Genomic DNA, 61140 nt, shown 5'->3' on the forward strand with positions numbered 1-61140 from the left:
CAGAGGAGGGAGATGGTTGCGATGCGGAGCAGGGAAACACCGTTGACGCGAGCTCTCTTCCACGAGCTTGGTGACGAAGATCTACCCGTCGTTCTATGCGGATGGCGAGAGCAATCAAAGAGTCCACACTGGAAGGAACCTCCCGGGAGAGAATCTCATCTTTGACCACTGCGTGGAGTCCCTCCAGAAAACGAGCGAGCAGCGCCGGCTCGTTCCAGTCACTAGAGGCAGCAAGAGTGCGAAACTCTATAGAGTAATCCGTTATGGATCGATCACCTTGGCATAGGGAAGCCAGGGCCCTAGAAGCCTCCCTACCAAAAACTGAACGGTCAAAAACCCGAATCATCTCCTCTTTAAAGTTCTGGTAATTGTTTGAACAATCAGCCCTTGCCTCCCAGCTAGCTGTGCCCCACTCTCGAGCCCGGCCAGTAAGGAGTGAAATGACGTAAGCAACCCGAGCTCTCTCTCTAGAGTATGTGTTGGGTTGGAGAGAGAACACAATATCACACTGGGTGAGAAAGGAGCGGCACTCCTTGGGCTGCCCGGAGTAGCAAGGTGGGTTATTAACCCTAGGTTCCGGAGGCTCGGCAGACCAGGAAGTAACAGGTGGCACGAGACGAAGACTCTGGAACTGTCCAGAGAGGTCGGAAACCTGAGCGGCCAGGTTCTCCATGGCATGACGAGCAGCAGACAATTCCTGCTCGTGTCTGCCGAGCATGGCTCCTTGGATCTCGACGGCAGTGTTACGAGCGTCTGTAGTCGCTGGGTCCATTCTTTGGTCGGATCCTTCTGTTATGCAGGTGAATGAGGACCCAAAAGCGACTTGGCGAAAACAGAGTCTTTAATCCAGTTTAAGGAAATAGCAATACTCCTAGACAAATCGGAGCGGTAAATAAAGCATAAGAAACAATTTCACTCGTAATCACGAGAACTGACTGGAGACTCGATAATGAACTGCAGGTTGCCTCGGGAAGGCACTTGACCGTAGCAGACTCAGACACCTGCTCACCACGCAGCATCTGAGGGAAACACGACACGACAGGGCGATACAAAGACACAGCACGGTGAACAGTATACAAGGATCCGACAGGGCAGAAACGGAAAACAGGGGGAGAAATAGGGACTCTAATCAGGGGAAAAGATAGGGAACAGGTGTGGGAAGACTAAATGATTGATTAGGGGAATAGGAACAGCTGGGAGCAGGAACGGAACGATAGAGAGAAGAGAGAGAGAGAGGGAGAGAGAAAAAGGGGAACGAACCTAAAAAGACCAGCAGGGGGAAAACGAACAGAAGGAAAAGCAAAATGACAAGACAATATAAGACAAAACATGACAGTTTCAGTCATAATGAAATCAGACCTTCTTGTTTAGTGTCTGATAATCTGCCATTAACATAGGAGTGGTTAAAACATGCTATGACTGGTCCTCTAAGGAAATCAAAAAAGGTTTTGGTATACTTCCTACCGCCATCAAGCCCTGGAGTTTTCCCAGACTTAAAGGCTTTAATCGCATCAATAAGTTCCTCCTCTGTATTTTGGCATTTCACATGAGTCTTTCTGTACACCATTTTTTATTATTAATAGAACATTTTTGGATAGAGGAGATGGGGGAGTCTGAAAAAAAACATATGCTTGAAGTTCTTTGCTTCCTCTTCTAAAATATAATTTGTAACAGATTTCAGTAAATTATTTTTTTATGTGGAAGATTAAAAAATATTTTGGGACACTTTTTCCCAATTTTCCATCCAGTTTGCTTAATTATTATAATATATCACACTCTTTTTGTTTTTCTCTAACTCTAACTCTGAGCCTCTATCGTACAGTTTTAATTGCTATCTATCTGTTCTGTTAGACTGTCTATTTCCTTTGTTAGTATGGACTCCTTTGCACTTGTTTTAGAGATGAGTGCTGATGTGCATGACCTCTAAAAGGCACATTTAAAAGTGTACCATACAATACATTTCCAATATCCTCGTCCACGTGGAAGTTCAGTAAGAGTAATGTAAATGTCAATTATCTGATGGTCCGACCGCATTCTATCCCCTATCAACACTTTGTAAACTTTTGGTGCCAATGAGAATAACATAAGAAAGAAGTCAAGGCAACTAGCAACTTGGCAACTAACTCCACTACTCCACCCACTAAAGCCCCGCCCTCCCCTCCCTAGTTGGGTTGTCATCCCAGTAAGCAGCAAACATCCCCCATCCCCCTTGGATCCCTAGGCCCCCTGAGAGGCCAGTACCCATCTTTTGAAAGGAGCACATAGTGCCAGCAACCCACAGAACAGAAGCAGATCAACCGCTAAATGTATTTCTAATGCTCTCACCTCAATTTGTTTTATATATTGCTATTAAAAATATATGCATATTCAAATATCCTACTGCGCCGACAGAGATGGCCGCCTCGCTTCGCGTTCCTAGGAAACTATGCAGTTTTTTGTTTTTTTACGTGTTATTTCTTACATTAGTACCCCAGGTCATCTTAGGTTTCATTACATACAGTCGAGAAGAACTACTGAATATAAGATCAGCGTCAACTCACCATCAGTACGACCAAGAATATGTTTTTCGCGACGTGGATCCTGTGTTCTGCCTTGCAAACAGGACAACGGAATGGATCCCATGCAGCGACCCAAAAAAACGACTCCGAAAAAGAGGGAAACGAGGCGGTCTTCTGGTCAGACTCCGGAGACGGGCACACCGTGCACCACTCCCTAGCATTCTTCTTGCCAATGTCCAGTCTCTTGACAACAAGGTTGATGAAATCCGAGCAAGGGTAGCATTCCAGAAGGACATCAGAGACTGTAACGTTCTTTGCTTCACGGAAACATGGTTCACTGGAGAGACGCTATCCGAGGCGGTGCAGCCAACGGGTTTCTCCACGCATCGCGCCGACAGAAACAAACATCTTTCTGGTAAGAAGAGGGGCGGGAGCGTATGCCTTATGGCTAACGAGACATGGTGTGATGAAAGAAACATACAGGAACTCAAATCCTTCTGTTCACCTGATTTAGAGTTCCTCACAATCAAATGTAGGCCGCATTATCTACCAAGAGAATTCTCTTCGATTATAATCACAGCCGTATATATCCCCCCCTCAAGCAGACACATCGATGGCTCTGAACGAACTTTATTTAACTCTTTGCAAACTGGAAACCATTTATCCGGAGGCTGCATTCATTGTAGCTGGGGATTTTAACAAAGTTAATCTGAAAACAAGACTCCCTAAAATTTTAGCAGCATATCGATTGCGCAACCAGGGGTGGAAAAACTTTGGATCATTGTTACTCTAACTTCCGCGATGCATATAAGGCCCTGCCCTGCCCCCCTTTCGGAAAAGCTGACCACGACTCCATTTTGTTGATCCCTGCCTACAGACAGAAACTAAAACAAGAGGCTCCCATGCTGAGGTCTGTCCAACGCTGGTCCGACCAAGCTGACTCCACACTCCAAGACTGCTGCCATCACGTGGACTGGGATATGTTTCGTATTGCGTCAGATAACAATATTGAAGAATACGCTGATTCGGTGTGCGAGTTCATTAGAACGTGCGTTGAAGATGTGGTTCCCATAGCAACGATTAAAACATTCCCTAACCAGAAACCTGATGGCAGCATTTGCGTGAAACTGAAAGCGCGAAACATTGCTTTTAATCAGGGCAAGGTGTCTGGTAACATGACCGAATAAAAACAGTGCAGCTATTCCCTCCGCAAGGCTATCAAACAAGCTAAGCGTCAGTACAGAGACAAAGTAGAATCTCAATTCAACGGCTCAGACACAAGAGGCATGTGGAAGGGTCTACAGTCATTCACGGACTACAAGAAGAAATCCAGCCCAGTTACGGACCAGGATGTCGGACCTGCTCCCAGGCAGACTAAATAACTTTTTTGCCCGCTTTGAAGACAATACAGTGCCACTGACACGGCCTGCAATGAAAACATGCGGTCTCTCCTTCACTGCAGCCGAGGTGAGTAAGACATTTAAACGTGTTAACCCTCGCAAGGCTGCAGGCGCAGACGGCATCCACAGCCGTGCCCTCAGAGCATGCGCAGACCAGCTGGACGGTGTGTTTACGGACATATTCAATCAATCCCTATACCAGTCTGCTGTTCCCACATGCTTCAAGAGGGCCACCATTGTTCCTGTTCCCAAGAAAGCTAAGGTAACTGAGCAAAACGACTACCGCCCCGTAGCACTCACTTCCGTCATCATGAAGTGCTTTGAGAGACTAGTCAAGGACCATATCACCTCCACCCTACCTGACACCCTAGACCCACTCCAATTTGCTTACCGCCCAAATAGGTCCACAGACGATGCAATCTCAACCACACTGGACACTGCCCTAACACATCTGGACAAGAGGAATACCTATGTGAGAATGCTGTTCATCGACTACAGCTCGGCATTCAACACCATAGTACCCCCAAGCTCGTCATCAAGCTCGAGACCCTGGGTCTCGACCCCGCCCTGTGCAACTGGGTACTGGACTTCCTGACGGGCCGCCCCCAGGTGGTGAGGGTAGGCAACAACATCTCCTCCACGCTGATCCTCAACACTGGGGCCCCACAAGGGTGCGTTCTGATCCCTCTCCTGTACTCCCTGTTCACCCACGACTGCGTGGCCACGCACGCCTCCAACTCAATCATCAAGTTTGCGGACGACACAACAGTGGTAGGCTTGATTACCAACAACGACGAGACGGCCTACAGGGAGGAGGTGAGGGCCCTCGGAGTGTGGTGTCAGGAAAATAACCTCACACTCAACGTCAACAAAACTAAGGAGATGATTGTGGACTTCTGGAAACAGCAGAGGGAACACCCCCCTATCCACATCGATGGAACAGTAGTGGAGAGGGTAGCAAGTTTTAAGTTCCTCGGCATACACATCACAGACAAACTGAATTGGTCCACTCACACAGACAGCATCGTGAAGAAGGCGCAACAGCGCATCTTCAACCTCAGGAGGCTGAAGAAATTCGGCTTGTCACCAAAAGCACTCACAAACTTCTACAGATGCACAATCGAGAGCATCCTGGCGGGCTGTATCACCGCCTGGTACGGCAACTGCTCAACCGTAAGGCTCTCCAGAGGGTAGTGAGGTCTGCACAATGCATCACCGGGGGCAAACTACCTGCCCTCCAGGACACCTACACCACCCGATATTACAGGAAGGCCATAAAGATCATCAAGGACATCAACCACCCGAGCCACTGCCTGTTCACCCCGCTATTATCCAGAAGGCGAGGTTAGTACAGGTGCATCAAAGCTGGGACCGAGAGACTGAAAAACAGCTTCTATCTCAAGGCCATCAGACTGTTAAACAGCCACCACTAACATTGAGTGGCTGCTGCCAACACACTGACACTGACACTGACTCAACTCCAACCACTTTAATAATGGGAATTGATGAGAAATGATGTAAATATATCACTAGCCACTTTAAACAATGCTACCTTATATAATGTTACTTACCCTACATTATTCATCTCATATGCATACGTATATACTGTACTCTATATCATTGACTGCATCCTTATGTAATACATGTATCACTAGCCACTTTAACTATGCCACTTTGTTTACATACTCATCTCATATGTATATATATACTGTACTCGATACCATCTACTGTATCTTGCCTATGCTGCTCTGTACCATCACTCATTCATATATCCTTATGTACATATTCTTTATCCCCTTACACTGTGTATAACACAGTAGTTTTGGAATTGTTAGTTTACTTGTTTACTTGTTTACTTGTTGGTTATTACTGCATTTTCAAGGAACAAATTTGTCGTTCTGCCTTTGAACAGGCAGTTAACCCACTGTTCCTAGGCCATCATTGAAAGTAAGAATTTGTTCTTAACTAACTTGCCTAGTTAAATAAAGGTTAAAAAAATGTTTTTAAATGGACACAGTCTGCTTCACAGCCAAACTGGACCACAAAGTGTTAGGATCAATCCCAAATAGCACCCTACTCCCTAGCCCCCATAGGGCTCTGTTCAGAAGTAGTGCACTATATAGGGAATAGGGTGACATTTGGGGTTTAAGCATAGATATGCAACAGTTGTTCAAGCTCTGGGGTGTGTCTACAGATTGTTTGATTTTGTTGAGGAAACGTTGTATCATCAACTCCACCAGTCAGTCATTTCCAAGTACTCCGACCTCTAAGGACATGAACAAATATTGACTTAACAACTTATTTACAATTCATCATCAGCTTTTGGTGAACACACTACACAGTCACACAGTAGAAGATGAGGTGTCAACACAGTAGTGATACTTCAGATAGAACAGAGTAGTGATACTTCAGATAGAACAGAGTAGTGATACTTCAGATAGAACAGAGTAGTGATACTTCAACATAGCTGATGTGGCTGACTTGCTTAAAACAAATGTGGTTTCTACTGACAATTGAGATATACAAACTATTGCATAAGGTCGACGACAAGCGGACAAGAGGCAATCCGTAATTTACATTAAGACATTAATGAGTGAGCTAGGATGGACATAGTCAATATAACTTTTTTTCTGCACTTTTAAAAAGTACAGCGTCAGAATTCAGAACACGTTCTTACAGTATCTGTAGAGTAGTGAAGTCAGAACCGTAGGATAAATAAAGGGAGCATATGAGTTGACAATGAAAGCTCTTACAATATTCCATGATTAAATTGATCTAAAACGGCCTATAGGCTACATGTGCAACACCAAGTCAGAACAGTAGGATAAGTTATGGGTGGAAAGGGACCAAATAATTAGGGTGAGGCACATGGGCTACTAACAGCTTACAGGATGTCAATCAATGGCAGCACCCAAGCAGGCTTGAATTATTTGAGCTCTCACTGTAGATTTAGCTACATAGTGTCCCCATGAGTGACAGAACACCTAGCCAATCACGACGTAACTAGAGATCTTTACCAACCACTATGCTCCATATTTTCCTCTGGCTGCCCCACCACCACAGTAAGCACTGAGCTGAAACATCTGCATTTTGGAGCTGTTTTAAGAAAGTAATCTTTTACTCAAGAAAGCAAAAAAGAGACTACGTTGGTATGCGGCTTTTTCAGTATGTGACACTTTTTACCAGCTGAACAAGCATTTCCATGCTGGAAACACACACACACACACACACACACACACACACACACACACACACACACACACACACACACACACACACACACACACACACACACACACACACACACACACACACACACACACACACACACAGAAACACACACACACAGACACACACAGACACACACAGACAGTGGAGTGAGTGGTTACACCCATATATGGACATCCTGTCCTTCCATTCTCATGCTATCGAATGAGTGTTCATGTAACCTGATAGGGCATCTGTTTATGCTAAAAGCTGTCATGATGATTGATGTGTAGTAACCTCGTTGAACTGTGGAATGTGTTGTAGTGAATTTAGGGCCTGGCTGTTGTATATGAAACAGATGTGTTGATCACTGACACACCCTTGATGACCTTAACAACGGACGCAAGACCCCGGTTAAAACATAGAGACGCTCTTTGGACGCTCTTTGTACAGAGCCAACAACGGCAGTGCATGATACATATGAATCCTAAGATCAAAGGAACCCCCAGAAGAATCAACCCCTGAAAAAAAAAAACTACGTGGCTGTTACGTTAACCACGCCCTGATACCAAAGGAATGGCTCAACAATTAAAGGGGTGACCATAAAGCCTCTGGCTCTTCATTTTCAGCATATACCATGGATATTCATATACCATATCAGGACACTGATAGGTCATGGATACCAGACCCTAAGAACTCTATGCCTCACAGCCCTCCTTTCTACTCCCTCCTGGAAAGCCCGCTGACACCCCCTACATATGTGAGTGTACCCCTTTAAGATATCTTGTCTCTGGGAAACATGGAAATCCCCATTAAGGTGGCCAATTGCAAGTTGTTGTTCTCTTTGACTCTCCTCTGAAGAGTGGCAACATGGGGTCCTCAAAACAACTCTCAAATTACCTGAAAACAAAGATTGTTCAACATTATGGTTTAGAGGAAGGCTACAAAAAGCTATCGCAGAGATTTAAGCTGTCAGTGTCCACTGTGAGGAACATAGTGAGGAAATGGAAGACCACAGGCACAGTTCTAGTTAAGGCCAGAAGTGGCAGGCCAAGTAAAATATCGGCGAGGCAAAGGCGAAGGATGGTGAGAACAGTCAAAAACAGCTCACACAGACCACCTCCAAAAGACCTACAACATCATCTTGCTGCAGATGGTGTCACTGTGCATCGTTCAACAATTCAGCACACTTTGCACAAGGAGAAGCTGTATGGGAGAGTGATGCGGAAGAAGCCTTTTCTTCACATACGCCACAAACAGAGTCGCTTGAGGTATACAGACGCATTTGGACAAGCCAGCTTAATTTTGGAATAAGGTGCTGTGGACTGATGAAACAAAGATTGAGTTATTTGGTCATAACAAGGGACGTTATGCATGGCGGTAAAAGAACACAGCGTTCCAAGAAAAAAACTTGCTACCCACAGTTAAATTTGGTGGGGGTTCCATCATGCTGTAGGGCTGTGTGGCCAGTGTCGGTACTGGGAATCTTGTTCAAGTTGAGGGTCACATGGATTCCACTCAATATCAGCAGATTCTTGTGAATAATGGATATTTCAACAAGACAACGACCCAAAACACTGCTCAAAATCTACCCGGGCATTTATTTAGGAACAAGTACAATGTTCTGGAATGGCCATCCCAGTCCCCAGACCTGAATATCATTGAGAATCTGTGGGATGATATGAAGCGGGCTGTCCATGCTCGGCAACCATCAAACCTAACTGAACTGGAGATGTTTTGTAAGGAGGAATCGTCCAAAATACCTTCATCCAGAATCCAGACACTCATTAGAGGCTATGGGAAGCGTCTAGAGGCTGTTATTTTAGCAAAAGGAGGCTCTACTAAATATTGCCCATGATCACTCTGGATGAACTGCAGAGATCAACAGCTGAGGTGGGAGACTCTGTCCATAGGACAACAATCAGTCGTATATTGCACAAATCTTGCCTTTATGGAAAAGTGGCAAGAAGAAAGCCATTTCTTAAAGATATCCATAAAACGTGTCATTTAAAGTTTGCCACAAGCCACCTGGGAGACACACCAAACATGTGGAAGAAGGTGCTCTGGTCAGATGAAACCAAAATGTAACTTTGGCAACAATGCAAAACGTTATGTTTGGCGTAAAAGCAACACAGCTCATCACCCTGGACAGACCATCACCACTGTCAAACATGGTGGTGGCAGCATCATGGTTTGGGCCTGATTTTCTTCATCAGGGACAGGGAAGATGGTTAAAATTGATGGGAAGATGGATGGAGCCAAATACAGGACCATTCTGGAAGAAAACCTGATGGAGTTTGCAAAAAGCCTGAGACTGGGACAGAGATTTGTCTTCCAACAAGATAATTATCCAAAACATAAAGCAAAATCTACAATGGAATGGTTGAAAAATAAACATATCCAGGTGTTAGAATGGCCAAGTCAAAGTCCAGACCTGAATCCAATCGAAAATCTGTGGAAAGAACTGAAAACTGCTGTTCACAAATGCTCTCCATCCAACCTCACTGAGCTCGAGCTGTTTTGCAAGGAGGAATGGGAAAAAATGTCAGTCTCTCGATTTGCAAAACTGATAGAGAAATACCCCAAGCGACTTACAGCTGTAATTGCAGCAAAAGGTGGCGCTACAAAGTATTAACTTAAGGGGGCTGAATAATTTTGCACGCCCAATTTTTCAGTTTTTGATTTGTTAAAAAAGTTTGAAATATCCAATAAATGTCGTTCCACTTCATGATTGTGTCCCACTTGTTGTTGATTCTTCACAAAAAAATACAGTTTTATATCTTTATGTTTGAAGCCTGAAATGTGGCAAAAGGTTGCAAAGTTCAAGGGGGCCGAATACTTTCGCAAGGCACTGTACATCACTGTAAAAGGACTAGTAGAAAGAATCCTACAGACACAGTGGAATCATTGAACAAAATCTGAAATGTATTGATGAAATCACTCATAGGTTTCTTTGAATCTAATCAAAAATAATTAGCTACAAAAAAGAAAAAACTAGAGAAAAACATCAACTGCGGTGTTCCTCACCTGGCTTACTGTAAAACATCACTGCAGTGTTCCTCACCTGGCTTACTGTAAAACATCACTGCAGTGTTCCTCACCTGGCTTACTGTAAAACATCACTGCAGTGTTCCTCACCTGGCTTACTGTAAAACATCACTGCAGTGTTCCTTACCTGGCTTACTGTAAAACATCACTGCAGTGTTCTTGGCTTACTGTAAAACATCACTGCAGTGTTCCTCACCTGGCTTACTGTAAAACATCACTGCAGTGTTCACCTGGCTTACTGTAAAACATCAAACACTGTAAAACATCAACTGCCTCACCTGGCTGTTTCCTCACCTGGCTTACTGTAAAACATCAACTGCATCAACTGGTGTTCCTCACCTGGCTTACTGTAAAACATCAACTGCAGTGTTCCTCACCTGGCTTACTGTAAAACATCAAGTGTTCTCACCTGGCTTACTGTAAAACATCACTGCAGTGTTCCTCACCTGGCTTACTGTAAAACATCAGCTGCGGTGTTCCTCACCTGGCTTACTGTAAAACATCAACTGCGGTGTTCCTCACCTGGCTTACTGTAAAACATCACTGCGGTGTTCCTGTTCCTCACCTGGCTTACTGTAAAACATCAGCTGCAGTGTTCCTCACCTGGCTTACTGTAAAACATCACTGCAGTGTTCCTCAGCTTACTGGCTTACTGTAAAACATCACTGCAGTGTTCCTCACCTGGCTTACTGTAAAACATCAGCTGCAGTGTTCCTCACCTGGCTTACTGTAAAACATCAGCTGCAGTGTTCCTCACCTGGCTTACTGTAAAACATCACTGCAGTGTTCCTCACCTGGCTTACTGTAAAACATCAGCTGCAGTGTTCCTCACCTGGCTTACTGTAAAACATCACTGCAGTGTTCCTCACCTGGCTTACTGTAAAACATCACTGCAGTGTTCCTCACCTGGCTTACTGTAAAACATCACTGCAGTGTTCACCTGGCTTACTGTAAAACATCACTGCAGTGTTCCTCACCTGGCTTACTGTAAAACATCACTGGCTTACTGTAAAACATCACTGCAGTGTTCCTCACCTGGCTTACTGTAAAACATCACTGCAGTGTTCCTCACCTGGCTTACTGTAAAACATCAACTGCAGTGTTCCTCACCTGGCTTACTGTAAAACATCAACTAAAACATCAACTGTGTTCCTCACCTGGCTTACTGTAAAACATCAACTGCAGTGTTCCTCACCTGGCTTACTGTAAAACATCAACTGCGGTGTTCCTCACCTGGCTTACTGTAAAACATCAACTGCGGTGTTCCTCACCTGGCTTACTGTAAAACATCAACTGCGGTGTTCCTCACCTGGCTTACTGTAAAACATCACTGCAGTGTTCCTCACCTGGCTTACTGTAAAACATCAGCTGCAGTGTTCCTCACCTGGCTTACTGTAAAACATCACTGCAGTGTTCCTCACCTGGCTTACTGTAAAACATCACTGCAGTGTTCCTCACCTGGCTTACTGTAAAACATCACTGCAGTGTTCCTCACCTGGCTTACTGTAAAAAGAAAGACAAAGGATTGATTACTGTACTTCTAAATTTCCATCAACCCTGTCTGGTGGATTTGGCCACAGGTTCTCATCCACATCACAATGGATGTTTTCATTGGCCAAACATCTTGGGAAGAATCTTCGGGTGAATCCAGGCCTGACACTGGTCTGCCGTGATGTCATTGCATGCGTTATCCATGGCCTGGAGAATGGTGACTTGTTTGTGAGGGCACCTATCATATACCTTCCACCTCAATGTGGAGAAAAAATCTTCATTTGGGATTTAGGAAAGGAGAGTATGGGGGTAAGTACAGGTTGGTAAATCGTGGATGGGCCTGAAACCATGCTTGCACCATTTGAGCATGGTGGAACCTGACATTATTCCACACAATGACATAGGTCATGCCCTCAGCTCTACAGACCTGATTTAGCCCATCAAGGAAGCTTACATTCGAACAACTCAATATATAGAGTATATGGAGTAGAGAGCTTTAGTTGTTGTTCGACCTACCAATAGAATGGGCAAGATGCGTAATCTAAGCAACTTTGACCGTGGTATGATTGTTAATGCCACACATGGTGATTCCAGCATCTCAGAAACAGCTGCCCTGCTGGGATTTGTACGCACTACAGTCTCTAGAGTTTACAGAGAATGGTACGATAAACAAAACACATTCAGTGAGCGGAAGTTCTGTGGGTAAAAACACCTTGTTAATGAGAGAGGTCAGAAGACAATGTCCAAAATTATTCAAGCTAACAGAAAGGCCACAAATGCTGGTCCTACCCAGTACTAGATAGGTGAACCTAATAAAGTGGCCGGTGAGTGTACAGTAATGTCAAATCTGAAAACATGGTCTGGAAAAGTGGTACATCCATAGATAATGTAGTCCAATTGGTTCATGGTCAACGGTAATTGGTGTCAATGGATCTCGTTATCCTGAAACTTTCATGATCTTAACATGGAATATTGTTTGCCAAAAAATATGCATTAAGAGTAATGCAACAGTTACTTATCATTTTGAGCAGTTGTATCAATTGATAGTTAGATCATTGTAATGAAATGAATAGACAGTCATCTCAGATGTAATGTGTGAATTTAATTTTGAAATGGTAATACTTTGATGTTAAGTTGTGTCATTTTGAACAGGTGATTTTTAGTTCAATGAACAAATGATCTTAGCTTTATGTGTATTTCTCCAAGAAATTTGAAAAAGGTTTTGAGTTTTATAAATGTGCATTTTGATCATTGGTTGTGAGTTTTGTGTCTAGAGTTTGTAAAAATTACATCAAGGTCCCGAAATTCATACCAAAGTGATTGTAAAAAACTGTAATTAATGAATGAATGAATGAATTTGTATTTTTAAGGGGATAGATCATCTTTAATATTGCAGTTAGATTGTAGCTTCCATCAATGTAATTGTCTGCATCATTTCCAATCCTCCATATATTTTGGGGGGTATATACAGTGCCAGTCAAAAGTTTGGACACACCTACTCATTCAAGGGTTTTTCTTTATTTTTACTATTTTCTACATTGTAAAATAATAGTGAAGACATCAAAACTACGAAATAACACATAGAATCACGTATTAACCAAAAGAAAGTGTTAAACAAATCAAAATGTATTTCAGATTTGAGATTCTTCTAATTAACAACTCTTTGCCTTGATGACAGCTTTGGTATTCTTGAGCACAGGTTACCTTGGTGTTCTTGGGCACAGGTTACCTTGGCGTTCTTGGGCACAGGTTACCTTGGCATTCTTGGGCACAGGTTACCTAGGCGTTCTTGGGCACAGGTTACCTTGGCGTTCTTGGGCACAGGTTACCTTGGTGTTCTTGGGCACAGGTTACCTAGGCGTTCTTGGGCACAGGTTACCTTGGCGTTCTTGGGCACAGGTTACCTTGGTGTTCTTGGGCACAGGTTACCTTGGCGTTCTTGGGCACAGGTTACCTTGGCGTTCTTGGGCACAGGTTACCTTGGCGTTCTTGGGCAAAGGTTACCTTGGTGTTCTTGAGCACAGGTTACCTTGGCGTTCTTGAGCACAGGGACTATGGTGGTCTGCTTGAAACATATAGGTATTACAGACTGGGTCAGGGAGAGGTTGAAAATGTCAGTGAAGGCATTTGCCAGCTGGTCAGCACATGCTCAGAGTAAGCGTCCTGGTAATCTGTGTGAATTTGAACTTGTTTAATGGTATTACTCACATCAGCTACGGAGAGCGTGATCACGCTCTCCGTAGCTTGCTCGCTACCCTCGCTGGCCCTAAACAGCTTGTTGAGTGCGGTCTAAGTGCAAGCATCGGTAAGTGGTGGTAAATAAACAGCTATGAAAAATATAGATGAAAACGTTCTTAGTTAATAGTATGGTCTACAGCTTATCATGAGGTATTCTAACTCTGGCGAGCAGAACCTCCAGACTTCCTTAATAACATTAGAAATCGTGCACCAGTGGTTGTTGACAAAGAGATACACATCTCCCCTCTTGATACTTACCCGGCGCTACTGTTCTGTCCTGCCAACGCATAGAAAAACCAGCTAGAATATTATCCATATCCTTGTTAGCCAAGTCTCCGAGAAACATAGGATATTACAGTTATTCAGGACCCGTTGACAGGATAGTCTTGAACAGAGCAGGTCCAGTTTGTTCTCCAGTGATAGCACATTTGCCAATAGAACAGAGTGTATAGGCAGATTATTTACTCGTCTCCATAGTTCCATCAGGGCACCTCCACATCAGTCTCTATATCAGCGTCTCCATAGTTCCATCAGGGCACCTCCACATCAGTCTCTATATCAGCGTCTCCATAGTTCCATCAGGGCACCTCCACATCAGTCTCTATATCAGCGTCTCCATAGTTCCATCAGGGCACCTCCACATCAGTCTCTATATCAGCGTCTCCATAGTTCCATCAGGCCACCTCCACATCAGTCTCTATATCAGCGTCTCCATAGTTTCATCAGGGCACCTCCACATCAGTCTCTATATCAGCGTCTCCATAGTTCCATCACGGCACCTCCACATCAGTCTCTATATCAGCGTCTCCATAGTTCCATCAGGGCACCTCCACATCAGTCTCTATATCAGCGTCTCCATAGTTCCATCAGGGCACCTCCACATCAGTCTCTATATCAGCGTCTCCATAGTTTCATCAGGGCACCTCCACATCAGTCTCTATATCAGCGTCTCCATAGTTCCATCAGGGCACCTCCACATCAGTCTCTATATCAGCGTCTCCATAGTTCCATCAGGGCACCTCCACATCAGTCTCTATATCAGCGTCTCCATAGTTCCATCAGGGCACCTCCACATCAGTCTCTATATCAGCGTCTCCATAGTTCCATCAGGCCACCTCCACATCAGTCTCTATATCAGCGTCTCCATAGTTTCATCAGGGCACCTCCACATCAGTCTCTATATCAGCGTCTCCATAGTTTCATCACGGCACCTCCACATCAGTCTCTATATCAGCGTCTCCATAGTTCCATCAGGGCACCTCCACATCAGTCTCTATATCAGCGTCTCCATAGTTCCATCAGGGCACCTCCACATCAGTCTCTATATCAGCGTCTCCATAGTTCCATCAGGGCACCTCCACATCAGTCTCTATATCAGCGTCTCCATAGTTCCATCAGGGCACCTCCACATCAGTCTCTATATCAGCGTCTCCATAGTTTCATCAGGGCACCTCCACATCAGTCTCTATATCAGCGTCTCCATAGTTTCATCAGGGCACCTCCACATCAGCTCTATATCAGCGTCTCCATAGTTCCATCAGGGCACCTCCACATCAGCCTCTATATCAGCGTCTCCATAGTTCCATCAGGGCACCTCCACATCAGTCTCTATATCAGCGTCTCCATAGTTCCATCAGGGCACCTCCACATCAGTCTCTATATCAGAGTCTCCATAGTTCCATCAGGGCACCTCCACATCAGTCTCTATATCAGCGTCTCCATAGTTTCATCACGGCACCTCCACATCAGTCTCTATATCAGCGTCTCCATAGTTCCATCAGGGCACCTCCACATCAGTCTCTATATCAGCGTCTCCATAGTTCCATCAGGGCACCTCCACATCAGTCTCTATATCAGCGTCTCCATAGTTTCATCACGGCACCTCCACATCAGCCTCTATATCAGCGTCTCCATAGTTCCATCAGGGCACCTCCACATCAGTCTCTATATCAGCGTCTCCATAGTTTCATCAGGGCACCTCCACATCAGCCTCTATATCAGCGTCTCCATAGTTTCATCACGGCACCTCCACATCAGTCTCTATATCAGCGTCTCCATAGTTCCATCAGGGCACCTCCACATCAGTCTCTATATCAGCGTCTCCATAGTTTCATCAGGGCACCTCCACATCAGTCTCTATATCAGCGTCTCCATAGTTTCATCAGGGCACCTCCACATCAGCCTCTATATCAGCGTCTCCATAGTTCCATCAGGGCACCTCCACATCAGCCTCTATATCAGCGTCTCCATAGTTCCATCAGGGCACCTCCACATCAGTCTCTATATCAGCGTCTCCATAGTTCCATCAGGGCACCTCCACATCAGTCTCTATATCAGAGTCTCCATAGTTCCATCAGGGCACCTCCACATCAGTCTCTATATCAGCGTCTCCATAGTTTCATCACGGCACCTCCACATCAGTCTCTATATCAGCGTCTCCATAGTTCCATCAGGGCACCTCCACATCAGTCTCTATATCAGCGTCTCCATAGTTCCATCAGGGCACCTCCACATCAGTCTCTATATCAGCGTCTCCATAGTTTCATCACGGCACCTCCACATCAGCCTCTATATCAGCGTCTCCATAGTTCCATCAGGGCACCTCCACATCAGTCTCTATATCAGCGTCTCCATAGTTTCATCAGGGCACCTCCACATCAGCCTCTATATCAGCGTCTCCATAGTTTCATCACGGCACCTCCACATCAGTCTCTATATCAGCGTCTCCATAGTTTCATCACGGCACCTCCACATCAGTCTCTATATCAGCGTCTCCATAGTTCCATCAGTCTCTATATCAGCGTCTCCATAGTTCCATCACGGCACCTCCACATCAGTCTCTATATCAGCGTCTCCATAGTTCCATCAGGGCACCTCCACATCAGTCTCTATATCAGCGTCTCCATAGTTTCATCACGGCACCTCCACATCAGTCTCTATATCAGTTCCATAGTTCCATCAGGGCACCTCCACATCAGTCTCTATATCAGCGTCTCCATAGTTCCATCAGGGCACCTCCACATCAGTCTCTATATCAGCGTCTCCATAGTTTCATCACGGCACCTCCACATCAGTCTCTATATCAGCGTCTCCATAGTTCCATCAGGGCACCTCCACATCAGTCTCTATATCAGCGTCTCCATAGTTCCATCAGGGCACCTCCACATCAGTCTCTATATCAGCGTCTCCATAGTTCCATCAGGGCACCTCCACATCAGTCTCTATATCAGCGTCTCCATAGTTCCATCACGGCACCTCCACATCAGTCTCTATATCAGCGTCTCCATAGTTCCATCAGGGCACCTCCACATCAGTCTCTATATCAGCGTCTCCATAGTTCCATCAGGGCACCTCCACATCAGTCTCTATATCAGCGTCTCCATAGTTTCATCACGGCACCTCCACATCAGTCTCTATATCAGCGTCTCCATAGTTTCATCACGGCACCTCCACATCAGTCTCTATATCAGCGTCTCCATAGTTCCATCAGGGCACCTCCACATCAGTCTCTATATCAGCGTCTCCATAGTTCCATCAGGGCACCTCCACATCAGTCTCTATATCAGCGTCTCCATAGTTCCATCAGGGCACCTCCACATCAGTCTCTATATCAGCGTCTCCATAGTTTCATCATATGAAGAAAAAAAAAGTTAAGATCTGTGCCAAAAAACCCAGTAAAAAGCAGACTAGGTCAGGATCATCTCAAATGCATTCCAGCACCATTCTCACGGCACAACTTAAATCCTGGTCTTGCCCATGTTCCGAAGACTTTCAGAAACTTTCCAGCCTGGGTGCCAGTCTGTTTCTGCTACCATGTCAACACCTTCTCACTCATTGTCATGCCCAAACATTTCATTAGAAGTTATATGGGCCATATAGCATCAGACTGGCACCCAGACACATTGTACTGTGGGTTCGATAGGTTACTGTATGTTTTTATTCTGTCTTATTCTGGCTGATCTTTTGTCACTTTTCTTCTCAGAATCTTAACTACCAGTTTATTTTAAGGGTATCTAACCTCATACATGACACATTCAAAGGCAGTACATAAGCATTCCCTGAATTCTCATGTCAACAATCGCCAGATGGTAATTGTTGACACACATCTTATGAATGTATGTAAGGGTTATAAATGTGTTATGAAGTCCTTATGTAAGTACCCTTCAAATGAAAATGTATACCACATATTCTGATCAAACTTGGCACTGTAGCTGATTTGCAGTTTTTAGTTGTAGCTTGACTTGTGATTGAAGGTCTGTATTGTAGGTACAAGGGAAAGGGAAAGGGGAGATACCTAGTCAGTTGTACAACTGAATGCATTTAACTGAAATGTGTCTTCCGCATTTAACCCAAACCCCTCTGAGGGTTGTGATTGAACAATGGTCTGTACTGTAGGTGTAGTGTTGTGACAAAGTTGTCATGAGTGACACGGAGGGTAAGGTCAACGGCAGGTACGGAGGCTGTACAGACATTTCAGGCAATGTATTCGTGGGAATAGAATCAATCAAGAGGAAAGATGAATCTAGGTATAATCCACACAACATAAGGATGTTGTACTTTTGCCAGGAATTGCTCAACCTTGACTCCTGTTTGTGTTATACCAGGATGCACTTGTCTCAATGTTTACCCTCCATCTCTATGATACTCACTTGTCAAACAACAAGACAAACAATGTTTGAATCGGTACCGTTTATACGCAATCTCCCTATGCATATATTATGAGAAGCCTAACTGGAATTCAGAAGAACTGGTCTCTAAGGGAGATCTGGACACAGATCCTGGCAGCAAAACAGGAACCTAAACTTCTGTCCCTGTTGCACTACACCAAAAGACAACAGAGTGAAAGACAAAGGACAAATACAGATATCATTATACTGTTCAAGTTGAGTTCATGAGTCTAACCACTCCCCTCAGCTAAACTGTATACCTGGCCATGTCCTTACCCATCTCCACCTCGCTCCCTCCACCTTCACTCACCCCCTTCCCTCCACCTTCACCCATCCCCACTCCCTCCCTCCATCTTCACCCATCCCCACCTCCCTCCACCTCCACCTCTACATTCACCCATCCCCACCTCGCTCCCTCCACCTTCACTCACCCCCCTCCCTCCACCTTCACCCATCCCCACTCCCTCCCTCCATCTTCACCCATCCCCACCTCCCTCCACCTCCACCTCCACCTTCACCCATCCCCACCTCGCTCCCTCCACCTTCACTCACCCCCCTCCCTCCACCTTCACCCATCCCCACTCCCTCCCTCCATCTTCACCCATCCCCACCTCCCTCCACCTCCACCTCCACCTTCACCCATCCCCACCTCCCTCCACCTCCACCTCCACCTTCACCCATCCTCACCTCCCTCCACCTCCACCTTCACCCATCCCCACCTCCCTCCACCTCCACCTCCACCTTCACCCATCCCCACTTCCCTCCACCTCCACCTTCACCCATCCCCACCTCCCTCCACCTCCACCTCCACCTTTACCCATCCCCACCTCCCTCCACCTCCACATCCCTTTTTCAGGACCCTGTCATTTCCGGTCACAACCTGCAGACTTGTTTACGTGCTGCTGTGTGTTTTGTTGCCAACCTTACGGTTTTTACTTTTTAATTATTGTTTATATTTTTAGTTTTTACCTCATTCAACTTTTTCACTCCGGACGCTTTATCTGGACATGGTTCGTCAGGACCTCCAACAGCCGAAGCTAAGTAGTAACATTAACATGATGCCTTCTAATTACAGTCGCTGTACTCATAATATACAGGAGAACGATCGCCTTACGGCGAGGATAGCTGTGCTGCCAGCCCAGCTTCAGACGCAACCGTTAGGCAAGGGTAATATCAGTGTAGGAAAGGATGAAACAGCGTTTGTGCCACCAGTAAGTACAGATAGTAATGTTAGTATAAATCCCCTCGCATGGTCTCCACAGCCGGACAACTGCTGTAGGAATGTTCAACCGGTGTTCTCATTCACTCGACAGAAACTTTCAACCGGTTTTCCCCATTAAGCAGCTGAGTCGGAGTCAGAGGCCGTGCCTTCTCTTGTCTCTACCCCTCCCGTTACGGGGTCTGAGACACAGAAGAATCCCACCATTAGCTCTGTCAAATTGAAAACCCTAGTCATTGGCGACTCCATTACCCGCAGTATTAGACTTAAAAATGAATCATCCAGCATACACTATTTACCAGGGGGCATGGCTACCGATTTTAACAGTTTAGGAAACTTTAGAGTGTTTTCTATCCAACACTACTAATTATATGCATATCCTAGCTTACTGGCCTGAGTAGCAGGCAGTTTAATTTGGGCACACTTTTCACACAGGTGAAAATACTTCCCCCTGCCCAAGAGAGGTTTTAAGGTGGTAAATTACCTTTTAATGGCGTCAGACCGAGGCTCTGCATCTGTCATCATGCTCCTAGACCATAGTGCTGCTTTTGATACCAACGATCACCACATTCTTTTGGCGAGATTGAAAACCCAAATTGGTCTAAATGGACAAGTTCTGGCCTGGTTTAGAGCTTATCTGTCGGAAAGATATCAGTTTGTCCCTGTGAAGGTTTGTCTCTGTCTCTGTGACATTCGGTGTTCCTCAAGGTTCCATTTTAGGACCACTATTGTTATCACTGTATATTTTACCTCTTGGGGATGTCATTCGAAAACATAATGTTAACTTTCACTGATATGCGGATGACACACAGCTGTACATTTCAATGAAACATGGTGAAGCCCCAAAATTGCCCTCGCTAGAAGCCTGTGTTTCAGACAAAAGGAAGTGGATGACTGCAAACATTCTACTTTTAAACTCGGACAAAACAGAAATGCTTGTTCTAGGTCCCAAGAAACAAAGAGATCTTCTGTTGAATCTGACACTTAATCTTGATGGCTGTACAGTCGTCTCAAATAAAACTGTGAAGGACCTCGGCGTTACTCGGGACCCTAATCTCTCTTTTGACGACCATATCAAGACTGTTTCAAGGACAGCTTTTTTTCCATCTACGTAATATTGCAAAAATCAGAATATTTCTGTCCAAAAATTATGCAGAAAAATGTATCCATGTTTTTGTTACTTGTAGGTTAGACTACTGCTATGCTCTACTTTCCGGATACCCGGATAAAGCACTAAATAAACTTCAGTTAGTGCTAAATATGACTGCTAGAATCCTGACTAAAACCCCCCAAAATTATCATATTACTCCAGTGCTAGGCTTCCTGTTAAGGCAAGGGCTGATTTCAAGGTTGTACTGCTAACCTACAAAGCATTAAATGGGCTTGATTCTGCCTATCTTTCCGATTTGATCCTGGCGTACATACCTACACGTACGCTACGGTCACAAGACGCAGGCCTCCTAATTGTCCCTAGAATTTCTAAGCAAACAGCTGGAGGCAGGGCTTTCTCCTATAGAGCTCAATTTTTATGGAATGGTCTGCCTACCCATGTGAGAGTTCCAGACTCGGTCTCAACCTTTCATTCTTTACTGAAGACTCATCTCTTTAGTAGGTCATATGATTGAGTGTAGCCTGTCACAGGGGCGTGAAGGTGAACGGAAAGGCACTGGAGCAACGAACCGCTCTTGCTGTCTCTGCCTGGCCGGTTCCCCTCTCTCCACTGGGATTCTCTGCCTCTAACCCTATTACAGGGGCTGAGTCACTGGCTTACTGGTGCTCTTCCATTCGGCGGATATCTTCGTGGGCAATAATCAACCTTGTCTCAGGATGATAAGTTGGTGGTTGAAGATAGCCCTCTAGTGGTTTGGGGGCTGTACTTTGGCAAAGTGGGTGGGATTATATCCTGCCTGTTTGGCCCTGTCCGGGGGTGTCATCGGATGGGGCCACAGTGTCTCCTGACCCCTCCTGTCTCAGCCTCCAGTATTTATGCTGCAGGAGTTTATGTGTCGGGGGCTAGGGTCAGTACTCAAACACAGTCTCAACCCTGTCAATCTGTGTGCATCCATCTCAATGATAAGACCCAAACACCTTCTCACCCCTATTCAAAGCATGTTGAATAAAAATGTCTTTATCCTGGACCACGTACTCCAACCATTGAATGGACCCACTTGAATTGGCGTCGGTAGTTGTCAGGCGACGGGATAGCTATAGATGCTGTAGGTAGAAAGTGTGTACAATAGGTTTTCATGCATGCCGATGCAATAGTTGTACAACTCCAGGGGTCAATGCCTGCATCTTTGATTACCTCTTCTCTGAATCTGAGGCATCCTTCACGCAGTATAACCACATCATTGTCATAGTATGATTCCATCTCTTTATGGAAATCAAAGGTGATATGTCTTACTGTCTCGTACCATGTCATGAATCTCTCACGCTGTTTGGGAGACATTTGATCACACCCGTACATTTCGGGGCTGGGATAAGATCCAATATAATGTAGATTCTCCTCAGATGTGAAGAAGTGGGGAAACCAGCCTTTCACAGAGTTTTCAAAATGCAAGGCCTCTGGCATTTGAGCCAATCTCATGGGTAAGAAGCTTAAACTGTCAATGTATCTCTGGTTGAATGCGGGGTCTACAAAACACAATATTTTACTACCTTGAGCTATGACACTGGGTGCAACTCCTTGCTGTATCAAGTGGTTCAGAAGAAGAAGGTAGGAGTCATAGGCTCTAGAATTGTGCGCTATAAACGTGAAGTTTCTGTACTGGGGTTTTCTAAAAATGTTTTAGAAAAGGCTGTGCACAATTGGGTCCCTCTGCAGACCACTTTTCACCCTTGAAAGTCATGGTAAATACAAAAATAAGCAAATTAACCCCTGATTGCTGATTTGTCTCAAAATCATAGAACACGTATTTCTCTGAATGTTCATCTTCAGCCAAGGGCTGAATATAACACTCGTGTGGCACATCCTGAACCACTTCAGCGTCTCTGCTTTTCAAAGGCCCTTTACAAATTGGGCAATGTATTATTCCACACACATTAGGTTTAGGGCTGTCTATTTGTACCTTTTTGGGATAGGGGGCATCATTTTCACTTTTGGAATAATAGCATGCCCATAGTGAACTGCCTCCTACTCTGTCCCAGATGCTAATATATGCATATTATTATTAGTATTGGATAGAAAACACCCTGAAGTTTCTAAAACTGTTTGAATGATGTCCGTGAGTATAACAGAACTCATATGGCAGGCAAATACCTGAGAACAATCCAACCAGGAAGTGGGACATCTGAGGTTTGTAGTTTTTCAAAGCTTGGCCTACCAAATACACATTGAGATATGGATAAAGTTGCACTTCCTACGGCTTCCACTAGATGTCAACCATCTTTCGAAACTTGAATGAGGATTCTGCTATAAAGGAAGGGCTCATGAGACCTCTTTGAGTCAGTGGTCTGGCAGAGATCCTTGGTCTCTCGGAGTTACCTCTCGTTCCAGTGCATTTCTGAGGACAAAGGAATTCTCCGGTTGGAACATTATTGATGTTTTATGTTAACTCCTTGGTGACAGGGGGCAGTATTTTCAAGTCTGGATGAAATGCATGCCCAAATTCAACTGCCTGCTACTCATCCCCAGAAGATAAAATATGCATAGTATTAGTATATGTGGGTAGTAAACACTCTGAAGTTTCTAAAACTGTTTGAATCACGTCTGTGAGTATTACATAACTTATTTAGCAGGCGAAACCCCGAGGACAAACCATTCAGATTCTTTTTTTTTTAGGTCACTCTCTTTTGAATACGATTTCATTGGGAATCCAGATTTCTAAGGGACCTTCTTGCAGTTCTTATCACTTCCACTGGATGTCAACAGTCTTTAGAAACTGATTGAGGTTATTCCTTTGTGTAATGACGAAGTACGGCCATCTTGAACGAGGGTCACTTGAAGCTTACTGTTAGAGGCGAGTGACCAGAAAGCTACAGTTTGTTTTCCTCCTGTATAGAACACAGATCATCCCGTCTTCAATTTTATCAATTATTTAAGTTGAAAAATACCTAAAGTTGCATTACAAAAGTAGTTTGAAATGTTTTGGCAAAGTTTAGAGGTAACTTGAGATATTTTGTAGTCACGTTGCGCAAGTTGGAATCAGTGTTTATCTGGATCAAACGCTCCAAATAAATGGACATTTTAGATATATATCGACGGAATTAATCGAACAAAACACATTCATTCATTGAGATAGAATTGGCTAAACAAAAGGTGTGGTTCTTGTGACATTTTGACATCAATGAATAAGAATAGGTAATCAGTGTTGCAGATTTCAGTGACTAATCTGTGATCGCTACATATATTTCTGGACTTGTAAATTGATAATACCCATTGATTCTTGAAGAATATCACTTATAAATTCCTAATGAGCTGAGTTCAACTGTCGTAGCCCATCACAACCCAGAATATAAGATTGTTTTATTCCATTGTTGGTAAACAACATAATTGTTAACAAAAACTGTATAGCCTCAAAACATAATAAAAACTATCATTTTGATATCATGGACGGTCAGTTCTTAAATCCATGGCCTGTCTATGAACTTGAGAGTGTTTACATTTCTCCAGCCCCATTCTTCAGCTTTTTGCCAAAACACTGGCAGGGTGGCCATTTTGTTATTGTTTGAATTGCAGATTGCCCCTTTTATTAGTAACCGTTATGTAATGAATACATTCTTTATTAAATACTATGTGTACTATTTCCCTTTCTGCAAAACCCAAATGCATGTTGCGTTTGTTTCTGTGTGCTTTTTGGCGTGTGTGTGTTCTTATTTAGAGTTTGTACTCACATAGAAGATGTTCCACAGGATCCCCCGCAGGCTGAGATTTCCACCGGCACAGAGGACCTGCAGTTATTCACCTCAAGGTAGGTGGTGGTGTTCTTCACATCACAGTGACTGATTAAAGTGCCTGTGGAGGTAGACAGAGTTAAGGAGAACATTTTAAAGTGATGAGTTTCCCCCTTCCTATGTAAAGATGGACTAAAGATGAGCAACTTGAAACAGTACATCACATCTGTATTCACTTTCATCTACAGTAACTCAACGTTGATTTATTGTATCATAAGAGGTCAGGTTCATTTTTTTATTTAACCTTTATTTAACCAGGCAAGTCAGCTAAGAACAAATTCTTATTTTCAATGAAGGACTAGGAACAGTGCCTGTTCAGGGGCAGAACGACAGATTTGTACCTTGTCGGCTCAGGGGTTTGAACTTGCAATCTTCCGGTTACTAGTCTAGCGCTCTAACCACTAGGCTACCCTGCCGCTCCATAAGAGGTTGTGTTTGACGAGTAGATCTGATGTATAAACGAAAATACAAAACTAATCATGAACATTTAGAAATTAATCATATTGTTTTAACTTACAGGTTGTGCAACATCCATTTGCATCAGTTTTCTCAGTTCCCTGTGAAAAAGAACAGTGTACAGCTCAAATGGATATGACTAGTTACAGTCTAATGAGCTAGAGAACACAGTATAGCTGTTATATTGGAAAACTATGATCATCTATGAATATGTTACTCGGGTGTAAATTCAATATAACCTAAAAGGTACTATCAAATGAAGCAAGCAGTATATTTAGGAATAGTTACTTTACTTCAAACAAACACATTCAACCAGTTTCCTCATCTACTTACAGGGACACAGTCCTCTGGACGGAACACTGGGCATTCCAATTTGGATTCCACAACGATGAGCTGGTTGTTTGTCTTCGTGCATTCATACTTCACACAGCGGTCACTAGGGGGCGACCAAAACTCCCCAAGCTGTCAAGTAGCAAAAAATAAATATGTACATCATTATTCAAAAATGTAAACAAGCATTATACAATCATTTTAAGCATTTACATCTTTAACATTTCTGATCATTTATGAACATTTTTAATCATTTATATGTTCTCATTAGGGAATCAATATTTAGGTTTATTTCATGCAAAATGTACAAATTATTTATTGTAATACTGCTGTATTCTGCCTGCAAAGAAGTGTCACTTCTCACCGTGTATTCAGTATTGTTGTGGACACAAACAGGTTTGGACACTGAAAGAACACACAATAAAAGGGTCAGACAATGGTTGAGACATAACAGTTGTTGAACGGTTAAGTTAGACACAATTCCTGCACCATGTTACCATCATGACACCTGCACCATGTTACCATCATGACACCTGCTCCATGTTACCATCATGACACCTGCACCATGTTACCATCATGACACCTGCACCATGTTACCATTATGACACCTCCACCATGTTACCATCATGTCACCTGCACCATGTTACCATCATGACACCTGCACCATGTTACCATTATGACACCTCCACCATGTTACCATCATGACACCTGCTCCATGTTACCATCATGACACCTGCACCATGTTACCATCATGACACCTGCACCATGTTACCATCATGACACCTGCTCCATGTTACCATCATGACACCTGCACCATGTTACCATCATGACACCTGCACCATGTTACCATCATGACACCTGCACCATGTTACCATCATGACACCTGCACCATGTTACCATCATGACACCTGCTCCATGTTACCATCATGACACCTGCACCATGTTACCATCATGACACCTGCACCATGTTACCATCATGACACCTGCTCCATGTTACCATCATGACACCTGCACCATGTTACCATCATGACACCTGCTCCATGTTACCATCATGACACCTGCACCATGTTACCATCATGACACCTGCTCCATGTTACCATCATGACACCTGCACCATGTTACCATCATGACACCTGCTCCATGTTACCATCATGACACCTGCACCATGTTACCATCATGACACCTGCTCCATGTTACCATCATGACACCTGCACCATGTTACCATCATGACACCTGCTCCATGTTACCATCATGACACCTGCACCATGTTACCATCATGACACCTGCTCCATGTTACCATCATGACACCTGCTCCATGTTCATGATAATATTTACATTCATCCTGGGCTTAATAATTAGCTCCAGGTTAAAGTTAAAGTCTAAGTACATGATATGTTTGAGTGAGCGCTGTGCCTTTCCACATTCTTGGAATAGAAATATGAAGTCACTGTTTTATCACTTTACAAAGTTTTTAAATTATGGTGCATGATGGTCCAATAACATGGTCCAATAACATGGTCCAATAACAGGGTCCAATGACATGGTCCAATGACATGGTCCAATAACATGGTCCAATGACAGGGTCCAATGACAGGGTCCAATGACATGGTCCAATGACATGGTCCAATAACATGGTCCAACGACAGGGTCCAATGACAGGGTCCAATGACATGGTCACTATAAAGGCTTCATCAACACTACAGAAATTACAAATCATCTATAACATTTACATTTACATTTAAGTCATTTAGCAGACGCTCTTATCCAGAGCGACTTACAAATTGGTGCATTCACCTTATGACATCCAGTGGGACAGTCACTTAACAATAGTGCATCTAAAACTTAGGGGGGTGAGAGGGATTACTTATCCTATCCTAGGTATTCCTTAAAGAGGTGGGGTTTCAGGTGTCTCCGGAAGGTGGTGATTGACTCCGCTGTCCTGGCGTCGTGAGGGAGTTTGTTCCACCATTGGGGGCCAGGGCAGCGAACAGTTTTGACTGGGCTGAGCGGGAGCTGTACTTCCTCAGTGGTAGGGAGGCGAGCAGGCCAGAGGTGGATGAACGCAGTGCCCTTGTTTGGGTGTAGGGCCTGATCAGAGCCTGGAGGTACTGAGGTGCCGTTCCCCTCACAGCTCCGTAGGCAAGCACCATGGTCTTGTAGCGGATGCGAGCTTCAACTGGAAGCCAGTGGAGAGAACGGAGGAGCGGGGTGACGTGAGAGAACTTGGGAAGGTTGAACACCAGACGGGCTGCGGCGTTCTGGATGAGTTGAAGGGGTTTAATGGCACAGGCAGGGAGCCCAGCCAACAGCGAGTTGCAGTAATCCAGACGGGAGATGACAAGTGCCTGGATTAGGACCTGCGCCGCTTCCTGTGTGAGGCAGGGTCGTACTCTGCGGATGTTGTAGAGCATGAACCTACAGGAACGGGCCACCGCCTTGATGTTGGTTGAGAACGACAGGGTGTTGTCCAGGATCACGCCAAGGTTCTTGGCGCTCTGGGAGGAGGACACAATGGAGTTGTCAACCGTGATGGCGAGATCATGGAACGGGCAGTCCTTCCCCGGGAGGAAGAGCAGCTCCGTCTTGCCGAGGTTCAGCTTGAGGTGGTGATCCGTCATCCACACTGATATGTCTGCCAGACATGCAGAGATGCGATTCGCCACCTGGTCATCAGAAGGGGGAAAGGAGAAGATTAATTGTGTGTCGTCTGCATAGCAATGATAAGAGAGACCATGTGAGGTTATGACAGAGCCAAGTGACTTGGTGTATAGCGAGAATAGGAGAGGGCCAAGAACAGAGCCCTGGGGGACACCAGTGGTGAGAGCGCGTGGTGAGGAGACAGATTCTCGCCATGCCACCTGGTAGGAGCGACCTGTCAGGTAGGACGCAATCCAAGCGTGGGCCGCGCCGGCGATGCCCAACTCGGAGAGGGTGGAGAGGAGGATCTGATGGTTCACAGTATCGAAGGCAGCCGACAGATCTAGAAGGATGAGAGCAGAGGAGAGAGAGTTAGCTTTAGCAGTGCGGAGCGCCTCCGTGATACAGAGGAGAGCAGTCTCAGTTGAATGACTAGTCTTGAAACCTGACTGATTTGGATCAAGAAGGTCATTCAGAGAGAGATAGCGGGAGAGCTGGCCAAGGACGGCACGTTCAAGAGTTTTGGAGAGAAAAGAAAGAAGGATACTGGTCTGTAATTGTTGACATCGGAGGGATCGAGTGTAGGTTTTTTCAGAAGGGGTGCAACTCTCGCTCTCTTGAAGACGGAAGGGACGTAGCCAGCGGTCAGGGATGAGTTGATGAGCGAGGTGAGGTAAGGGAGAAGGTCTCCGGAAATGGTCTGGAGAAGAGAGGAGGGGATAGGGTCAAGCGGGCAGGTTGTTGGGCGGCCGGCCGTCACAAGACGCGAGATTTCATCTGGAGAGAGAGGGGAGAAAGAGGTCAGAGCACAGGGTAGGGCAGTGTGAGCAGAACCAGCGGTGTCGTTTGACTTAGCAAACGAGGATCGGATGTCGTCGACCTTCTTTTCAAAATGGTTGACGAAGTCATCTGCAGAGAGGAGGAGGGGGGGGCGGAGGATTCAGGAGGGAGGAGAAGGTGGCAAAGAGCTTCCTAGGGTTAGAGGCAGATGCTTGGAATTTAGCGTGGTAGAAAGTGGCTTTAGCAGCAGAGACAGAGGAGGAAAATGTAGAGAGGAGGGAGTGAAAGGATGCCAGGTCCGCAGGGAGGCGAGTTTTCCTCCATTTCCGCTCGGCTGCCCGGAGCCCTGTTCTGTGAGCTCGCAATGAGTCATCGAGCCACGGAGCGGGAGGGGAGGACCGAGCCGGCCTGGAGGATAGGGGACATAGAGAGTCAAGGGATGCAGAGAGGGAGGAGAGGAGGGTTGAGGAGGCAGAATCAGGAGATAGGTGGGAGAAGGTTTGAGCGGAGGGAAGAGATGATAGGATGGAAGAGGAGAGAGTAGCGGGGGAGAGAGAGCGAAGGTTGGGACGGCGCGATACCATCCGAGTAGGGGCATAACTGTATGACATAACCCACTGTATGACATAACCCACTGTGTCAAATTAGACAAACCTTTAAAAAAGGTGGCATAAGCACTGCTTAATAAAAGCCTTATGAATAATGAACCTATATTTATTGTAATTTTTATGAGTTTATAGTAGTTAAGTATTGAGTTAGATTATATATTGTAGCTATCGCAATAGTTATTTCAAATAATTTGCACATCCTTACAACACTGTATTGAAATGTCTTTATTTTTTTGGAACTTCTATGAGTGTAATGTTTACTGTTAAATTTTATTGTTAATTTCACTTTTGTTTATTATCTACTTCACTTGCTTTGGCAATGTTAACATATGTTTCCCTTGCCAATAAAGACCTAAAATGTAATTTAATTAGTGTGACAAAGGCATTTCCTAACACACCTGCTAAATGTCTTTATTGTTAATTTTAAGGTTGGAATCAACATGCAGAACCTCCTGCAGAAAGAGAGGTAAGAACCCATTGGTCCACCAGCTCAGGGACCCAAGCTACACTAATCACAGTCCCGTGATTATGTCACAGAGTTACAGCACATTTATGAACCCTTTATTAAGCACGTTATAGATGTTTTGTAACACATTTATACACTAATCACAGTCCGGTGTTCAATGTAATTACATTGCTGGACTTTTTTGAAACGTTATGTATTTAAATTGATTTGAAAATGTACAATTAAAAGGAAATGTATGGTTTAAACAGGTCTTTAATGTGTATTTGTTTTAGCTGTTAGTGATAATTCCCAGATTCTTAATACGTTGATGTTCCCATCATTAAGCTTTTATGTGTGTGTTGTGAATGGCCAAAGAGGACTGCCTCTACAGTGAATACAGCATTATATGATATAGAGTCTATATGGATGTGTTGTGAATGGCCAAAGAGGACTGACTATACAGTGAATAAAGCATTATATGATATAGAGTCTATATGGATGTGTTGTGAATGGCCAAAGAGGTCTGACTCTACAGTGAATACAGCATTATATGATATAGAGTCTATATGGATGTATTGTGAATGGCCAAAGAGGACTGACTATACAGTGAATAAAGCATTATATGATATAGAGTCTATATGGATGTATTGTGAATGGCCAAAGAGGTCTGACTCTACAGTGAATACAGCATTATATGATATAGAGTCATTGTGGATGTATTTAAGAAAGACAGAAGGTGGCGCTCTTCAAACTAAGTGTTGCAAGACAGTGTCAATTAATAGCTTAGTAACGTTCTGATGACTTATGAAGGTTCTCTCAGGTTACTGGTATTTAACATATTTACATATAAATATATACATATATATTTATATATTTATTTACATATATTAACATATAAACATATTTAACATATTTACTGTAGGGTGACAGGAATTTAACATAGTCAAAAAAGTCAGAATTATTGGGCATTTCCACAATTTATATTCCTCAAATGTTATTTTAAACCTAACTAACTAACGAAGGCAAAGATGGATGCGTTGGTCCACCAGACGTTCTTGGAACGAGATTAGTTGTAATGTGACTAACGTGACTTCACTTTAGAGAGTAAGCCGTCCTTCAGCACAACATGTCACCCTTTATAAAACAAAAGTTTATATTATATTCCACACAGTGTTTTATGTCACATTTGACATCGGTGATTATGTCACAGAGTTATGAACATTTATGAACCCTTTATAAAGCATGTTATAGATGCTTTGTAACACATTTATGTAGTGCTTATGAAGGCTTTATGAAGTAGCTAGAATGAAAAGCTGTTTGGTGCTAACATTCCACTCCTTGTCATATGCCAAACATTTAGCACAAGCAGACTTGTACCCGGGTTACCTGGTAACACGTTAAGGTGCCTCTCTATCCTGTCTCTACTCACCACATGTATTTTTCTGACAGCAGTCCACTGTCTCGTTGACCAACACCTCACCGTACTTCTTACAGGTAACAATATCTTGGGGCGGACATTTCACTGGTTCACACTGGACACTCAGTGTGTCAGCATTACACGTGCACTTTTGGCAGTTACTGTACCAAGTCTCACCAAACTGTGTTGGGACAAAACAAACACTGTTAGCAGAGACTTCAAATGTATTAAGACGAGGACTGGCCACCCGTCAGAGCTTGGTTCCTCTCTTGGTTTATTCCTAGGTTTCTGCCTTCTAGGGAGTTTTTCCTAGCCACTGACTTTCTGCCTCTGCATTGCTTGCTCTTTGAGTTTTAGGCTGGGTATGTGTAATTGCTTTGTTGCTGCTGATGATGAAAAAAGGGCTTTATCAAATACATTTGATTGATTATTATAACAATAGGGCTCCAGCCTCTTCAGGGCTGGACAACTTACAAGCCCCAATGAAACTAGTAAACTGATTCAAATAATGGGGGTTCTATACAGAACCTTTTTGTGGGCCATAATGTGAAGTGAGCTGTTGAACCATTTCTTCTGACAGATTCATTGTGGTATACATCCACATTATTACCTGTTTGGGTTTTCCATCAGGTCCTGTGCATCCTTGAAGGGAAAATAAGATCTTAGGTCATACATGCTGGTACTTTGAGACACAATTAAACAATGTATTCCTTAAACTGACACATCCTTACCACAGTCACGAACACAGGTGTCAGAGAATGTGTTGAACAAGATGGTACCCTCAGGGCAGAAACAGCCCTCCATGAATGAGTCACATACAATGTTACGGGTCATTTGTGCTCCCTGACATGAATGCACATATTTGTCATTGTATCTATGATAAGAAAAAACAATTAATTACAGACTAGAAACTTTGGAATATAATGGAAACAAGTGGTGTATTTACAAGTGTAAAATAATGAGATGGGAATGAGGTGAGATGGGAATGAGAATTATATGAGAATGAGATGGGAATGAGATGAGAAGAGATGAGATGGGATTGAGATGCGATGAGATGGGAATGAGAATGAGATGGGGATGAGAATTAGATGGGAATGAGATGAGATGAGATGGGAATTAGATGAGAATGAGATGAGATGGGAATGAGAATTAGATGGGAATGAGATGAGATGAGAATGATATGAGATGGGAATGAAATGAGATGAGCATGAGATTGAAATGAGATGAGATGGGAATGAGATGAGAATGAAATGAGATGGGAATGAGATGAGATGAGAATAAGATGAAAATGAGATGGGAATGAGAATGAAATGGGAATGAGATGGGAATGAAATTAGATGGGAATGAGATGAGATGAGAATAAGATGAAAATGAAAATGAGATTGAAATGAGATGAGAATTAGATGGGAATGAGATGTGAATGAGATGAGATCGGAATGAGAATAAGAATGAGATGAGATGGGAATGAGATGGGAATGAGAATGAGATGGGGATGAGTTGGGAATGAGATGAGATGGGAATGAGATAGAGATGAGATGGGAATGAGATGAGATGAGATGGGAATAAGATGGTAATGAGAATGAGATGAGATGAGAATGAGATGGGAATGAGATGGTAATGAGAATGAGATGAGATGAGAATGAGATGGGAATGAGATGGTAATGAGAATGAGATGAGATGAGAATGAGATGGGAATGAGAATGAGATGGGATGGTAAATGAGATGAGATGGGAATGACATGAGAAGAGAATGAGATGAGATGGGTGTTACGGATACAGTTATCCTGTGTGTGTTTCTTTTCTCTCCTTCTCCCCTCACAGGTGAAAACCATCACTCCCCAATCAGTCAACAATCAATCATCAATCAGAAGACACACCTCCTCCTATTTCCTGACCTATCACAGTTCCTTCCCCATGGTTTAAAAACCCCATCATTTGTTTGTTCTAAAGCTCAGCTCAGAATGCTCAATCTCTAGCTCAATCTCTAGCTCAATCTCTCTGTAAATGCCATGTCTGTAGGTCTCTGTGTTTCAACTTTGTGTCTTAACCTCTCTTTTGTTTAAAGCACCTCCATAGCACTTTGTCATCACCTGTGAGTATTGTTTTTGGTTATGGTGTTTGTTTGTTGCTGGTGGGAAAAAGGGGAAACCAAGACAAGTCGCCCATGGGCATACACTACCCGTAGGTGAACTTTGTTAAATACACTAGGTAGAACTGGGCGGACCACCCACTGTATTTTTGGTTAGTTAGTTAGCTGTTAAAGTAGGCTAGTCTAGCTTAGGGGTGTGTTTTTGTATATTTATTGTTTCTTTCCTTGGGTCCAGCTCAGCCCCTTTTCCTGCTCCCCCCATTACCGTGTGTTTATAAATAAACCTAGAGTTTGACGGTAGATTTCTGTTGTCGTGGTTATTTCGTGCACACTTTTACTTTGTCACAATAATAATTTGCATGAGTTATGTTACGTGTCTCATTACCACCCCCCCTAGACTGTCGGGCCAAAAGGGATTCGTAACAATGGGAATGAGATGAGATGGGAATGAGATGAGATGGGAATGAGATGAGATGGGAATGAGATGAGATGGGAATGAGATGAGAAGAGAATGAGATGAGATGAGAATGAGATGAGATGGGAATGAGATGAGAATGAGAATGAGATGAGATGGGAATGAGATGAGAATGAGATGAGAATGAGAATGAGATGAGATGGGAATGAGATGGATACCTTGAATTGCATGTTGGCTGGATAGTAGAGCCACATGCCTTATACACTTTGGTCTTAGGGCATGTCAGATCTATATCATGGTCAAAATACATGCAGGTTGTCAAAATACAAATAATTAATGTAAATCGTAAAGTTATTAGAATTATTTAAAACCGTGTTAACATCTATCCTGCATCCGAAATTGGAAACTATTCCCTATTTAGATCACTACTTATGGCCGGAGCCTGGTCAAAAGCAGTGCACTATGTAGGGAATAGGATCCCATTGGGGACACAGGTCTTATTGGATATGAAAGTCCTTCCCTACCACATGTTCCATTAGTTGATTTCCTCCAGTCGATACAGACTCCAGCTGCTGCACACCTCACAGCGTAGGTTTCCAGGCTGGAGCAGCCGATTGAGATATTTGGCATGTTGCAGACATCAAACTTACAGGCCTCGAAGAAGGGTTGTTGTGGGATAACATCATGGCATTGCTTAAAGACCCTTCCAAAATAAAGAACCCATTTAAGTTATTATATCGGCCTAACCCAAATGGGGCATTTAACATGTCACAACAGATCACTTACAAATATTGATTACTGTATGCCTAACACGCTTCATTATTTGTGAAGCATCTATGAAGTTCCTATGAATATGACATATTTTATACGGCATAAACAGTCTGTAAGTTAAGTTTGGTTCTAAGTTTTGGAACAACAACCCTTGACTTTACTGGAGAGTTTACAGACTTGTATGTAAACAGTGTCATAGCAACCTCAATCAGATTCCCTTGTCTTTGTAATATAGCTGTCTCTTTGTGTTATTACAAGGTTACACGTCTTACGGGCTAAGTATGATGTCACAGATTGATGTCTTTCTTGACGGGCAGGTTAGAGGCGTGGGGGTAGGTAGGATAACGGGTTGCCGTTCACAGTAGGGTTTTTTAACATCAGGAATCTTCCATTCATGAGCCATCCCAGGACATGATGGGTCAATCTTTCCATTCGGTAATCTGCAATCATTTTTCCTGATATTGTCACAGGTACCTTTATAAAGGCACAATAAATATGGGAATGAGAGAAAACACAAGTTATTTTATGTCAGAAACAGCTGCTCATAACATTAAGCCTACCTACAGTATCTTTTAATTGGTTTTTCTATCATTGTAACTGTATAGTGAACTTTAATGCCATGGAAATGCAAAAACACGCAACAAAATAACATTAAATCATTGCAACAAATGTTCAGTTTACTCACAGAGTACTACAAGCTGTTCATCTGATTCATACTTAAAGTGTTTTTGGTCTACACAATGGATGCATCCCAAATGGGACCCTATTCTCCCTGGTTAAAAGGAGTGTACTACAATGGGACCCTATTCCCCCTGGCTAAAAGGAGTGTACTACAATGGGACCCTATTCCCCCTGGTTAAAATGAGTGCACTACAATGGGACCCTGTTCCCCCTGGTTAAAAGTTGGTTAAAAGGAGTGCACTACAATGGGATCCTATTCTCCCTGGTTAAAAGGAGTGTACTACAATGGGACCCTATTCCCCCTGGCTAAAAGGAGTGCACTACAATGGGAACCTATTCCCCCTGGTTAAAAGGAGTGTACTACAATGGGACCCTATTCCCCCTGGTTAAAAAGAGTGCACTACAATGGGACCCTATTCCCCCTGGTTAAAAGGAGTGCACTACAATGGGACCCTATTCCCCCTGGTTAAAAGGAGTGTACTACAATGGGACCCTATTCCCCCTGGTTAAAAGGAGTGTACTACAATGGGACCCTATTCCCCCTGGTTAAAAGGAGTGCACTACAATGGGACCCTATTCCCCCTGGTTAAAAGGAGTGTACTACAATGGGACCCTATTCCCCCTGGTTAAAAGGAGTGCACTACAATGGGACCCTATTCCCCCTGGTTAAAAGGAGTGCACTACAATGGGACCCTATTCCCCCTGGTTAAAAGGATTGCACTACAATGGGACCCTATTCCCCCTGGTTAAAAGTTACAATGGGACCCTATTCCCCCTGGTTAAAAGGAGTGAACTACAATGGGACCCTATTCCCCCTGGTTAAAAAGAGTGCACTAAAATGGGACCCTATTCCCCCTGGTTAAAAGGAGTGAACTACAATGTGACCCTATTCCCCCTGGTTAAAAGGAGTGCACTACAATTGGACCCTATTCCCCCTGGTTAAAAGGATTGCACTACAATGGGACCCTATTCCCCCTGGTTAAAAGGATTGCACTACAATGGGACCCTATTCCCCCTGGTTAAAAGGAGTGCACTACAATGGGACCCTATTCCCCCTGGTTAAAAGGATTGCACTACATTGAGAACAGTGTGCCATTTGGGAAGCAGTAAAGCCTAAATACTTACCACACTGCCCCTCTGTGTTGTTGTGGAATAGGGAGTCTGGCAGGGTTACACTGAACATAAGGGACTTAAACATCACTGTTGCTTTAATGGCAGGGATCTTCAACAGTAACTCTACCCCAGTGCTGGTGATCATGAGGTCTTCATTAGAAAAGGTTGGGAAGATCTGATTTCCATTGATGTAAACCTTGTGAATGATTAGGAAAACATTACATTACGAATGAGAATAGAGAACAGAATAACAGTACAATAATGTAGATAAGATATGAACGGTTTCCTGAACTAAATTAAGTCACAAGGAGAGTTGGTTGTCTGTTAATAATTTGTCAATATAATGAAATTCTTTGAAATGTCATGGGAATGTTTCAGATACCTTGATGATGGTTTTGAGTTAATGTGATGGCATCATCAAAGTGGTTAACCAATATGTAATGTTGCTAAATAACTATTTGTAACTACTGTAGTGTAGTACTGCAAATTACATTTGTCGTAGTGGGCAATATCAGATATCCCTATTAATCAATACCCCCACGTTACAAAAAGTAAATAAGTAAATAATAGATTTCAAAATATGAAGCTAGATTATTTTAAGTCTTAAAGTGGTATGAGAATGTCTATCTCAAATAATGTCTGTATCAAATAATATCTATATCAAAGGATGTCTATATGAAATAATGTTTGTATCAAAGAATGTCTGTATCAAATAATGTCTGTATCAAAGAATGTCTGTATCAAAACATTTCTATCTCAAAGTGCACTTTTTAAAGTGTATAAATGTGAACAATAGCACAATTATAATTACCATATTTGTTGTCACGTTTAATCTCTTCGGAGTAAGAACGATTTTATAGGACTTGTAATTGACAATCAGAGACTGAGGGCAGGTCGCATGTCCAGACGGATCGCAGTTATAGTTGTCGATGATGACACTGAAGTTCTGTCGAGGAACTATTTCTTTAATCAAAACGTAGGTGCAGTTTTCCTGAAACTGTAATATTGGCCATCAAATGTGACGTAATGAGGGTCTCCCCATCCATAGCATATACCTGAGAGATAGAACAGAAGAAGGTAACAAATAGATAGATCTCTCATCAATATAAGAGTTTAAAGTCCTACTCCAGTCTCCTTTTCACCTCATTTAACACCTGATTTGCTGAACACAGCAGCTGGTCGAGGTATCCTCATGAAATGGCACAAGCTGATAACATCACAATGTCACTATCAGATCAGACCAAGGGTGCAACTTTCACTGGGGATGGGGGGTGGAATTTCAGTTTGTATCAGTTTTTTTGTAATTTCAGTTTTGTATCATTGTATTGTGATACAAAACAAGGCAACGCTGCGCTTTAGGACCATGCGGACCCCTCTGAGTGGTCCAGTAGGCTGTTTGGAGTGTTTATGCGACTGGATATAAATAATAATGATAATGATTATGCCCCCCCCCACCCCCCCACTTCTAAAACCAAAGTTGCGCCACTGGATCAGACCAACTCCTTGAAGTTTTCATTTGTGTAAAAAAACATATTGTATTTCTTTACCCTTTAGTATGCATACTTTACTGTATTTATATTTGGGATATCTCTTTCAACAGAAAAAGTTCAAAAATCACTGAAAAGACGTCTTTAAAACAATTAAACTGGGGGCAATACGTATTTGTAGAAGGTGAGAAGATAATTTAAAACATTACGTTTGAACTTACATTCACATTCGTAGTGATAGCAGCAACCTGATTCGTCATAGACTTTCACTGGTGGGTATCCATTTTCACACACAGGCTTTTCTACAGACTTACAGTCCACAGGCGTGGTGGTAATTACACCCTGTGGCAAGTCTGAGTAGTGCAGTTGTCTGTCTTCCAAGTCTCACCATCCTAAAGTTGAAAATGTATGTTTTAGTCCTGAAAGTAAACACACTACGTACTACACAACACTATACACTACACAACACTATGAACTACACAACACTATGAGCTACACAAACACTACGAACTACACAACACTATGAACTACAGAACACTATAAACTACACAACACTGCGAACTACACAACTATATAAACTACACAGCACTATGAACTAATGAACACAATAATTATGTTTATTTTATTTCATTACCTTTCTTGGTGGAATGACATATTCACAGCCCTTGTAAGGTGTAGTCGGGGACAAAGTAGATGTTGTAGAATGTGTAGCTTCTGTTGTTGTTGAGACAGTGCTGACTGTAGCTGAGACAGTGCTGACTGTAGCCGGGGTCGTAGAGGGACATGGTCTGGCTTGTTTCTCAACAACACAACTTGAGTTACAGTAAGAGGTGAAACACCAGCCTGCCCCATCAGTCTCATTATATATCAAGGAACCTAAACATAAACATAATATTAGTAATGAATAGATATTAAATGAAGTGTATGAATGCAATATGTAGTCAGAATTAATCATTTTAATGAAGGAAGCTTTCACTTACCAGCAGGGAAATTTAGATTTTTATATGTGCAAAAACATAATGTGGTAGGATTTGTGGTTGGGCTAGTGGTAGGGGTGTTGGGCTAGTGATATGGGTTGTTTTGGGGGTAATGGTAGGGGTTGTTTTGGGGGTAGTGGTAGGGGTTGTTGTTGTTGGGGTGGTGGTAGGGGTTGTTGTTGGGGTAGTGATAGGGGTTGTGGTAGGTTTTGATGTCATAGTTTTTTCTGTCTGTATGGTCAAAGTTGTATTTTGCACTTGAGGTGCGGGTGACTGCGATGTATGTGGTGGATTTGTGACTACAATGAAGCCTGTTGTTGTGGTAGATGCTGTTGTCAAATGTTTTGTTGTTGGGGAGGTGGTAGGTTTAGTTGTGGGAGTAGTTGTAGTAGACGTTGGGGTAGTGGCAGGTTTTGATGTTGGGGTAGTTGTAGTAGATGTTGGCTTACTGGTAGGTTTAGTTGTTGAAGTAATTGAAGTAGATGTTGGGGTAGTGGTAGTGGTGGTAGTAGCTGTTGGGGTAGTGGTAGGTTTTGATGTTGGGGTAGATGTAGTAGTTGTTGTTGGGGTAGTGGTAGTGGTGGTAGTAGCTGTTGGGGTAGTGGTAGGTTGTGTTGTTGGGGTGGGTGTAGGTTTAGTTGTTGAAGTAGTTGTAGTTGATGTTGGGTTAGTAGTAGGTTTTGTTGTTGGGGTAGTTGTATTAGTTGTTGGGGTAGTGGTAGGTTTAGTTAATGAAGTAGTTGTAGTAGTTGTTGTTGAAGTAGTTGTAGGGGTGGTGGTAGGTTTTGTCGTTGGGGTAGTGGTAGGAGATGTTGGAGTAGTGGTAGGTTTAATTGTTGAAGTAGTTGTAGGTGGTGTTGGGGTAGTGGTAGTAGATGTTGTTGGGGTAGTGGTAGGATATTTTGTTGGGGTAGTGTTAGGTTTAGTTGTAGGGGTAGTTGTAGTAGGTGTTGTTGGGGTAGTGGTAGGTTTAGATGTTGAAGTAGAGGTAGTTGCTATTGGGGTAGTTGTAGGTTTTGATTTTGGGGTAGTTGTAGTAGTTGTTGTTGGGGTAGTGAAAGGTTTAGTTGTGGAAGTAGCTGTAGTAGTTGTTGTTGAAGTAGTTGCAGTAGTTATTGGGGTAGTAGAAGGTTTTGATGTTGGGGTAGTGGTAGGAGTTGTTGTTGGGGTTATGGTAGGTTTAGTTGTTGGGGTAGTTGCAGTAGTTGTTGTTGGGGTAGTGGTAGGTTTAGTTGTTGAAGAAATTGTAGTAGGTGTTGTTGAAGTCGTTGCAGTAGTTGTTGGGGTAGTAGAAGGTTTTGATGTTGGGGTTGTGGTAGGTTTAGTTGTTGGGGTAATTGCAGTAGTTGTTGTTGGGGTAGTGGTAGGTTTAGTTGTTGAAGAAATGGTATTGTTTGGTTGGGTAGTGGCAGGTTTAGTTGTTGAAGTAGTTGCAGTTGTTGTTGGGTTAGTAGTAGGTTTTGTTGTTAGGGTAGTTGTAGTAGTTGTTGGGGTAGTGGTAGGTTTTGATGTTGGGGTAGTGGTAGGAATTGTTGTTGAAGTAGCTGAAGTAGTTGTTGGGGTATTGGTAGGTTTTGTTGTAGTAGATGTTGTTAAGGTAGTTGTAGGTTTTGATGTTGGGGTAGTGGTAGGAGCTGTTGGGGTAGTGGTAGGTTTAGTTGTTGAAGTAGCTGTAGTTGTTGTTTGGATAGTGGTAGGTTTTGATGTTGGGGTAGTGGTAGGAGCAGTTGGGGTAGTGGTAGGTTTAGTTGTTGAAGTAGCTGTAGTTGTTGCTTGGATAGTGGTAGGTTTTGATGTTGGGGTAGTGGTAGGAGTTGTTGTTTGGGTATTGGTAGGAGTTGTTGTTTGGGTATTGGTAGGAGTTGTTGTTAGGGAAGTGGTAGGTTTAGCTGTTGAAGTAATTGTAGTAGACGTTGGGGTAGTGGTAGGTTTTAATGTTGGGGTAGTGGTAGGAGTTGTTGTTGTTGAGGTGGTGGTGGTAGGAGTTGTTTTTGGGGTAGTGGTAGGAGTTGTTGTTGGGTAAGTGGTAGGTTTAGTTGTTGAAGTAGTTGTAGTAGATGTTGGGGTAGTGGTAGGTTTTGATGTTGGGGTAGATGTAGTAGTTGTTGTTGGGGTAGTGGTAGGTTTAGTTGTTGAAGTAGTTGTAGTAGGTGTTGGCATAGTGGTTGGTTTTGTTTTTGAAGTAGTTGTAATAGTTGTTGGGGTAGTGGTAGGAGTTGATGTTGGGGTACTGGTAGGAGATGTTGTTGAAGTAGCTGTAGTAGTTGTAGGTTTTGTTGTTGGGGTTGTGGTAAGTTTTGTTGTTGAAGTAGTTGAAGTTGTTGTTTGGATAGTGGTAGGTTTTGATGTTGGGGTAGTGGTAGGAGTTGTTGTTTGGGAAGTGGTAGTTTTAGCTGTTGAAGTAGTTGTAGTAGACATTGGGGTAGTGGTAGGTTTTGTTGTTGAAATAGTTGTAGTAGTTGTTGGGGTAGTGGTATGTTTTAATGTTGGGGTAGTGGTAGGAGTTGTTGTTGAGGTGGTGGTAGGAGTTGTTTTTGGGGTAGTGGTAGGAGTTGTTGTTGGGGAAGTGGTAGGTTTAGTTGTTGAAGTAGTTGTAGTAGATGTTGGCGTAGTGGTAGGTTTTGATGTTGGGGTAGATGTAGTAGTTGTTGTTGGGGTAGTGGTAGGTTTAGTTGTTGAAGTAACTGTAGTAGTTGTAGCTTTTGTTGTTGGGGTTGTGGTAAGTTTTGTTGTTGAAGTAGTTGTGGGAGTTGTTGGTGTAGTGGTAGGTTTTGATGTTGGGGTAGTTGTAGCAGTTGTTGGGGTATTGGTAGGAGTTGTTGTTGGGAAGTGGTAGGTTTAGTTGTTGAAGTAGTTGTAGTAGATGTTGGGGTAGTGGTAGGTTTTGATGTTGGGGTAGTGGTAGGTTTAGTTGTTGAAGTAGTTGTAGTAGATGTTGGGGTAGTGGTAGGTTTAGTTGTTGAAGTAGTTGTAGTAGATGTTGGGGTAGTGGTAGGTTTTGTTGTTGAAGTAGTTGTAGTAGATGTTGGGGTAGTGGTAGGTTTTGATGTTGGGGTAGTGGTAGGTTTAGTTGTTGAAGTAGTTGTAGTAGATGTTGGGGTAGTGGTAGGTTTAGTTGTTGAAGTAGTTGTAGTAGATGTTGGGGTAGTGGTAGGTTTTGATGTTGGGGTAGTGGTAGGTTTAGTTGTTGAAGTAGTTGTAGTAGATGTTGGGGTAGTGGTAGGTTTAGTTGTTGAAGTAGTTGTAGTAGATGTTGGGGTAGTGGTAGGTTTTGATGTTGGGGTAGTGGTAGGTTTAGTTGTTGAAGTAGTTGTAGTAGATGTTGGCGTAGTGGTAGGTTTTGTTGTTGAAGTAGTTGTAATAGTTGTTGGGGTGGTGGTAGGTTTTGTTGTTGGGTTACTGGTAAGATATGTTGTTGAAGTAGCTGTAGTAGTTGTAGGTTTTGTTGTTAGGGTAGTGGTAGGTTTAGATGTTGGGGTAGTGGTAGCAGTTGTTGGGGTAGTGGTAGGAGTTGTTGTTGGGGAGGTGGTAGGTTTAGTTGTGGGAGTAGTTGTAGTAGACGTTGGGGTAGTGGCAGGTTTTGATGTTGGGGTAGTTGTAGTAGATGTTGGGTTACTGGTAGGTTTAGTTGTTGAAGTAGTTGAAGTAGATGTTGGAGTAGTGGTAGTAGCTGTTGTTGGGGTAATGGTAGGTTTAGTTGTTGAAGAAGCTGTAGTGTTTGGTTGGGTAGTGGCAGGTTTAGTTGTTGAAGTAGTTGCAGTTGTTGTTGGGTTAGTAGTAGGCTTTGTTGTTAGGGTAGTTGTAGTAGTTGTTGGGGTAGTGGTAGGTTTTGATGTTGGGGTAGTGGTAGGAGTTGTTGTTGAGGTGGTGGTAGGAGTTGTTTTTGGGGTAGTGGTAGGAGTTGTTGTTGGGTAAGTGGTAGGTTTAGTTGTCGAAGTACTTGAAGTAGATGTTGGTGTAGTGGTAGGTTTTGATGTTGGGGTAGATGTAGTAGTTGTTGTTGGGGTAGTGGTAGGTTTAGTTGTTGAAGTAACTGTAGTAGTTGTAGCTTTTGTTGTTGGGGTTGTGGTAAGTTTTGTTGTTGAAGTAGTTGTGGGAGTTGTTGGTGTAGTGGTAGGTTTTGATGTTGGGGTAGTTGTAGCAGTTGTTGGGGTATTGGTATGTTTTAATGTTGGGGTAGTGGTAGGAGTTGTTTTTGGGGTAGTGGTAGGAGTTGTTGTTGGGGAAGTGGTAGGTTTAGTTGTTGAAGTAGTTGTAGTAGATGTTGGCGTAGTGGTAGGTTTTGATGTTGGGGTAGATGTAGTAGTTGTTGTTGGGGTAGTGGTAGGTTTAGTTGTTGAAGTAACTGTAGTAGTTGTAGCTTTTGTTGTTGGGGTTGTGGTAAGTTTTGTTGTTGAAGTAGTTGTGGGAGTTGTTGGTGTAGTGGTAGGTTTTGATGTTGGGGTAGTTGTAGCAGTTGTTGGGGTATTGGTAGGAGTTGTTGTTGGGGAAGTGGTAGGTTTAGTTGTTGAAGTAGTTGGGGTAGTGGTAGGTTTTGATGTTGGGGTAGTGGTAGGTTTAGTTGTTGAAGTAGTTGTAGTAGATGTTGGGGTAGTGGTAGGTTTTGTTGTTGAAGTAGTTGTAGTAGATGTTGGGGTAGTGGTAGGTTTAGTTGTTGAAGTAGTTGTAGTAGATGTTGGGGTAGTGGTAGGTTTAGTTGTTGAAGTAGTTGTAGTAGATGTTGGGGTAGTGGTAGGTTTTGATGTTGGGGTAGTGGTAGGTTTAGTTGTTGAAGTAGTTGTAGTAGATGTTGGGGTAGTGGTAGGTTTTGTTGTTGAAGTAGTTGTAGTAGATGTTGGGGTAGTGGTAGGTTTTGATGTTGGGGTAGTGGTAGGTTTAGTTGTTGAAGTAGTTGTAGTAGATGTTGGGGTAGTGGTAGGTTTTGATGTTGGGGTAGTGGTAGGTTTAGTTGTTGAAGTAGTTGTAGTAGATGTTGGGGTAGTGGTAGGTTTAGTTGTTGAAGTAGTTGTAGTAGATGTTGGGGTAGTGGTAGGTTTTGATGTTGGGGTAGTGGTAGGTTTAGTTGTTGAAGTAGTTGTAGTAGATGTTGGGGTAGTGGTAGGTTTAGTTGTTGAAGTAGTTGTAGTAGATGTTGGGGTAGTGGTAGGTTTAGTTGTTGAAGTAGTTGTAGTAGATGTTGGGGTAGTGGTAGGTTTAGTTGTTGAAGTAGTTGTAGTAGATGTTGGGGTAGTGGTAGGTTTTGTTGTTGAAGTAGTTGTAATAGTTGTTGGGGTGGTGGTAGGTTTTGTTGTTGGGTTACTGGTAAGATATGTTGTTGAAGTAGCTGTAGTAGTTGTAGGTTTTGTTGTTAGGGTAGTGGTAGGTTTAGATGTTGGGGTAGTGGTAGCAGTTGTTGGGATAGTGCTAGGTTTAGTTGTTGAAGTAGTTGTAGTAGATGTTGGGGTAGTGGTAGGTTTAGTTGTTGAAGTAGTTGTAGTAGATGTTGGCGTAGTGGCAGGTTTTGATGTTGGGGTAGTGGTAGGAGATGTTGTTGAAGTAGCTGAAGTAGTTGCAGGGGTAGTGGTTGGTTTTGTTGTTGTGGTAGTGGTAGGTGTAGTAGTTGCAGTAGTTGTTGGGGTAGTGGTAGGTTTAGTTGTTGAGGTAGTTGTGGTAGTTGTTGGGGTAGTGGAAGGTTTTGTTGTTGGGGTAGTTGTGGTAGTTGTTGGGGTAGTTGTTGGTTTTGATGTTGGGGTAGTGGTAGCAGTTGTTGTTGTAATGGTTGTTGTGGGCCTAACTGAGGTGGTAGTTGTCCCATTGCTACAAACATCAACAACATCGACACAACATCTGACTCTGATCTCGTAGTTGTAGCATATTGGTGGGATGCCTTGATCCTTGTTGTGGCATATCAGTCCAACTGAGGGATTGCATTCAACATGTTGACCTAGTTTGTCCAAAGGAACAAGGAATAAGTCCTTGGCTCTGCATTCTACCTCCTTAGGTTGGCTACAAGTATCATTTCTATATTTCTTTATATTTTCTATGGTTTCATAATCTCCTCCTGTTTCTTGAGTAGGATAGTGATTGTCAATCCAGTCTGACCATTCACAGACAGTCTTGGTCAGGCAGTGTGGAGTAGTAGTGGGTGAAGTGGTTGTTGGTGAAATAGGGGTTGTTGTGAGGGCAGTGGTAGGGGTTGTGGTTGGGGTAGAGGTAGGGGTTGTTGTTGGGGTAGTGGTAGGGGTTGTTGTTGGGGTAGTGGTAGGTTTAGTTGTTGAAGTAGTTGTGGTAGTTGTTGGGGTAGTGGAAGGTTTTGTTGTTGGGGTAGTTGTGGTAGTTGTTGGGGTAGTTGTTGGTTTTGATGTTGGGGTAGTGGTAGCAGTTGTTGTTGTAATGGTTGTTGTGGGCCTAACTGAGGTGGTAGTTGTCCCATTGCTACAAACATCAACACAACATCTAACTCTGATCTCGTAGTTGTAGCATATTGGTGGGATGCCTTGATCCTTGTTGTGGCATATCAGTCCAACTGAGGGATTGCATTCAACATGTTGACCTAGTTTGTCCAAAGGAACAAGGAATAAGTCCTTGGCTCTGCATTCTACCTCCTTAGGTTGGCTACAAGTATCATTTCTATATTTCTTTATATTTTCTATGGTTTCATAATCTCCTCCTGTTTCTTGAGTAGGATAGTGATTGTCAATCCAGTCTGACCATTCACAGACAATCTTGGTCAGGCAGTGTGGAGTAGTAGTGGGTGAAGTGGTTGTTGGTGAAATAGGGGTTGTTATTGCGGTAGTGGTAGGCGTTGTTGTTGGGGTAGTGGTAGAAGTTGTTGTTGGGGTAGTGGTAGGAGTTGTTGTGGGGGTAGGGGTATGGGTTGGGGTAGTGGTAGGAGTTGTTGTGGGGGTAGGGGTATGGGTTGGGGTAGTGGTAGGAGTTGAGAAAACAAATACTGTTGTGGTTGGTGCTTGAGTGAATATCTGTGTTGTTGTAACACTTGGTGTAGTTGTTGGAGTTGGGGTGCTGGGACAGGGGTTCATAATCCGGACAATAGTTCCATTCTCTTTGCAGGTGGCAGTAATACAGGTCCCGTCACCGTCAGATGTGTGATATATGGTCGCTCCATACTTGTATGTTCTGCCGTTGTATAAACAATTACAAGCTGCAATAGGATTTTCACAAGGAACACCAGTTATTATTATGTAATCATCTTGTCATATTACCTTCTTGGTAATAATGTAGGCCAATGTTTCAGTTATTATCATGTAATCATCTTGTCATGTCACCTTCTTGGTAATAATGTAGGCCAATGTTTCAGTTATTATTACGTAATCATCTTGTCATGTTACCTTCTTGTTAATAATGTAGGCCAATGTTTCAGCTATTATTATGTAATCATCTTGTCATGTTACAATCTTGGTAATAATGTAGGCTAATGTTTCAGTTATTATCTTGTAATCATCTTGTCATGTTATGATCTTGGTAATAATGTAGGCCAATGTTTCAGTTATTATCATGTAATCATCTTGTCATGTCACCTTCTTGGTAATAATGTAGGCCAATGTTTCAGTTATTATTACGTAATCATCTTGTCATGTTACCTTCTTGTTAATAATGTAGGCCAATGTTTCAGCTATTATTATGTAATCATCTTGTCATGTTACAATCTTGGTAATAATGTAGGCTAATGTTTCAGTTATTATCTTGTAATCATCTTGTCATGTTATGATCTTGGTAATAATGTAGGCTAATGTTTCAGTTATTATCATGTAATCATCTTGTCATGTTACTTCTTGGTAATAATGTAGGCTAATGTTTCAGTTATTATCATGTAATCATCTTGTCATGTTACTTCTTGGTAATAATGTAGGCTGATGTTTCAGTCTGTAGTGGTTTTCCTTACCTTGGACCACATAGCTGCATCTGACCTCAGTTGATGAGCAACGACTTGAAAAAGAAAGAGGGAGGTTACAGTACCTTTCAAAGTCAAATAAAATATGAAGAGCTATTTGTTATGAAGTACAATACAATGTTATATGTTATATTCACAATAAGATATTAACAGGTCAAATCACAATTTAATATTAACAGGTCAAATCACAATAAGGTATTAACAGGTCAAATCACAATAAGGTATTAACAGGTCAAATCACAATAAGGTATTAACAGGTCAAATCCCAATCTTTGAAAATCAGAATCAATTAAATAGTAGGTGGACTATTAACATTGCCTTATCTGACCAGAGATACAGGTTACCTTAAGGCTTATACCAACTGTATTAAATCCTATGTAATGTAAATACAGTATCTATGTATTTATCAAAATGTTGATCTGAAAACATACCATGTCTGACAGTTCTCCTTGGAAGGTATAATCTCTCCCTCGTTGTAATGAGTTCCATCTCCATCGTAGCAACCACAGTCCTTCTTACTGACACACTTCATGGTACTTTCTTCCAAATAAGGCTGGGCCAAAGGACATTTTGGATAGCAACCTTTAAGATATAAACAGTCAATTTAATCCAGGACACCTGCACAGATTAGATCATCCTCATGGTATCTAGTTCTAACACCAAAGCTGTAATGGATATGATATTTAAATATTGGTGTTTAGTTTTCAGTGTAGATGAACAAGGGAGGGAGGAGTTATTACATATTTTATACTGTACATTTCTTTAACAACTTGGAATGTAAATTGTCCAAATCAAACGGCCAAGCTGTTATGAAGGGCTCTTAGTTACCTTCCAGTGCAGGGATCTGACTGGAGCATGTTCCTGAGGGATTCTTGCAGGTCTTCATACAGGGGTATCCACACGGATTATAATGCCACTCACACTCACCAATAGGGTTGTAGAAATCACAGAACAGAGCTGGTGAAATAAAAACATGTCACATTTTAACTGAACCAGGGTTCTAAAAGAGGATTGATTGAAAAGTTACACATTGAAATCATAAATGTGTATTTTGTCCCGATAGCTAAACAATCCCACCTATCCATCAATCAATTGTCCCACTCAAAGCAAATGACTCACGGCAGATATCTGATGTTCTCCACTTGATACAAGCCCCTGCCTCGTTACAGGCCTGGGCGTAGGCTGCTACAGCTGTACAGAAACATTCGCAGTCTCCCCCAGTGTCACAGGCACACGAGTCCCTCACACAGGCATCATGGAATGGCGTGGGGTCCACCTTTTAGAAAGATGCATTAAGCCATAATTTATTTATTCATGCATTGCTCAGCTTGTTGAAGAGACTACAGATTAACTATTGACGATGATAATTATTGGGTTGGATGGCTGACTTCATGTTTTTGTTATCTGTTTAGTACTACTTTTGTTGTTGTCTATTATGGTGACTGTGTGGACATTCACATGATTATTGACAAACCAATTTTACTAAAAAGATTGCCATGTACCATCATGCAACTCTGCTTGTCATTGTGTACCTTATAGGAAACCTGTTAGCCCAAGACTTGTGCTACAAAATTATCGGTTGTTATAAATTCCACCATAAGTTTGACCCTGAGGCTGTGAGGTAAATTAACTCTTGTTGAAGCATTAACCTTATTGACCCTGAAGCTGTGAGGTAAATGAACTCTTGTTGAAGCCTTAACCTTATTGACCCTGAAGCAGTGAGGTAAATGAACTCTTGTTGAAGCATTAACCTTATTGACCCTGAAGCTGTGAGGTAAATTAACTCTTGTTGAAGCATTAACCTTATTGACCCTGAGGCTGTGAGGTACTGTATATTAAAACTTCTTCTTCTTCTTTATTTTTCTCCACTTCCTGTCTGACTGACATGCCCAAAGTAAACTGCCTGTTACTCAGGCCCCGAAGCCATGATATGCATATAATTGGTACTATTGGATATGAAACACTTTGCAGTTTGTAGAAATGTTCAAATAATGTATGAGACAATAACACAATTGATATGGTAGAAGAAAATCCAAAGAAAACCAACCGGAATTTAATTTTTTTGAAAGCCCATGCTCTTCCAATGGAACGTATAGGGTCATATCCAAATCCAGCTCCCAGGTTGCAATTCCTATGGTTTACCACTAGATGTCAACAGTCTTTGTTCAAGGTTTCAGGCTTGTTTCTTCCCAAACGAGGATCAATTTTGAGTTTTAGAACTGGGAGTCAGAGTAGGAAATCAGTCTGTGCGGCCGCGGCGAAGAGGACCCGCACCTGCTAATTTTGCTTTTCTTTTGAACATACTTCTTTCAGTGTGAAATATTATAGTTTTTTTTACATTTTAGGGTACCTGAGGATTAAATAGAAATTTATTTTGACTTGTTTTAACAAAGTTTAGCGGTAGCTTTTTGGAGTCCTTTCTCTGCATGTACTCAAATAGATGGCACCAACTAAACTGACTTTAGTGGATATAAAGCAGGATTTTATGTAACAAAACTACCGTGCATGATGTAGTGGGGACCCTTCGGATTTTAAATCAGAAGAAGATTTTCAAAAAGTAAGTGAATATTTAATCGCTATTTGTGATTTTATGAAGCCCGTGCTGGTTGAAAAATATTTTGATGTGGGGCATCGTCCCCAAACAATCACATGGCATGCTTTCGCTGTAAAACATATTGTAAATCGGACAGTTCAGTAAGATGAACAAGACTTTAAGCTTTTAACTGATATAAGACACTTGTATGTACGGAAATGTTTAATATCCATAAATGTATGATTATTTATTTGGATTGCGCGCCCTCCAATTTCACCGGAAGTTGTCGACAGGTGTCCCACTGGCGTATTAACTCTTGTTGAAGCCTTAACCTTATTGACCCTGAAGCTGTGAGGTAAATGAACTCTTGTTGAAGCCTTAACCTTATTGACCCTGAAGCTGTGAGGTAAATGAACTCTTGTTGAAGCATTAACCTTATTGACCCTGAAGCTGTGAGGTAAATGAACTCTTGTTGAAGCCTTAACCTTATTGACCCTGAAGCTGTGAGGTAAATGAACTCTTGTTGAAGCCTTAACCGTATTGACCCTGAAGCTGTGTGTCATGTTTTGTCATTGATTATCATGTCTTGTCCCTGTGCTTCCCCTTCTATTCGTTTCCCTCTGCTGGTCTTATTAGGTTCTTTCCCTCTTTCTATCCCTCTCTCTCCCCCTCCCTCTCTCGCTCTCTCGCTCTCTCTCTCTATCGTTCCGTTCCTGCTCCCAGCTGTTCCTCATTCTCCTAACTACCTCATTTACTCTTTCACACCTGTCCCCTATTTTGCCCTCTGATTAGAGTCCCTATTTCTCCCTCTGTTTTCCGCTTCTGTCCTTGTCGGATCCTTGTTTGATGTTCGCTGTTCTTGTCCTCGTTCCGTCCTGTCATGTTTTTGCCTTCTTCAGATGCTGCGTGTGAGCAGGTGTCTAGATCAGCTACGGCCTGCGCCTTCCCGAAGCGACCTGCAGTCTGTGGTCGCATCTTCAGTTGTTCCCCTCTACTGTCTAGAGGGTTTCAGTATTCCTGTTTTGACTTGGAATAAACTCTGTTTCTGTAAAGTCGCTTTTTGGGTCCTCATTCACCTGCATAACACTGTGAGGTAAATGAACTCTTGTTGAAGCATTAACCTTATTGACCCTGAAGCTGTGAGGTAAATGAACTCTTGTTGAAGCCTTAACCTTATTGACCCTGAGGCTGTGAGTTACTGTGTATTAACTCTTGTTGAAGCATTAACTCTTGTACTTATGCACGTCCACTTTGGCTGCGTTTACACAGGCAGTTCAATTCAGATCTTTTACCAGTTATTTTCATATTTAATTAATACCTATCTGATCTTGTCCTTAATGTGTAAACAGCAAACAAAAAACACATGGAATCTGATGTTTTGAGCTCTGATTTATACCACTTCCATATATGGATCTCAATCCTGATTCAAACCCAATTCTCCATGTGATCTCTGTCTGGACGCTCAGATCTGATGTTTTTGCTCTAAAGTGGGTTGTTTAATGCACATGACCTGCCATTACCATGACAACCTGCCATTACCATGACAACCACCCCAAAATGTGATGGACAGGAAATGATCATTGCATCTGTGGTGCTACTTCAGAGCCTACAACAGTGTGAATGAACAAATCTGATATGGAAAACGACTAGCAGACAGTCAGAAAAAAAGACTGCGTTTACACAGGCAGTTTGATCTTTTACCAATTATTTTCATATTTAATATCTATCTGATCTTACTTTGTGTGGACAGTCAGAACAAAATATTGACTATAAAAAGAAAATCAGATTTAGGTTGTTAGGAATTGTAAATACAGCGTTTAAGACCTAGATTCAATCCGTGTTACAGCGCGACTGAGCCAACAAATGCAGCGTTTACCATGAATCTGCTGTACTGTCTCCACGAACATGGAAATATAGCTTTTTAAAGGTGGATAGCCCGAAAAGGGAATCTAGCCCTTTTAGAGTTGAGCCCTCAGTCTGCTGACTCACATCTCAAGTCCATATTTATATTACAGATGAACTTTTTTACGACCTGTACTGCAGTAACGTGCAGAGAGGTTAGTGGCTGGGTAACAACGGGTTATTTACAAAGCCAGATTTACTCACAAATAAACCTTGATGAAGGCCAAGTTCCCCATTCAACAAATAGCTCCAACATCCAGAGCGATTTAGGCTATTAATCCTTAAGCGTTTATTGATGCATCTGTGCGTCGATCTAAGTAACATCATAAATCCTTATCACAAGCTGTCAATTTAAGCTAGAGATATCAGGTTTTTTGTACGGACTGCTTCTCAATCCACCACATCCGCCTATGTCGGCCTTCTGCATCTGCGGTGAACAGTGGCTGAGTCATAGACCACAAGATGTCCCTAAAATCTGTCTTTTCACAGAAACGTCTGTAGCGCCTGAATGGTTTGGCCTAGAAACTATTATGACCACTCTATAGAAAGGGGAGACTCCTGTGAACAAGATGGTGAAGGTAAGCCACGCAAACGAATGGAAGTATGGAGGTTGTTTTGTGGCAACAGAAATAATATGTCCCCCCCCAACAAACAAAAAATATTTAGCTTTCTTAAATCTAGACACTTCAAAATCGTATTCCTTATGATTGATTTTTGACAGTTTCTTTTGCCATTTATAAATGTGTTGTGATGGCCTGTAGAAGTAAGGACCAAATTCAATATTTAATATTTTTTATTTTTTTAAATATATTATGTATATATTTGAAAACTAAAAGGTCCTTAAATTCAAAAGGAAATATCTAAATAACCAATGGTATGACCGTCTTAAAACAATTCCATATGTAACCCCACCCAACGGCTTAGACTTTGAATAGAAAATTACAATTTTCACCAAATGTAAATACCAATGTAGCCAAGATACACAAGTCATAGCCTTTGTACAGACAGCTTGTTTTAACCTGCCGACTGCATGTATCTGCTGTACTGTCTATTGAATGTATCTACTGTACTGTCCATTGAATGTATCTGCTGTAGTCTTTATTGAATGTATCTGCTGTAGTGTCTATTGAATGTATCTGCTGTACTGTCCATTGAATGTATCTGCTGTCATCTCTATTGAATGTATCTGCTGTCATCTCTATTGAATGTATCTGCTGTAGTGTCTATTGAATGTATCTACTGTACTGTCCATTGAATGTATCTGCTGTAGTCTTTATTGAATGTATCTGCTGTAGTGTCTATTGAATGTATCTGCTGTCATCTCTATTGAATGTATCTGCTGTAGTCTCTATTGAATGTATCTGCTGCAGTCTCTATTGAATGTATCTGCTGTAGAATCTATTGAATGTATCTGCTGTAGTATCTATTGACTGTATCTGCTGTCATCTCTATTGAATGTATCTGCTGTAGTCTCTATTTAATGTATCTGCTGTACAGTCTATTGAATCAATCTGCTGTCATCTCTATTGAATGTATCTGCTGTCGTCTCTATTGAATGTATCTGCTGTAGTCTCTATTCAATGTATCTGCTGTACTGTCTATTGAATGTATCTGCTGTAGTATCTATTGAATGTATCTTCTGTACTGTCTATTGAATGTATAGGTTATTCAAATGACTGTATTTACTGTATATTGTACCTTGTCAGCTCGAGGATTTGAACTTGCAACGTTCCGGTTACACGTCCAACGTTCTAACCACTAGGCTACCCTGTATATGTGTGTCTTTTTATCTTTGTTTATATCAACTACGTCGACTTCCTAACAACTTCGGTTGGTATGGCAATAAAGTTTTGAATCTATATTGAATAGTATCTTCTGTGTACTGTACCTGTGAGTGGCAGGCTGAGAAAACGTTACTGGTGATGATGCTGCAGCGTTTCAGAGACCAGGACTGCCTGTATGATCTTAAAGTGCATGGGTTTTTTATGACATCAGCGTTGGGGCAACTGGGTGACACTTTCCAGCTGTTCCCAAACTCCAGAGCTTCAACAACCACTTCCTGGTTTCTGGACGTGAAGTCGTTCTTTCCATTACCGTCATAGTTACCACACAGACCACACACTTGGCCCTGGAAGGATATTAAACATTTAAAAATAATAACTTGAAGTAGATAATAAAACATCACATTGTTTTGTAAGCCAATGCAATTTCTAAACAAAGATAAAGTGCAATCACTGGTTCAAAATGTCCTATTCTAGTCACTCACCTGGAAGGTAGAGCTGAGTTTGATGAACAGGCTATTCTTCTTGTCCCACATGAGGATCAGGCCATTTTCAGCCTCAACAACAACATAGAGACCGAGAGAGTGGACCTGGTATAGTACGTCAACCACGTTCTCTTGTTTGATCACTTTTACAGATTCATCTGCTAGTATGATCTTATTGCTCTGAAAGACAGAAACAGAAAGTGTTCATTGCTAATGTAATACTAGTAGAGAGGTTTACACTGTGGTGGTGCTGGATTTAACACTACCCAAGGTAACACTGTGGTGGTGCTAGGTTTTACACTGTGGTGGTGCTAGGTTTTACACTGTGGTGGTGCTGGGTTTTACACTGTGGTGGTGCTGGGTTTTACACTATCCAGGGTAACACTGGAGTGGTGCTGAGTTTTACACTATCCAGGGTAACATTGTGGTGGTGCTGGGTTTTACACTATCCAGGGTAACACTGGAGTGGTGCTGAGTTTTACACTATCCAGGGTAACACTGGAGTGGTGCTGGGTTTTACACTATCCAGGGTAACACTGTGGTGGTGCTAGGCTTTACACTATGGTGATTATCCCGTTTGTCCACCGATACAAGATGTCGATTTGAAATTCTACTGTTCAAATACATAGCTAACCCTAACCTTAATACATAGCTAACCCTACCCCTAATACATAGCTAACCCTAACCTTAACCCTAATACATAGCTAACCCTAATCCTAATACATAGCTAACCCTAACCCTAATACATAGCTAACCCTAACCCTAATACATAGCTAACACTAACCCTAACCCTAATACATAGCTAACCCTACCCCTAATACATAGCTAACCCTAACCTTAACCCTAATACATAGCTAACCCAAACCCTAATACATAGCTAACACTAATCCTAATCCTAATACATAGCTAACCCTAACTCTAATACGTAGCTAACCCAAACCCTAATACGTAGCTAACCCTAACCCTAACCCAAATAAATAGCTAACCCTAACCTTAACCCTAATACATAGCTAACCCAAACCCTAATACATAGCTAACACTAATCCTAACCCTAATACATAGCTAACCTAATCCTAATACACAGCTAACACTAACCCAAATACATAGCTAACCCTAAACCTAATACATAGCTAATCCTAAACCAAATACATAGCTAACCCTAACCCTAATACATAGCTAACCCTAACCCAAATACATAGCTAACACTAACCCTAATACATAGCTAACCCTAACCCAAATACATAGCTAACCCTAACCCAAATACATAGCTAACACTAACACTAACCCTAACCCTAACACTATCCTGACAGAGGAAAATATAGTTTAGATGATCAATTATGTATTCGTTAATGATTAGAAACCATTTATTCTAATACTATTATGTTATGATATAAAAAGTAAAGGTTATTGGTTAAGCTGTTACTGAAAATGTAAGCAGAACTAATTTGATTGTCTGTGCCTCTTGGAAAGGTCAAGGGGGAGAAAAAGCTTTTCAGACAAGATAAGAATGTTTGGGTTTTGTTCCATTGGTGAGAGAAATCTGTATCTTTTAGACAGGTTGTAATGTCTGGTTTATGAGGGGAGTAGAAAGCATCTCCGGACCTAAACAAAAAAACAACGGGGCTATCGTGGGAAACTGATGATGTCATTTTGAGTTTATAACCTGTGGAAATCTGTGTATGTGGTTAGTACTCTCTGGAATTAAACGCTCTTTAACCTGGCTTTTAAGACTGGTCTCGATCTACTTCATTCATAATAACTGTTCGCTGCTCTGGCCCCCCAATGGTGGAACAAACTCCCTCACGACACCAGAAGAGCGGAGTCAATCACCACCTTCCGGAGACACCTGAAACCCCACCTCTTTAAGGAATACCTAGGATAGGATAAGTAATCCCTCTCACCCCCCCCTTTAAGATTTAGATGCACTATTGTAAAGTGACTGTTCCACTGGATGTCATAAGGTGAATGCACCAATTTGTAAGTCGCTCTGGATAAGAGCGTCTGCTAAATGACTTAAATGTAATGTAAATGTAATTAATGAACTTACAACTCATTAAATGAATTAGAAATGAGTGCTAATTGGTTTTGGCAATTAAAACATTAAAGGAATTTAGAATTCCTCTATCAATTTGGTCCTTCGAGCCGGATCTAAACAACTCTACCTGTTATCTGAAGGGAATACGCTGAAAAATCGTGCACGGATGAGTTTTTGACTCGTTTTACTAAAGACCTGACCTCTGAATTGAGGTTAAAATTGAAACAGGCCTGCGTATTATCACGGAGGACAGGAAGGGTAAATGTGACTAGATACAACGAACAATGCTTTTCCCAGTCGGCAGCAGGTAAAGTAGCCTTTATTCTCGAATTTGGGAGGGATTATTTAGGATATTTATTGATTAAAATGTTATAAAGGAGTTGAATTTGATCAATAATAGGTGCTTGAATATTCCGAACAAATAAAATGGGTTTCTACCGGGGGTATTAACCAGGATATCGATAAAAAGGAAGCAGGGTCCGAAATTGACCCTGAGGTAAGGTGCACTACCACCAAATAAACTAGAGCTTAATACGGCCTGGTTTTGCAAGCCAAGGATTATTAAGGAGTGATATAGTACGCATTGGAGAATTAGGACGCTTGTTCCGTACAAATAGGATGGCCAATAATTCAATAAACATACCTAAATAAAGTCTTTACCTAATAGTCTATCTGTATATGGGAAGCTGACTGCGGAAAGTAGCGGATAGATATGTTAAGACAGGTGAGGATAAATTAGGCTTGGTGAGAAGGCAGGGTAATTCTAGGCGAACAGAATAAATGAACCTGTACAATGCTGAAAGAAATTAATATCAAATGATAAGTGATTAGTCTAGATTAGTGAGATTCGAGACAATAACGATTAACAAAGTCCCAAAAAGAATATCCTGAAATGTTATTGTCCGATCAAAAGTCTTCTATAGACGTGGTTCACAGGAGAGATCAACTTAGTCTAGAGTAGTGAGATTTGAGACATTTTTAAGTGTAGTTAAGTGTTTAAAAACATTGCTACTAGATACATAAGATTAAGAATGGGGAGGAATGCCTCGAAAGAAGCCCCAGAACTAACGGGAGACGAGCGATACATGGCACAGAAAGACAAGAGAAACATCGATTTCTGTCTAAGATGGAAAAAGAAATACGATTTTGATGGCCGTCTAAATGTAGAAAAGCTGGAATCCCTTATAAAACAGATACATAAGGAATGTGGTAATAATGTGAAAAAGCAGAATAAACAGGGGTTATACACAGCCGGAGTTTGGCTTTCGGAAGCAAAAAAGAGAATGGGACGCGCCGAAAAAGAGATTAAATCTAACAAGGTTCGAGAGACACTACCCACTGCTCCCACAGATAGAGAAGTTAACCAATTGGGTGGGGGCGAGGATAACAAACTATATCTTCCTAGATTATACCAACAATGCAGAGATAATCCAGTTGACGAATTTGTGATTATAAGAATACGGGTGCTGGAGCACCCGGTGAAATTACCACCCAAAGTATGTGGATCCCGCGGAAACTAAGAGAGGTATAATGAAGTTAGAGAAGGAAATAAAGTCGATAAAAATGAATAAGGTGGGTCAAAAGAAAAATACAAGATGTTTTAATTGTAACAAAATTGGACATTTCGCCCGGGAGTGTAACACTCCACGAAAAAATCGTCAACAGGTTGTAATTTAAATGTAGGGAATAACGGAGAGATACGATACAATTTCGGGCTATCTGGACATTATAGCATGGTACGTTAAATGTTAGGGTAAATTAAATTGAGAAGTTCGGTTGGGTTTACTCTGATGATTAGAATTCAAAACTGAACTCAATCTGAATAGGGAATATATATTTTACAAAGGCAGGCAGATTTGTGTCTATAGCCAAGCAACGGAATTGCTAGACACTCAAATGGGGCTATATAGTGCAATGCTTTTGACTATAAATTAGGTGAGAATAGTTTAATCGTAAGAAGTTGTGATTGTTTTTCTAATTATTGATTTTTGGTTAAGGTAACGCCAGTGAAATTGAACGAAAAGTAACGTATTCTAAAAATGATCTGATTTCCGACCTCATTGTGGGGAACAAATGAAAAGTCTTATCTTAAAGGGACAGTGCACGGTAATCACAGTGGTTTGAGTGTATGACAGTGGAAAATATTGTGGGACGACAATTCGAAGATAGAAAAATAAGTTACATGATACCTCAAGGGATTTAAAACAAACGATGTGAGGGGATTATCATAATTATTAGGTTTTGTTTTTGTAGTAAACGTTTGGGTTAAGGGGATTTCCCTGTTCCCAGAGACAAGGCATTTTAAAGGCGTACACTCACTAATGCTGGTCTGAGTTTGTAATTAGACAAGTGAATAATGTATTGGGAATGGAGTTGTAATTAAAAATACTAAGTCAAAGACGAGACAGGTACTTAGAGCAAAATGGATTCTAAATGATAACAGAGGAGACAACTATAATTCATGCCCATTATGCCCATCAAAATGTTTTTATAAAATTAGCGAATTCAGAGATGTTGATTGATGTTGTAGACTAATTCAGGGTTCAACAGAGGTGATAAATTAGGTTTGGTTTATCGAACCCGAAATACTGTTGTTACAGACAGCCAACCATTATTTACAATGAGTTGAAAATCGTTGCGATATGAGTCAAGGTTGAACGCTTGTTGATGATGTCACTAGCGAGACACTTTTGTCACCAGGGACTGGGGATAACGGAGCAAATCGTATCTAGGTTTCCAGAAGTGATATAAAAATGTTTTGGTTATTTGTTTAATGGTTATGGCCAATTTTAGGGGTTGATAAAACTGGAACAGTGTGTTCTGGCGGTTTTAGATAGAACTCTTTGTTCCGGAACGGATGAGAGTTACCCAAGATAAGTAAATTAAAGGAGCCATGAGAGAATGCAAATGCATATTTATTAAATATCGGGGATTAAATTACGGATTCCTTACACTGTGAAATGTATGACATTTGCAGCAGAGAGAAAAAGTAATGCATTGGATAATAATGTTATCGGGTTAATTGTATCTAAAGGTAGCATGGTCATTTAAGTAAACATATCCGTAGACGATGTTTAAAACTTATGATTAATGATTTGAGTCAAAGGGGAATTATCATTAGGTTTAGTTATAGTTCACTTATTGAGATTCTGATTCGAAATAGCATTAGGGAATGATAGTTAGGGGTGTGGTGGCACACTTTAGAGGCCTCCTGGGATTATAACTTTGTGGACAGATAAGCTTTAAACGACCAAATTGAAAAAGGTCTGCAAATTATACACACGGAACAACTGTTAGAACTGTTTGTTTAGTGCAAGGGTATTTTAAAGAGGCAGGCTCACATATGGAACTTTATGAGATGTTTTTTTTATGGGTTTGAATTATACAGGTGACTATTTCTATTCAGAAGATAAAGGGTTCTTTATGCCTAATATGGTATGACCTTTTGACCTTATCATGACTGGCTCCCAAGGTCTGATCAGCCTCGGGGGAGAGTCATTTGTATAATGGATGGGGTCATATTGAGTTACTAGTTTTAAGGTAAATTCATTAGAAATGAAGCAGTTTTGGTTGAGGGTTAGAATTACTGTTTGAACCGCAAATGAGAAAGTGGTTCAGGATTATGTCTTATAACATTAGCTGTGAAGTTTTTTGAATGGGCTATTAGGGATTTGGTATTGTAACAGAGAGAAAGTCATATTTATCATTGAGAATAAATAGGGGAAGATAACATATTTAGAGCCAACAGGGCAGGGAAGAAATTGAGATATTTTTGTTTGGTTTTAACACTCGGTTACAGGAGTGTCAAAAGACGGGAGACATTACCTGTGTAATGGGGGAGGGTGTCCGTATGATAACCAACTTGGGACAGTTTTGGGACTGGAGAAGAGGATATCTTTATAGCATAGGGGATCCCACAAAGGTGGATAGGCTTTCCATGATATGGGGGAAACCTGGGAGCACTGTTGAAATTTGTAAAGGTGATGAAATCCTACTAAACCATCAAAACTATTAAGCTCTCTGATGCAGGCACTTACACCCTCGGACTACAAAGGACGAGGACAGACATGATGGGTGTTTTAAGAAGTTCTGTTACAGATGTGGTGAAGGCTTCAGGCATGATGCCTTTGCTTGATGCTCCAGTTGGAGAGACTGAGGATGACCCATGTATGTTTGTTCTCCCTGTCGTGAAGGGTGGCATGGTGTCCACCTGGTGCTGGATAAGAATAGCTGAGAGGACCAGATGGGTTATAAGAATGATTTGTTCTGCTTTACTCTGTTATCCATGACCAAAGTTTTATTCCACACTTTGCAACACATTAAATCCATGTTATTGTCAGATAGAGGACTGAGGGTCCCCAAGGAGAGGGCTTGTTAGTGTAGGAAGGATTTTTAATATGGTTGGCATTTATTAGACCTTGATTGATTATTATGAGTTTTTGAATGGTGTTGCATTCAGCAGGAATGTAGGACATCTGTGATGATTTAGGATTATTGTTAGGATTAATATAGATTGATTGAGGAAATGGTTCCCTGACCGGGAATTTGTGGGGAATTTGGAGAAAAGCCGCTCATAGACATGTTTTTTTTCTAAAAGAGGGTCCATGGGTTTGAATAGAGCCAAACAGTGAGAATAGGTAGTTCAAATTTGGAAAACATGAGAAAGATAACAGTACAGACAGATAGGGGAAAAGACAGGACAAGCCCTCCCCCGCACTGCAGAGACCTTGAAGGTTGGAGAGCAGAGAAGTTTCAGGAGGGGAGACAGGACGAGCAAAGATAACATAGTGAGTAGATAAACAGTTACTGAAGGATGATGTCAGACATAAGGATGGTATACTAAATCTTACCTAAGTCATTGTTTAAAATAAGGCAAGGTTGTTACCTGGGCAGAGCAAGGTAACAAAAGGGGGGAGGTAAATGGTGTTCTAGAATAGGATTTTTTTTAAATATATAAAAAAAAAAGGTTTAGCTAATAAACAGAACGAATAAGAAACTGTTTATTAACCAAATCTGTATGTCCAAGATCTTATACACTACAGGAGAACTACAGGTGAAGTCACTCAATCCAGTCCCATACCAAGGCCTCCTGGTGACAGCTAGCTGAAAGAGCTACCCAGATTCATATCGCACGGCGGGGGGTAAGACATTTTTCACTATCGAACAATAAACAGAGTTCGGGAGAAGAACTGGAATTAACAGAATTCCGGGGGCCATCTCTCGAATTTGTTTTTGTTCATAGAAGTGAAGATGTGTCTGGCTCTGGCTGTTGATATGTTCTCGGGGGAGAGGGTGGGGCTTCACGTGTGCACTGACCGTCCTGAGCTGTTTTATTGTGGGGGCCATATTCCTGATTCACCATGATCCCCCGGAAAGTGCCAAAGAGGATAATTTGACTCATGTGCTAGATGAGGGAAATGGGATGATACCTAAGATTCTCAGAAGGTCACTGAAACAAAATAGTAAGGAAGTGAAGGTGGAATTGGGCAATGATGTAATGTAAGGATCTCTCAGTAGAATTTTGTGTAGATCAATTGGAGTCATTCACCCCTTGGCAGTCTAGAACCATGGGACTCTATGGGAAGTATTTGTGTAAATCACCATATAGATCGTGGACAGGTCATAGCTCACACTGAAAGGGATGGCT

General features: G+C 42.2%; 1 protein-coding gene and 1 pseudogene across 1 annotated transcript; both read right to left on the reverse strand.

The window, feature by feature from the left end:
• Positions 1–24597: 24597 nt before the first annotated feature.
• On the reverse strand, positions 24598–41689 carry LOC124038428 (annotated as a pseudogene).
• Positions 41690–42063: 374 nt separating this feature from the next.
• LOC124038484 (mucin-2-like) lies at positions 42064–59613 on the reverse strand (the record flags this gene model as incomplete). Its single annotated transcript, XM_046354465.1, has 9 exons — positions 59590–59613; positions 53459–53638; positions 53081–53320; positions 47877–48033; positions 47586–47714; positions 47189–47339; positions 46749–46792; positions 44009–46007; positions 42064–43483 (listed from the first exon to the last, which is right to left on the reverse strand). Coding segments are annotated over exons 1-9 (4344 nt in total), but the record flags the coding sequence as incomplete, so codon positions are not given.
• Positions 59614–61140: the final 1527 nt, after the last annotated feature.

This window comes from Oncorhynchus gorbuscha, linkage group LG01, assembly GCF_021184085.1.
Source record: "Oncorhynchus gorbuscha isolate QuinsamMale2020 ecotype Even-year linkage group LG01, OgorEven_v1.0, whole genome shotgun sequence".
NCBI classification, from domain to species: domain Eukaryota; kingdom Metazoa; phylum Chordata; class Actinopteri; order Salmoniformes; family Salmonidae; genus Oncorhynchus; species Oncorhynchus gorbuscha.